The following is a 72,089-nucleotide window of genomic DNA, read 5'->3' as shown; positions in this document are numbered from 1 at the left end:
ACAAGTAAGCACAACCTGTGTACTAATCCAAAATAATGAGAGAGGACTCTGAGGTATGCCAATCGACTTCTGAAAGCCCTGCACTGACCAGAATAGCCATATCTTTAGAGATAAGTATCTTCGGCACGTCTGCCCTTCTATGAATGCAATAGTGCATTGCTACTTGTGTCTGATTCAGAAGGAAGAACACTCAAACCAGTTTGCATATGGTACATAACTTGCATTTTCTTTTTCATAAATTATCTTATTTACATAACACATGAACACTAGTTGTAATCTCTCCTGTTAAGAGACTGATTCCTCTTCCCATTATTGCTGTTTATTGAAATAAAATGTTTGAAAATGTTTTCTCCTTAATTTGTTCAGCCCTGGAAGTGGAATGACACTGGATTTATGAGACAGCAGCTTGGTTGCAGACCTAGGTTACATGCAAGATACTCAGACTACACCAAATACTATGATAGAGTAGGACTAGAGGCAGAACGCCAGCTCTGTATATCATGCTAGGACACCTTCAGCAATTTCCCCATATTTCCATAGCAGATAAGATGAAAAAAAAATAAAAGGGATGATATTTCATTCAGGGAAAGAGCAGTGGCCACAAAACAGGGTTTTGTTTGCTGTTTTCCTGGCTTTTATTGATCCAAAGTCAAGAGGAGCTTTACATCTGAGGGAAGCATGTTATTTCTTGAGGAAAGATGTTATTTCAGAGCAGGAGGTGACTGCATAATGAAATATCCATTTCCTCTTCAGCTCCAGAGGTGATAAGCCAGTCCTGTAGTCCAAGATTTGTTACAACTCCTTTTTGCTTTCATCTTTCTTTCTTATGTGGGGTGGGATCAGTAGATGTCTCTATTTTGTTGTTTAGTATTGCTCATGGAGACAAATGATTAGTCTGGATCAACACTAGCTGGTTAATGGTCCACTAGTAGGCACTGTCTTCCACAAGTGCTACTGCTTACCTCTAGAAAGCCATAGAAGAAACATGCCGTTGTGGCACCATAGGGATGTTATTGCCTGTGGCATTTGTGCAAGTAGGCACAGGCTAGCTGGAGCTTTCCTCACCCTGGGAGAAAGCCAAGTGGGTGAAGCTGCTCTTTCAGCTCCCCCACAAATGCTCTCTGAATGAATCATCTGGCCCCAGAGCTGCATCTGCAGTCTTCTGCATCTATGTATATTAGATGTCCATCATAAACAACGGAAATACCAAAATAAACCTTTTTTTGTTTTTCTAAAAAAATATAAGTAGATATCATGTAATTAAGGATTGATAATGAGCAGCTACATAGTCAATTTATAACTTTGGAATTGGTGTAGACTAGAACACTGTATCCTTTTATGCAAAATATGAAGATTAGTTGATGATAGTGCATTCTTCTCAATATACATGTCTTTCTAAATATTCTTCAGTGTCTTTATTTTATTGGAGCTCTGTTATCTGTTGGCTGTTATTTCATGAAGCAGAAAAGAGTGTCTGGAACACACTGTCTTTACTAGAACAGTACTGAAGAAACATTTCCTATTGGGAACTGTGAAATGTTGTTGTCTGTGGACTGTAGGTCCGATCGCCTCCCCCCAGACAAGTAGTCGAGTTCACAAACAGTATGATTTATTCAAATGCAACATTTACAAAGCAGGTTTCGGATGTCAGTACAGGAAATTCTCTACTAGAGCGTGGGGATTTTAGCTAGCTCTGATGTACAAATGTGCAATCATCACTCACCCCCAGAAGATGGGAGAGGGCTCTCAGTCTCGAGTCTCCTCAGGCGGTGTCCCAACCCGATGGGAGGAAAAGGGGATCAGCGCATCGACTGACCCAAGAGTTATGATGGATTCTTCCCTCCTCACTTCTTAGTCTCCTCAGGCATCGTCCCGACCGGAGGGGAGGAAAGGGGGATCAGCCCATCGACTGACCCAAGAGTTAGGATGGTTTCTTCCCCCCTCACTTCTTATCCTTAGTTCACCTTTTATACTTTTCTTTACGTTCAGGTGGAGCTCAAGTGACTAGAGTCATACTTAATATTGTTATTGATTGGTGAAAAAGTTTCTCGCTTTCATTTAAAGGTGCAGTCAATCGAAAATCTAGAGCGCATGCTCAGTGAGGGGCGGTCGCACCTCGGAGGCGGGTAACTTTTGGGATGGAGGTGTGTTTTGACATTATAATGATCTTATAATGAGCAAAGTTCAAGCAAAGTTCATGCGAAAGGAGTGATTTGCCACCTTTGCTGGCTCAGCACCAGACGTTATCGTATATCTCCCATTGGACAGCTACTGTGCGGCTTATCAGCAGCCCAGCACAGGGAGTGCAACAGAGTTTGGCCGCGGTGTCTTCACTCCGCTCCAGCCTCCGTTACTCCCCTTTGCAGCTGCGAGGAGGGCAGATTGTGTTGCCCAGGGAACCGTGAAGGAGCTGAGTCCCTGTGCACCAGCCATCCTGGAAGTGGCAACTGTGTATCACCCCAAGCAAGCTTTTGTAATGCCAAAACTTCAATTAGGCCCTAGTTTTTCTCTCAGTTCCCGCTTTCAAACAATTCTTCCACAGGAACAAAATAATTCAGCAGCAACACAACTATAAATACTTTTAACAATTTCTTTAAAAATTATCTATTTTCTTTTTAACAATAGTCAAGATCAGAAAAGATGATAGTAAAATAGTAACTCATTTTTCATGACAAGCGATGTGACATTGCTGAGGAGGATATTATTTTAAAAATTAGTGATTTTATTAATTCTTTGTACCTGAATGAGACCTAATTCAAGTAGTGAAAGGCAAGTAACCTAGAATTTTGGAGGACATGTTCAAAGTCACAAAAAGTGATGTGTGTGTCAATTTTTTATTTATTTTGAGCAGTGTTACGTATGGTTTCCTCTACTTATGCTCACCCCCATCCTTTATAATTGCAATACTTTCTTGTCGATTACTTTGAGTGCATCCACTCTAAATGTTTATGGAGGGTTTTCCACCCCAGCCTCTTGCAGATGTGCACCTTCCATAGCATCAGTCACAGATGGGCTGCACAGCTTTGCCTCTCTTCCAGGAAATAGGCTTAACTCTGTAAAATAAATGGATTTAAGTCCCTGCAAACAGAGAAGAAAAATATGAAACAGTGCAGCCCCCATTCTAGGGATGGGAATCCCATATCCACTGAATAGAAGAGTGGAGGAGTGATAGCTTCTCTTTACATGGTTGTCATAACCACCTGTGACCTGAAAACTGTATGCTGCAATGCTAATACTATGGTAAAAATACATTAAAAGACCACAGGAAGACTCATACGAAGGAAGTCAGAAAAGGAGGAGTAGCAAGGTAAATAGGTGTTGACTCATACATGGAAGTACGAAAATATGGATAACTACTAAATTGTTCCTCAGCAAAATAGGAAATATCCTAAACACAGGGAGGAGTAATATTTTCTAGAATTCACTCAATGGTGGTTATTTAGAAAATAGGGCTTCTATAAAATGTAAAGAATGTGTGGTTTTCTTACCCAGTTGTGTAACTAATGATTCTGTAATCACAGATAGAGAATTGTTTCACGTTTCTGAGGGAGCAAGGCAGCAGCTTGCCACGCTCCTCAAATAATCCCTTTAGCCAAATGCCATTCCTTCTATCTGCAGCTAAGTTGCCATTGCAAAAGGTGCTGTAGCATAAGATTGCGAGTAATTATTTATTTTCTGTAGTTTACATGTGTGAATATTAAGAAATAGGTCTCTGATCAAAAAGTGGAGAGGAATATGTGCATAAAGAGAGGGGGACATGCTTTTTATTGGCCTGCATGCTGTATAACAAAGTAAAGAGCATGCACAGTGCTTCCTCTCTAGATCAGGAAAGGTTGTGTATTCACTTGTGTATTCATCTCACACGGTTGAAATTTGCATTCAACAAACACCTCCAAAAAGGTATTTGATTTTGAAACGGAACTTTTTTGTGGGAAACTGTGCGAAACTGTGCGAAACTGTGGGATACTGTGAAAGTTAGGAGTGAGAAACTGTGAAAGTCAGGAATGTGCTGAATAACAGATTATCAGATAGAGAAACCTAAAACACAGGCTGGCTGCACCGGTCTCTGGTTGGTTACCTGTTGTCCGTTAGCAGGATTGGACCCAGATAGCAATAGAGTCAAGGAATTGGCTGGAGGCAGGGGGAGGGAGCGCATGGACAGTGCGTGGACAGTGTATGCTGACATACATGGATAATATATGTTTGGTCTGATGCTCAATAAAATGGCTTCTGGTCCTAAACCTTAAGCCCCTGCTCCTTCAATGCTCCCACACCTTTTTGCTTAGGTTATCACCAGGTAAATCGCTCAATTAATATGACTGAACAAGGAAGGAAAATGGAGGGAAAGACAAGTTGTAGATTGGTTCTGCTTCTAAAAGCTATGCAGCCTGCATGTTTTCCCATGGCCACTTTCCTGTCCTATGTGTATATTTACGTTCCAAGTTTTATAATATTTTAATCAGTTGTTAACATGACAGTTCAAATGCCCTAAGATTATGTGAAAATGGCTACAAAAATTAAAAGGAGGATATCTACCCTGCTATATTTTTGACTTTTCTCTATTACATTTGGTTAATATGAATTAAGTTGATTTTTCTATGTTTAGAACCTGTATGGTCTATTTTAACTGATAAATTTGTAATGTTTATTTTCTATTGTGCTTTCAGGGAATACCCCAGGCTCAACAATAAACAATAGTGCAATCACATAGTGAACTCTATGTGGTGTTCCACAGAACAGATTACATGAGCTATTGGCCTTTCAAAGGAAAATTTAAAAAACAAGCAAGTACAAATCAGCACAATCCAGATGGTTTCCAATTGTAAAGTCTCCAAATATTTTATGTGTTGACAATGACTGCCTGAGTTAGTTAGAACTATAATTTGCTCTGACAAGAATAGTTATGTACATCCCACACATCCCATCACTGGCAGAGATAACAACTCAATTAAATGTTTTAGCTTAATCAACCTGCACACCCACATCTGCCTGTTGATAGAAGAGAACCTACCAGCTGGCTTCGGGGAAGATTGAACACACAGGATTTCCTCACTTCTCCCTAGCAGAACACCTGCGCTGGCATGTTAAATACACTCGTAGGCTGCATGGCAAACTTAGCAGGGTTAGGGCACAAGCATGGTGATGATGTTATTCTTGCTGTTAATGTGCTCCCTGTAATGGCATTGGCTGGTGCCAGCTAACATTTTCCCTGATAATGTTGGCATATTGTTTGTGGAAGAGCCCAGGGCCAGGCCATTCCCAGTTGACAGAATGGAAAAAAGCCACCAGGTTTGGGTCAGGAAGAGAGTATAGCCATACAGGCATTAGTTATGTAGTATAATTTCCACCTCAATAGGTAAAAAAACCTGTGTCTTCCCAGTTAGTTTATGGTATAAGTATGCTCTAAGTGTATGATGATGTGAACTTTGTGCAAGGGGCCCTGCTAAATAAAGGCTGCCCTGACCCTAGGGCAAAGTGGTGCAGCCTGGCTTGTGTGCCCACTGCTTAGGGCTAACTGATTATTAGCAGGATCCATGTAACATCACCTTGAGTCCTCGCTGGGACCTTTTTGATACCTTTACAACACAAGGCATTAGTGAACAGGTGCTTTTCCAATTCCAGTGCTGCGTGGGTGTATAGGAGGTAGGAATTTTTTGATGATTATTTATGACCTCTACAGATCACGGGGTGGCATGTGTAGGAGGTGGAAATTTGTATGATCTGTAAGGTCATAAAAATCTCCTGTGTGAAATAGAATCCAGACCTTGAGACAGAAGATGTCTGCCTGCCTGGGCTGAGCAATAAGGAACACGGAGGTGGCTGCTCAGCCAGGTTCACAGCCGACCTCCTCCAAAACCAGGTGAAGGAGGCTGCTCGACCAGGCTTGTAGCCAGCTTAACCACAGATGTCCTCCAAACTAGTTTTGAAGGTCAAACACCCGGGAAGGAAGAAGAAGATGAGGAAAGCAGGACCCTCAGCCTGAGGGCTGGGACACCCCACTGGTATGCGTGCTTGCGCACCCAGGCGGGAAGGTTATGTGACTGAAGGTGGAGTTTGTCCACCTCCCGGCCTGCCTGCGTGCACGTACTGGCCCCACGTGCCAGGATGCACTGGGCATAAAGAGGACAGTGCGGAGAGAGCAGGGGGAAGGAGAAACTCCTAACACTGAGGCCTATGCTGTCTCCGTGGGAGCCGGTCAGCAACTCCCTCTCTCTAATCTGCCAGCTCGAGAGGATGTTCGGTCTCAGTATCCTGCCGGCAGGTATTACCTTGTGAGTAGTTATCCATACTTTGCTGCTTTTATGTGCTTTCACCTGAATAAATGCTTGATGTAGTCACCTCGTTCTGGCGTGATTATTGCCGAATCCCGAGCCCATCCGGAACATAATTGGTGACGAGGATAGGATTCGGCAATTAAACAGTGGAACTCACTACTGGAGTGCATAGCTACGTGAGGTCGTGCCGCTGTATAGAAATTGCTTGTGGTATTGAAACAGTGGAACTCACTAGTGGAGTGCACAGCTGGATAGAAATTATGTTCGTGCTGTTTGTGTCTGTGGTCTTTATTGGCTATCGAAATAGTGGAACTCACCAGTAGGGTGCATAGCTAGGTGAGGTCGTGCCACTTGATAGAAATCATGTTTGTGCTATTTGTGTTTGTGGTCTTTATTGTGTGTGTGACATGCAGTGGTTCTTTTTCGGGAGAGCTGTAGGCAGCACTGGTGACTGCAGGGAGGCTGCGCCTCTGAGGGAGCGCCCTGAATGGGGCCCAGGAATACTCTGTGGAACTGATGGGAGACCTGCACCCAGGTATCTCCAGAACCATGGACCCAGAAGGACCCCATGGCCTGTGTTACAGTATTGGGGTCGATTTGGGGAGACTGACCGTACTAAGGACTCGGTCCGACTGGAACATGTCGATCGGATGGGAGGTGCTCTGCTGTGTGCATATAAGGTTTTAGCGGGGCAGCTAAAGGAGGAGCAGGAGAGGAATCAGCTCCTCCAAGAGCAGTTACAGGCAGTCCGAGCCGCCCAGGTGGTGCAGAGGCAGGCTCTGCTGGAGATGAATGATCAGAGGGAGCTCCTGGAGGAGAAATGTGCTAATTCGGCAACACAGTACGCGGTATGAGTGGTAAAGAACAGGCGAGGGAGAAAACTGGGGCAGAAGGGGAGCCGGGTGCAGACTATTATCACCAACCCTGACGGGGACCCAGAAACCTGGGATGGGGATATTTGGGAATCCGACCAGGAAGTCCCCATACCGGAGGAGAAGGGCCCATTTTGGGATGAGCCAAAAAGGCGAGCTGCCCCGGTAATACGAAGGAAGACTCTGCTGCCAGGTCCAGAACAAGTGGTGCAATAGGATGAACTAACCGATTTTACCCCCGAAGATATTAAGAATCTGTTGAGCAAATATAAACAACAACCTGGGGAGAAGCCACCATCCTAGTTAGTCTGGCTAATGGAGGAGGGAGCAGACTCGGTGATGCTTGATAATGTGGATGCCACAAAATTTAAGATGAAAATTTAAGAATCTGCTAGCAAAATATAAACAACAACCCGGGGAGAAACCACAGTCCTGGATGGTAAGATTAATGGAAGAAGGGGCCGATTCGGTGATAATTGATAATGTCGATGCCTCAAGGTTTTCGGGGCTAACTAATGACATGTATGTACAGTCCGCCCTGCGGAGAGTAGACGCAAACAGTACGAGTCTCACTGCTGCAATAGCGGAGGGGCTTTCCAATCGGTACACCAATGATGGTGATTGGCCCCCGTGTAACTCTGTTGCAGCTTGGAGCGGGTCAGGAATGCCAGACAGCAACTTCATAGAAGCTGGAACTGACTTTGTTTATTTCGCGTTACGTATCACAATATATAGCAATTAGCATAGCAACATCTCGGCAGAGCATCAGTAATTGGTTACAAGCATTAATGTGCTAACATATCATAGGTTGCTAAGCCGTATCCAAGCGTCTAACCGCAAGATTTAAAAACAGCATCTCAGTCCTAGGAACTTCCTCAAGTACAGGAGACACTTCCTTAAAAGTTGTTTACCGAAATTCAGTGATTCTGCATGTCAGCCTTTTCAGTCCAGGTTAAGGACGGTCAGAGGCACCCCCCTGTACAATGTCCCCCTACATTTCCCCCTTTTTCTTTAGATCAAATGTCCCCGAGAAGCAAGCCAACCTTGAGGTGTCAGATTCGGATTATGTGACAAGGCAGTTAACAAACGTGATATTAAAGCGCTTAAACAGGTCCAAGCGATCATTAAACCAACTACAAGCAACAGTCCCCATAGTAACAACATTAGTAGTGATTTCACCAACGATTTCATCCCTCCCCCGATTCCAAATAAGTCAGTTAACCCATCGAGTCCGAAAAGCCCAACATCTTTTGTTACTTTCTCTGTATGTTTGATCAAGTCGTGGAGTTGTCGATGTATAGCTGCTGAGTGATCTTGCAGGTCCATGCAGCACATTCCGTCGAAGTCCTGACACCCATGTCCGTGAGCAAGAAGCAGGAAATCAATAGTGGCACAGTTTTGCAGTACAGCGTGTTGTACCTGGGTTAAATCATCTGACAATTCACTAAGCACCATACTGGCTGCGTGTGCCTGCTTAACTGCCCAGCATGCAAGACGTTCAATATTCCTGTGAGCTCAGGCGGCCGATGCTCCCGGCACAAAAAGGAGGCAAAAATTATTTCCCAATCATTCCGTAAACTAACATCATCATTGCAATCACTACCTACAGTAACCTTTGTACTCCTTCGTCGCCTAACTGCTATTTTCCGGCTCCCAGGAGGCCCATGTGGCCATATCATACTAAGGCGACCGATTGTGCAAGGTCCTCCCATAGGCTGCAAAGCATGTTAACAAATGCTTTTTTTACGTGTATGGCCTTCTCTCCAGGCTGTGCCGTTGCCCATATGACCTTAGAAAAGGTATCCACACAAACATGGACATATTTCAATCTTCCAAAGCTCGACACATGAGTGACGTCCATTTGCCACAGCTCTAAGGCCCTCAGTCCTCTCGGATTGACCCCGATACCCAATCCTGGACCATGGTGGCTACACTGTGGGCACGCCTGCACAATTCCCCGTGCATCTTCCAATGATACCCCAAACTGCCTTGCCAAACCCTTAGCGTTAGTATGCAACATTCCATGACCCACTCTTGCCGCTTCAAACCGATTGAATGGTCCCATCCGAGGGGCTACACTCACCAACCTATCTGCTCGGGCATTCCTTTCCCCTAGGCCTAGTTCCCATGTGTGACTACGGATATGTATCACGCAGTAAGACTCAGTCCTCATCATAATCGCCTTCCTTAATTGAAGGAACAACTTTCCCAATCGCTGATCCTCCATGGCCTTAATCAAGGCACCTTCTATTCGGTCTACCACTCCTGCTACGTATAAGGAGTCAGTGACCACATTCAAGGGTACCGACACCCACTTGGTGAAGGCCCAAACTACTGCTTTCAATTCCAAGGTTTGAAGGGAATCCTTCTCCTCCGCGGATAAAGTCTGAGACTCCCATCGATCTCCATCCTGCCAGGTAATTGCAGCCAAGTGCGATTTTTTACCTGCATCTGTGAAAGCCGTTACCGCATCTGGCAATGGTCGCTTGGATCGCTTAGGGCGTTCGACCCAATCATAACTGTTTAACAAGTGACCGATTTTCCCCGACACTGGGCGCGATATTATGTCCCCTGAAAAATCCAACAACGCCAACTGCAGAGCTGTCGAGTGCCTAATTGCCCACTCTAAATCTCCCTTTTGTATCAGTAGACCTATCATGTTCGGTTCTTCCCCTGCAATCGCTACGACCCGATCCCTACCTTTCCGAATTAGAGATCCCAGAATCTCAAAGGGTGTCGCAATAGCTGTTTTTGGACGCACTGCAGGGAATACCCATTCTAGCACCGATACCTGCGTCTCTCCCCCTTTTTCTTTAATGAGCTGACTAATTACAGCAGCGTAACTAGTCGGCCCCTTTAACAGTAGTAAGGTTATACCGAGGTCCAACCTCCGGCGGTAGGCTAACCGCTGAGACAAGACCTGGGAGAGATTCCGAAGGCACTGTTGTTGCTGCTCTGTCAGGCTGATTGGCGTCGCTGGGTCAGTACCTTTTAGTAAAGGCACTAATGGTGCAATCTCATCATTGCTAATACCTAGGACAGACCGTACCCATTGCAAATCCCCCATAAAGGTTTGCACATCAGACAACGTGCACAGGCTCACTTTCAATTCTACTTTCTGTGGCCTAATGGTAGCTTCTGATATAAGCCAACCCAAGTACTTCCAAGGCTGAGTACGTTGTACCTTTTCAGGTGCAATTTGCAACCCTCGCTCCCGAAGGGCCTTTGAAATTACTTCCTCCTCTTTTACCGTAATAGGTTCTGCTCGTGCAAAAAGGATATCATCCATATAATGATAGATCAATGTATGTGGCCACTGTGTACGCAATGGCTGCAGGGCCGCGGCCACAAACAATTGACACATTGTCGGACTGTTCTTCATTCCTTGGGGTAACACTACCCACTGATAACGCCTAGCAGGTGCTGCCCTATTTATGGATGGTAGCGTAAATGCAAAGCGGACGGAGTCCTGGGCCTGCAGTGGAATGGTATAGAAACAATCTTTTAAGTCAATTATCAACAAGTACCAACTTTCCGGGATCATAGAAGGAGAAGGCAGGCCGGGCTGTAAAGCCCCCATCGCCTGCATCTGTTGATTAACTGCACGAAGATCATGAAGTAACCTCCACTTCCCTGACTTCTTAGGAATAACAAAGATCGGTGTATTCCATGGGCTAGTGGAGGGCACCAAATGACCTGCCTTTAACTGTTCCTCTACTAACTCTTCCGCTATTTGCAGCCTCTCCTTCGTTAGCGACCACTGCTCCACCCAGACAGGGTCTTCTGTTATCCAGGTGATAGCAACGGGCTGCTCAACAGTAGCCGCTAAGGAAAACCCTGTCTTGACGCAGTTGAGAGAACCATTCCTAGCTGAGCCATGCACTCCCTGCCAATCAACATTTGAATAGGAGCAGGATAGACACGTGAGTGCTGACCACTTGATGGTCTATTGTAAGCTGTACAGGGTAAACACTTTCCTCTGTTTGTTGAACCCCGCCTACACCTCCAATGCACGCTGCGGCTATCCTTTTTGGCCAATGCCGTGGCCAACACTCGCTTGAGACAATGGTGCAATCTGCACCAGTGTCCATCAACCCTTGACAGCACACGCTTTGGCCCCGGAAACTCACTTGCACCTTCACTAATGGCCTATGTTTCATGTTTAAAGAGGGCTTGTCCTCCTGTGGACCCAAAACCTTTTTGCTTCCGTGGCGGCAATGAAGCTGCTTGGGGATTAATAGCCCCTAACAAATTCTGCAAAGGAACTAATTGAGCCAATTTACTACCTTTAGCAATAGTTACCGGTGGGGTCAATGTGTATACCACCATTTCGATTACCCCTTCCGAATCCGAATCAATAATCCCAGGTATTACAAAAATACCAGACATTCCCGCCGAAGATCGACCCAATATCAACCCCCCAATTCTTTTCCCTGACCAAGGTAAGCCTTTAAACTGGGAAGGAATTCGCACGGGGGAGGCATCTTGTAGACAGATGCTTACTGCGGCTGCCAGGTCAATGCCCAGGCTTCCCCTTGTGGCAGGCAGCCAGAGCTCCCCCCCTGCACCATTGTTCTCCTCACGCGGGCAGGGTTCGCGCTCACATTCCCGTTTCCCGAAAAGACAGTACCAGGGGCTGATCTGCACGCCTTTTGGGAATGAGTGTCTGTCTGACATCGGGGGCACCAAACACGCCCTTCATCACAATTCTTCCGAATATGTCCTCGACGACCACACCGGAAGCACTTAGGGCCATCATCACTCGGCCGTTTCCTCTGTCCCTTTCCCATAAGGGGTTGCAGTGCCGCCGCTAACACTCGGGTCGCTTGCGCCTGCTGAGCGGCTGAATCAAGCAATGCCTGCTCTACCCGAGTCCCTAAAAATGCTCCTGGGTTTCCCACACCCCGACGAACGATCTCTTCAAGCATCTCCTCAAGGGACACTCCCTGAGGCAATGTCACCAGCACATCCCTAGTTCGTTTATTAGCATTCTCGACTGCTAAGGACTGCGCCATAAGCCTCCTAGTTCTTTCATCTAGCGCATCCATCTCCTCTAAAGCTTTAAGCAAACGATCCACAAACTCACCAAAGGGCTCGTTCACACCCTGTTTAACATTTACAAAAGACGGCCCCTTCTTTTCCTCTGGTAAAGACATAAACGCTGATAAGGCGGTCTGTGTCTCGAGCCTCAAAAGAATAGGAGGATACTGCATCTGCACCCCCACATCCGCGAAGTTTCCCTGTCCTATGACCGTTTCGGGCCGTAAATTAAACAATGGGTCATCCTGCCCCCGCGGCACAGCGCATTCACGTGCCGCGTGAGCTGCCCACTGTCTTTCCCATAACAGTAACTGACCCGGTGTCAAAATTAATTTTGCGATTTGTTGACAATCACTAGGAAGAAGCATATCGCTGTTAAAAATGTAGGATAGCATTTGTCTGGAGGGCTCGCCTTTGATCCCCCAACGCACGACCGTATCCCTTAATTGGCTCAAAATTTTCCAATCAAATGGATCCCATTTACCCGCTGCCCCCCCTTGACCATCCGGCTCAAAGGTTACCGGGCACGCTACCCTCATAGCCGGCTCCCATTGACCCTCCAGAATCGCATCCCTGATAACCCCAGACCAACGCGAAGAGGAAACCCGCGGACCCGAACGCCCCTCGGAAGCCCCAGACCACCCCCCATCTGTTGCTCGCCCATCTGCCTGAGCTTGAACCAGTTCTCTAGAGGCTTCTCGGAACAGTTTATCAGAGGGTCAGTCCCGGCTTCGCTCCGGCGGTTGCTCCTGTGGTCTTTTCCCAGCTGCCCCTGCTGGGGGTGGTGGCGCCGACGGCTGGTCTGGCGATTCGGGAGTCGCGGTCGATTCGGCTGGCACAGGTTCCGGTGGTAAAGGTGGTGGCTCCGAGGGACGCTGAGATTGCGACGACCCGCCTCCGAGAACGCTGTCAATCAACTCCTTGGCGGTGCTCTTTGGGACTGCAGTAGCGCCTCATCCAAGGGGGCCCTTCTGCACTGCCAATCCCTCGGGAGACGATTCCTCCCCTTGCAGCATCTGCGTCGCAGCTGCTACCATTTTCTTTTCAGCCTGCATACACTTGAGCTGATTCGCCACCTCATGCCAAGTTTGACCCAGTTCTTTGGCAGTTTTGTTGCCCTCCAGAGTGGCTTCCCATAATGAGTCCCCTATCTCACGCCACTCTGTTATACTAAAAACAAGTTGTGGCTCCTTTAAATGTCCTTTCCCCCTTGCCCACTTAATCAACTCATACAGCTTCTTCGTGCTCACTGCTGCCTCCCTTTTTGCTAATAACTCCAGCAGCAGTTGTTCAGCAGCTTCTCGCTCCATGTACACGTGCACTGGGAATTCTGCTTCTAGCCGTTACCCCACGCCGTCTTCCCGTGTGCGCATTCACGGCCGGCTTACCCGCTCCGGTCCACCTTCTTGGTCGGATCACTCGGCTGCACCCATACGTCGTCCTCCGGAATCCCGCACCGTTGTGCCAAGTTCCTGTACTGGACCCTGTTCTGGTCCCTGTTCGGGCGCCACTTGTTGCAGCTTGGAGCGGGTCAGGAATGCCAGACAGCAACTTCATAGAAGCTGGAACTGACTTCGTTTATTCCGCGTTACGTATCACAATATATAGCAATTCGCATAGCAACATCTCGGCAGAGCATCAGTAATTGGTTACAAGCATTAATGTGCTAACATATCATAGGTTGCTAAGCCGTATCCAAGCGTCTAACCGCAAGATTTAAAAACAGCATCTCAGTCCTAGGAACTTCCTCAAGTACAGGAGACACTTCCTTAAAAGTTGTTTACCGAAATTCAGTGATTCTGCACGTCAGCCTTTTCAGTCCAGGTTAAGGACGGTCAGAGGCACCCCCCTGTACAATGTCCCCCTACATAACTCTTCCTGGGCAACATTACGGCAGGCTTGCCAAATGTCAAAGGCGGAAGCGATGAAGGTTGCCGTGGAATACAACAGTCCAGAATTATATTTGTGACAACCTTTGTTACCTAGAATGCGAAATAAGTTGTTGGAGGGATGCCCAGGAGCGTGGCACCCCTATCTAATTCCAGTTCTGATTATGACAGAACAAGGAAACCCTATTGAGAATGTAGTTGAAAAATTACAGCAAATGGGGAACCTTCCAGGATTGGCGTTAGAGGTGGATGGAAAAGGCGGCAGTGAGAAAAGATGGCCGAGTGGGAACACGGGGTCGGAATCCGGGGAGCGAGCTCGGCTCTTCCGTCTGCTTTTACAGAAGGGCATTGATAGACAGGAAATTGATGGGAAAACAACAGAAGTATTATGCCAGCTAGCATGCTGATATAATGTCCGTGTGGTCCAGGCAGCCAAGCAACACTCAGGAGTAATGTCTGAGGCTGATGGATCACAGGTGTTGTATCCATGGGAGGATGTAGAGCGGAAGGTGTTACAGTTCAGACCAAAGGAAGAAGTGGAACCAGCTTTTCCCCCTCAGGAGGGGCTCGGACGCCCAAAACAAGAATAGGGGGGTGGCCAAGCTCCAGTGTCTGAAGGGTTCCAATGTAACATCGCTCACCGAGACGATCGACCGTTCGTTACACGTACCATTCATTGGTCAGAACAAAATAGACAAACGGTCTGTGCTCTGATGGACACGGGAGTGGAGGTTGCAATAGTGCACGGGAACCCAGAAAAGCACAGCGGTGAAGTAACCCCTGTTTGGGGTTTGGTTGACCAGCCTGTCAAGCGAAAACTTGTGACCGACTGCCATCAAGCCATACACCGGACTCTTGAAGCTGCTGGGATGCTGCAACCAGGGAAGGTCCAGATGATCCAATCAATCAGAGTGCTCAACAATAGAGGGTTGACCAAAGAGTGGACGCCCCTTACCCTGATGAGAGGAATACCCTGTTTGAATTGTGCGGTAGCCACCTTGACTGTAGCATATGAATCCGGAGCGAACTCTAGTATCTTCCCTGCTAGGGAAGGGTTGGTATTAAACCACAGAGGAATACTTGAATGGGAGCCGGGGTGGAGGGGGTCCCAGAATCGAAATGACCCCCCCACCGCACCCCTGCCGTGAAATCATGTTTGTGCTATTTGTGTTTGTGGTCTTTATTGTGTGTGTGACATGCAGTGGTTCTTTTTCGGGAGATCTGTAGGTAGCACTGGTGACTGCAGGGAGGCTGCGGCTACGAGGGAGTCAAGGTGGGGGGAGGAGGAGGGGGAGGAGGGGGAGGGGGAGGGGGGGGAGGAGGAGGAGGAGGGGGAGGAGGAGGAGCGGTTTGTAGCCGAGAGGCGCCCCCTGGCGGGGGTAGGTCGAGGATGAGGCGCTGGTTTCAGCCCAGTCCCGGCGGGTGTTTGGGGGCTGCGGAGGCCGGCGCGCGGATTAAGTGGCAGGAAGTCATCTGCGGCTGCTTGGTTTCCCCCCCAACCCCCGGCGGGGGGGTTCTGTAAATACCGGCGGGCCGGATTGAGGACCCTGGGGGGCTGTATCCGGCCCGCGGGCCGTAGTTTGAGGACCCCTGCATTAGAGCTTTGTGACTTAAGTAAAATCTAAACATTATTTGAGATAATCTATTTTGAATTGGAAACTGGCATCATTCCTATCCCGTCTTTGTAGCCTGGAGGTTACAAAGTTATGCTAAAGGTACATTTACCCACCCCAGGTGTGCTAGATTAGGTAGGGCACAGAATGTTGTAACTTTGCTGTTGTATAGCAGGCTCTCAAATGCATCTCCGTTTAAATATTTGCCATATAACACAATCTAATTCCTGCGCCCAGAGACAATGAATATGCAGCTCAAATCATTAACAGCCAAATCAATCCTGCAGCTGAAAGGCAATTAGGCATTTCAAGATCATCCCACCCTTCAATTTTTGCCAAAATAAACACTTCACTGTGGGAAAATCCATATGTTGTTTACACTGTATAGAACACACCTCTCTGGCTGAACTGTGCCAAGGTTTGATTGTCAAGATAGAGCTATTTAAAGTTTATAGAGCAGTCTGACATATCATTTTTTTCAGTATTTTGTGTCTATAATATCAAGTACCTGGCCTGTGCAATCCTGGGCAAAACAGTATGACTTTATTAAATATATGAAGAAAATTCTCACTTCTATGGCTATGATTTTATGTACACAGAGATATTCAGCTAAGACCTTTACTGGGAACGCTTGCTCCTTGCAAGTATACTCTTTTTAAATAAGTCCACTTGCATTTTTCTTTTGGCTAACAAGCATTTTCATATTTAATAAGGGAATAGTATTCACATGGGCATATCATCATCATAAAAATAAACATAGTCACACATCTGTATTGTTCATTGATTTTTTTTTTCAGTTAGCCCTTAAGGGTTTTTCTCCCTTAAACCTAATTAATATGACAGGGCATCAATACAGAGAGCATGAAAAACACATACATTAAAATTGGGAAAGTCAAGTTAAATAAGTGCAAAGTTCTACAATGGGGCAGAAATACTGCGGGCAATGACTGAGTATTAGCCCAGCTGAAAATGACATGGGGCCTGGAAAAAGCCCTAAGCAATCTGTGATTTTCCTATATAAAAGGAAATAAAATATTTTGGCTATGTCACCTCATTAATGACCATATACTTTTTGAACAGAAGGCAAAAAGTGCAGTAAGTATTTACCCAAAGGTTGTTCTACAATTGCACCAACAGTTTCTATATGTTTGTAGGCTCCTCCTTCTTAGGATTAATGAGGTTTTAATACTGATTCAATGACAGAAAGACTGAACTGAGTATTTTACTTTCATTTATTGGGAAAAATGGACATGGCTATGGCAGAGATTGTCAGGTTTGCCAGTGAATAATAAGCAGTTCAGGCTTTCTTCATTCAGATGTATCAGTAATTCTACTTTTTTCTCTGATTCATCCTTATCTTTGACACACATGTCAATGTTCTAATCTCAAATCATTAAGAGATGACGAAGCTTAGCAAACATTTCATTTTAGACAAATACTTATGAGTCAATGAAAATCTTTCACTTAGTCAAATGTCTAGTTTAATTGGAATGATATCTCCACATTTAACGTGTTTTTGCAATTAGTTGGAAGTACATCTCTTATGACAGAGAATAATGTAAAATTCCAGGACTGTAAACCAAATCCTCCAGTCTCTCCTTAATTGTTATCTCTTTAAAAATCCTGAGGAATTTAAAAGTTATATTTATGCAAATAATAGAGATGATAGAGTGTAAGTTACTGGAAACGACCTGTACTGTATTTGGCTGTGAAATGATGCATGCTCATAACAATGTGGCAAATTTCAGATTCATGGGACTGTACTGTGTTTTTTTTTTTAAATTGTTACTTAATAACAAAGATGGGGCACAGAACCCACATTTTACTGCTTTGTAACTATATAACTACGTGTAATTTAGTTCCTACTGCTTCTGTTTACTGCCTGTACACATTTTACTTCTTTTTATTGTCCCAGTTCAGTGGCTAATACATTACTCGGTTCAAAGTGGGAGGGATATGCTGAGAAAGGAATTTCAGTAATCTTACTTTAAACAAAAGGGGGTATGGGGATAGAAATATAGCTAATCTTTGTTATGCATTTGAGATGGTGACTGTCAAAATAGAGTTTAAGATTTCCAGTGTTTAAAGGGAAATTGATGATATCTTTCCATTTCTTCTTTTTTATCTGAGATGAACATGAGCAAGCATTGCTGTACATACAACCGGTGTTCAGTAAACAACAAAAAATGTTTAGACCTACAAATCCAGAAACAATACAGCAAAACTTTATCAACACTTTACATGCACATACAGATCTTCCTTTGATCTCCAAAACACTTGGGCAACATTGCCTGTCTTCATAGAATCATAGAATCATAGAATGCTTAGGGTTGGAAGGGACCTCTAGAGATCATCTAGTCCAACCCCCCTGCATACGCAGGGACACCTAGAGCACGTGGCACAGGACTGCATCCAAGCAGGTCTTGTGCTCAAACACCTGATCATTACATCAGTTCCAGGCTATAGTCCAAAATTTACATTAGGACACATGGTGAATGATGGGTCAGGCTTGCTGTGTTTAGCAACTGCCTTGACTTTCTTTCCCCATAAAACATTTTGAAACTTATTCCACTTCATGCATGTGGATTTGGCCATTGCTTTTAAACATATCAACTAAAGGACAATCAACACAAAGGACTAGGCCCCAACGATATGAGTTTCAGGCACACATCTTTACAGCCTTTTAAGGTTGGAAAGTGTTGACATGTCATATTTTCCTTCTTTTGGTATACAGTGGAATACATCACTCTTACAGCATTTTAGCAGAGATGAAGTCTACATGATGTGATTTCTTAGGGAACCCTTTCTACTACATATCTCCAGCTGCTGGTTCAAATACAGTCAATACAGCAGTCAAAGCTGCTTAGTAGCATAGGCAATGGCTTGGAAGGTTTGCAGAGTCCAAGCTGTGGAACTGGCCAATTTCCCCATAGCTTCGGCACCAACACTGAAGATTTCCACTTTGATGTCAGTCTCAAGCATGTAGACAAGCCCAAAGGAAAAAAAAAATGTTGAAAATGACACATTATCCAGGCTTAGCTGAGTATCATATGGAACCAGGTGGGTGAATTCTGCTCTCTGCTAACATTGATAAAATCCTCTCTTCTGCAAAAAAAATCCTCTTTGATTAGTTAGTTTGGATTTTATAGTGAGCATAAAGTTTAAAGGTTTATGTCTTTTCCCAAAATTACATTTAGCTGGGATCAGCTGCATGAAGTTTGTTTACATGCCTCTCCTACAACTCTGCAACTGCTGGGAATGCTGAGAGGGGGAAGGGTATCCAGAGGCCTCTACCACAGACGAGCTGAACTTGGAACAAGCGCAGACAAAACGGGGGGAAATTCACTGTAACTCATGAGATTTTGAGTGCCATGAAGCAAGGTCGGGAGCAATGGCATCCCAAGACAACCACCTAGGAAAACAACTCCCTAACTTCCAAACTGAGCGGGAGTTTCAAGCTTCTGTTTTCAAAGGGCAAAGTACCACAGATACTATGATGAGTGGCATCTTGATTCCTTGCCATGCTGTCTCTCCAAGCTAACTTTAAATCACTTCACTGCTTCACTGCTAAAACATGAAAGACAAATATAATCTACCTAAAAGTGTTGCAGTTCAAACGGCGCGGCGACCTGGTTCAGGGATGGCACGGCGACCACCCCCAAGCCGCTCGGACCATCAGCTTGCTGACACCAATGTGGTGGATGGCAAATGGCGTTTATTGATGGGTAACAAGGTGTTATATAGCTTGGTTTACAACGTCACATCCGTCTGTTTACATCATAAACTAAACACTATTGGCTATTAGGGGCCCTATCTTTCCGTACAGCACGATATCTTCCGGCCGCCGTTCCCTAACTATCTGCAACAACTTCCCCCCTCCCTATGCATAACAAAACTAGCTAAAATACAACTATCTTATTCTTACTTATTCTTATTACTATCTTATTATATTCTTATAGTGTATACCAATCTTAAAATTATATATCATAAACTTGACATAAAACCTAAAGCACAAAGAAGAAGGTGCGTAGAAGGTAGGGGATGACAGGTAATACCGGAGTGTAGGAATAGGGTGTACCTTGGGATAACTTCTGGGTAATACTGAGTGGATATATTCTTAAAGCAGTTGTCCGTGTTCTACTAACATGATGTTAACCTTCTCTAGCCGACTCTTGACAAACAGCATGAGCTTATTCAATATACAGGGTCCAAAGATTAGCGTCATCATGATCATTGTGATCGGCCCTATCAAGGTGGATATCAGGGTGGTTAACCACGGCGAACCGGTGAACAAATTTTCGTACCAGCTGCATTTGGAACAGGGTTCAATGGGTGCTAGTTGGCAAGGCATGGCACTGAAAACTGGTGGCCCTGTAGTTATTTTTGTACTAATTGCTCGAGATTGTTCGATCTGTTCAAGTACCCCATTTAAAGGGCTGGTGTGACTCTACCTGTCCTATAGTGACAAGCTGCAAAATTAAGATAACGCAAAGGCATCGCGGCCCCCTCTTGCGGAGGCTGTTTTGTTGTTTTCTGGATTCAGTCGGCGTGGAACTCACAGGCTCGGGCGGGACGCCTGTCACCGGGGCGTCCGATGATCCGGTCCTGTGAACAGAAACTCACAATTTTCATTAGTTTTATTTTGAAGGTAACAGCCACCTGAATTGGGGTCAGATGCTCTTCCTTTGCAACATGCTTAATCATGTCTGCCCCCGCCGGTTTTTCTTTAATTTGGATGTTTACCTTCTTTTTCTCCTTCCTTAAGTTTGAATCAGTTGTGAGCCACTCGTCCTGACTAGTGTCTGATCCGGAGTTGGAACTCGACTGACTGGTCACTTCCGGGCTCCGGTATTTTTTCATTGGGCTCCGGCCCCGCCTACTTCCGTCCCGCCTACTTCCGTTGCGGGCAGGCTGTTCTCCCCCTCTTGGGTCGCCCCGCCTTCTACCCGCAGAGGCGCGTTTTTTGAAATGACCGCTCTGATCGGTTCTTGGCCCCTCACTCGGGCTTCCTCTCGGCCCCTCACTCGGGCTTTCTCTCCGCCCCTCACTCGGGCTTCCTCTCGGCCCCTCACTCGGGCCTCCCTCAGCTGTCTGGTCAGGCTCATTGGTTCTCAGCGCCTCACTCGTGCGTCCCTCACCTGTCCGGTCACTCCCATTGGTTCTCGGCGCCTCACTCACGCCGGGGGCACCCTCGCCCCGCCCTTCCCCTTGCGGCTCAGCGCCATTTTGAGGGGCATAGGGTGGTGGCCTGGCCCAGACGTTACCATGCTCTGACTTCTTTTCAATGTTCCTAGCTTCCTCGGCTAGCTCGCTCCAAACAGATTTCGGCTGTTTCTGCTCCTCTGTAAGCGGGACGGGGTTCGGGGATGGAGGGGATGTATCACCCTCTTGCTGACCTTTAGGCTCAGCAGAATTGCCATCATCTGGGGGGTGCAAAGTCTGTGTGGCTGCCCCGACTCCCATTTTCGGGGTGGCCAACAAACAGCCCCTTACTGCTACCCAGGTCTCCTGCTCTTTTCTAGCTTTCTGCAAGGCTTGTACAACTTTTCCCCAAGCCTTAAGGTTTTTCCCACAACCCGAAGACATCATCTCCTCGGCTAACGCCTTAGTACATTTGTCCCACACTTCAGGGACACGCTTCAGGGACTTCAGAATATCCACCAGCTGGTCTATAACCTTAATTTTTAAAAGCCTCGCAACAGCGAGAGTAAAATCTTTTGGCTTACAATCAATCCCCCAATGCTTATGTAATTGCGATACGACCTTCACGAGGGCTTCCATCCTCCTTGTTGCTCTGGTAGTGTCCTCTCCGCCGGGCTGGTCCACTCGCTCCGGCCACTGTTCACCCGTCCAGGCGATGACTTCCCGGGTTTCGGCACCACTTGTTGCAGTTCAAACAGTGCGGTGACCTGGTTCAGGGATGGCACGGCGACCACCCCCAGGCCGCTCGGACCATCAGCTAGTTGACACCAATGTGGTGGACGGCAAATGGCGTTTATTGATGGGTAACAAGGTGTTATATAGCTTGGTTTACAACGTCACATCCGTCTGCTTACATCATAAACTAAACACTATTGGCTATTAGGGGCCCTATCTTTCCGTACAGCACGATATCTTCCGGCCGCCAGACCCTAACTATCTGCAACATAAAAGGTTTGCTAGCATTGACCTTATGGACACTGCCATGGTTCTGCAGTACACTGACATATTTCAAAGCTATAATCTTCATAACACTTTTAGAATCCTAAATTAAACATTTTGGTGGTGTTTAAACTTACTACTTTAAGGAAAGAGGTTAACATAGTGTTTTGTTTTGTTTTAATTAGTTCATTTAAACATAATTTGTGGCAGGGACTTTCAGAAATAGTTTTTTTGAGAGTCAGATATACGTGCTTGGATTTCAGGTGCCTAAGATGACTCATTTTTTTGTAACCTTCTAAAAACAAACAAAAACTCCCTGAAAACCTCGCTGCCTTGTTTTTTGACTAAATCAGCAACAGCCTAGGAAAACCACAGACTCATCATGCTCATATTTAAAAACAAAAATCATTAGCCTCAAGCAAGTTTAATTAAAAATATTGAAGAGTTTATAATGCAGAAGAAATAGGTCAGGAAGGAATAATATAAAAGAAAATTACTTCTTGAAAATAGTCCAGTAGAAGTCAGGCAAGTCTGAACCTAGTTATTAATGATATCAGGGAAGAGATGGGATTGCAATGTGTAGCAAAGTCTTAGGAAAACAAGAACATCTATTATCCAAACATAGCTGCAGAGCATTCCTGTTGGTTACTTTGTGAGGAACATTGCTTTTCAACATGAGGTTTGTGGTACTCTAAAAGAAGAGGTTAGAATTTTGCTTTGGCCTCTTTGCCTGAACTCTTATTTATCCAATAGCACTCTAAATAATAAAAATTATCCATTCATGCTCTAAAAACTTTAGCTTTCTGGCATTTGCAACAGAAGTTCCAGCAGACGTTTGCAGTGTTGAATACCTTTCCTGTATAAAACTAAAGTACGCATGACATTAAACTTTCATGGGTTAATGTCTAGAATGTTTATGTATATTTTTATATACATATAGTTATTAGTTTTTTAATATATATATTTATATACATATATATATATATATATATACACATTGTTATTAGTTTGGATAGCCTGTAAGTAATGGATTGGTCTATCATCAAAAATCATAAAATCAAAGTGGGACACTTTCTCAGGTTCCTCCATGTCTTTTAATGGTATCTCAGCAAGTTCAGTTACATTAGAGCAAACTTTTGTCTTACTTGCTTCATTACCAAATAAAGGCATTATTATGTCTTCCTGTCTCATATATCAATACATCTTACTTATAATCAAACTTTTTTTTTTTTTTTAAGATGCTGGTTCTTGATTACACTAATCTTCAAATAAAAGAGGGAGACTTCAGGGTCAATAAAGGCACCTTTGAACTCCTTGAAGGGTGCTTGATAGAAAAGCACAAAGTGACTTCAGAAAAGCAATTTACTGATCTGGTTAACTTTGGGTGACAGTTGTTCAACCATGTAGGATAGATAGTTAAATCACAGCTTTTGTCAATTGTTTCAACTCACATGTCAGTTATTTCATTTTCTCTTCAGTTTTGAAATATGAAATGTTTTCCCCTTGGATAACATGGGAAATGTTTTCCTTCTATAGCTTAACTTCCCCATTAGGGGGTGTTGAAAAACTAATCTCTGCTCTTCAGTATGTATGTGAGTTCTGCGTTTGGCTATGTGATGTTTACACCCATGACGGGACTGTGAAATCTTTTCTACGGCTTTTAGCTCTTTCCCTATCAGGTTGACTGTGACTTAATGCTGTTATTATTAAGCCATTAATGACATATGTCTGTCAAACTGAATAGCCATCTTGAGTTTTACTTAGTATTTCAGCCTGTCCCATACTGTTCCTTTTGCCCTCCTGAATCATTTAATCACGATAGGGTGGTTATTTAGAGAACAGGCCAGGTTCCTATTTGCATGCACCAATTCAGAACTCTGCTGCACGCCTGGCTCGAGCCCCACATCTGAGTAGACCCTGGAGATAAGCCCTGTCCTTGTCACAGACCTACCAAGTGAAGGCACAGCTTTGCTGTGTCATCTGAACAGCATGAAGGAGAAAGTGCAGGAAAAGCTTCCCCCAGCTTTCCTGGAGAAGTCCTGAGATTACCCAGTGGGATTGAAACCCCAAGCCCCTAGGGACACCTTAGCAGAGAACAACAGAAAGGAAAACCACTAGGCTAGTGCCAGGCGGGCAATGGCTGTGAGTACAGCATACGTGGCACCCGCATGGAAGTACTGATGCAGGCAGCCTTCAGAGTCTCTGAATACAATAGCTGAGGACATGCAAACACCACAGTCTCAGAAAATGAGAGGCCAAGATAATCAAGATAAATATTTGTAAAATACTAGGACCTCTACAGTACCAGTAGCGGTTTTTACTTTCAGCTAGACAAACCACCTCCCCAGGGACCAGTCTCCACTCTTTCAAGACCTGCCACAGACGCATGTCCAGTGTGATGGTGGTAGGGTTTGGTGACACAAAGGCAATTGCAACTACTGGTTTGATATGAGCAGAGGAGAGGAGAGGAACTTTAATGGTAGAGAGACAGCAATGCGATACTGATGCTTCTATTCCTCCTTTAAGTTACTGTGCTCAGTGCAATTACTCTTCTCCATGCATTCTGCTCAGCTTGGGAATCAGCAAGTTTTCTAACTTCTCTGAAGCTGGTGAGTGTTCACTTACTTTTCTATCAGGTTTGAGTGGCCTGATTTTTTTTTTCTTTTACTATTCCTGGAACACACACTGTTTCCAGGAGCGCTCCAAAATTGATCATAGAAGACATAAAGTGTTGCTGACAGTTACAGTAAGACACCACCAGACTAAAATCTAAAATCTAAGGCTTATAGCAGAGTGAACACTGGCAGTGTTTGGAAGATTCTTCTCACTTCCCATCAAGTATCTATTTCTGATTCTGAGTAGAAAGCACTAAAATAATAAATAGAACATTTAGGAATAGAATAGAATAGAATAGAATAGAAGCAACTAAAATATTTTCTAGAGTTTCCTTTGGAAGAATTAGGTTCCTAAGGTATCCTGTCTTTCAGTTATTTACATAAAAATTTTGCTAGCTGGCTGTCAAGGAAATTAAATATATAGGAAATGGGCTATTTTACTTCTTCCTTTGGACCCTATTTCTCTAGGTTACATCATAGCAATCAACATATCTAAATAAATCTACATACTTGAATGTGCTTTCCCTTGAGTTTAAGAACTCACTGCTGTTACATATATAGGAAATGGTATTTGAATGGGATGAATTCTTAGAAAGACAAATCTACCAGAGTATAATTTTACAGTTGCATATACATCTGAAACTGAAAGGCAATGTGAGCCCAATTCGGTGTGCTGAATATCAAAGTAATTATTATAGATTATTCTTGCATGATGGATGACATTCATAGGAAACAGAGACTAGAAGAGATGACTATGAGCTCTTACATGGCACAAATCTTAATTTGAATCCTATTTTATAGGGTATTTTTTTATTTACATATTTCACATGGGCATTTAATCTTGATTGCCAAAGATCTACCACCACCAAGTTCTTCCAGGCATTATTTATCCTATGCAATAAATATTTACATTTTTTTTTTCCTCTGTAAAGATAAAGCTTCAATTTCCAGCTCTCAAATTTTATTTCTAGCAGATTGAAGGGCCTTTTCTTATCAGACTTCTGTTCCACAAGCAACTACTTATTAATATATATCAATTAAGTTCTTTATTTTTCAACCCCTTTAAAAGTTAAAGGGCAGATGTTCCTGAAACTTTCATTAGGAGAAATGTTTTCTAATTCTGACATATTTAGGATTTTTTTCTCCATATATTGATAACTATCCTAGTTTGTGATACTAATACTGGGCACAACACCCAAACTGGGTGTTGCCAGTGTCTGATACAGAGGGAATACATAAAGACAAAATGAAAATTCTTGTTCATACACTTCAGGATCATGTTATTCCATCTGGTCACAGCTTTTTATCGGAAGCTCACATTCAACTGACTAGCCCTTGCAACCCTCAAACTCTTTTCATGCATCACATATTTCCAGAATAAGCCTATGACCTACCTCCTTTGTACATAATTTTGTAGTTTGAATTGAAGACATATGGGGAGGGGTAAAATGACACAAAGAAAACTAGGTTACAGGTAACAGATACAAAGCAGTTACAAATACTTACCAATCCCCCAGTTTTCATCAGTATTAATTTCATGTATAATTCTTGCTCAGTATGCCAGATCATAAAAATGAGCATAATTATGCTATAGATAAATGTAATCCACTTTCTCTCACTAGACTGCGATGTGGAACTTTTCCTCATGGAGGATGTGAACAGAGTCAAGTGCCAGCTGAATGTCACCATCCACAAGCACCTGACCACTCTGTCCTTCTGCTTGCACGAGTAGGTCTCAGTGCTGGATCCTTCCACCCATGCATCATCCTACTGATGATGGTACTGAAAATGTAAGCTCCTTGAAGCAGAAATCATGGGAATATTTGTGCTTCTATAGCACACAACACAAAGATGTCTCAATCCTGATCAGATGTCAAAGAACTACCATATGTTAATTAAATAATGAATAACATTGTAATGGCATAGCTATTATGTATTTTTCAAAATCTCCTTTCTAGCTTTTTTCTTTTCATTTTTCTCTTTATTCAGTTCTGCCCATGTCTCAATATCTGATCATAGCTATCTAACGTATAAATGAAATGTTTTCTGCTGGTGGTTACAATGCTTCTAGCAGTTTGGAATAACAATGTTAATTATAAATGATGAACCAGAGATCAGATGTTAGTCAGCAAATTCTCCTGCTATTTGCAGGATGACATTGGTCTGAAGTCTAACTTGCTCATTTCCTGCCTGATGGTAATGAAGCATCTGAACCTTGGATGAACCTTAGGCTCAGCTCCAAAGAACCTTCTGTAGAAGAACCATCTTCCTCCATACATTAGAAATTCTCAAGCTGGGTTATTTTAGAAATCCTCCTTATGGAACCAAGTATTCTCAAATCATATTGAAAACAAATGTTTTTTTTTTTTTTCTCCAAAAGTATTTTAGTGACAGCCACAATACATACAATTTAAATACCAATTAAAAGTGCATCTGTTCCAGAAAAACAGATTGGTTGTTTAGTTCAGGGGACTGACAGAAATCACACTTCTAAACCATAGCTTCAGGAGTCAATACTATCCTTCTTTTTCTTAGTCAAAGCACATAAGGCTCACAAAAACTGTTTGACTGCAGTGGGTTACTACAAACATAGATTCTAGGAATACAGCGAACAAAAATTCCAAGTTCTATTCCAAGGAATGTAACATATTCCAAGGAATATAATATTTAATATTCCAAGAAATACTAAAGTATTTTACACTTCTACTGCAAACTCTTAATCACACTGTGCCAGGATGGTCCATAAAATACAAGAACAGCATAACTGATGCAACACTACATGCAATTTCTGTTTCATGATACTATTTCAGTACTTAGCATGCCTCATGAGAAAGGGCACCTACTACAAATGTGGTCAGCAAGAGATTCATAGTAGAATTCTTTTGATGAAGGAAATATTATTTCACAGGTGTCTGAGATTTAGATATTTAACTATTTTTTTATTTGAAAGTAAAATTTTAAATTTAAAAATACTCAAAAAATACTTGTAATAGCATGATGAATTTGGCTTCATTTCAGGAAATATTTTCATTTTAGATGAAATTCATGGTCACATGCTATACAACTCTGAAAATTCCCCTGGCCCACTGTAGGTTTTATCTTTAGTTTTGGATTATTTGTTTCCAGCATATTGGAGCACTTTTCTGTCAAGGTTTCATTCTTCAGTTTCTCCTTCATTCTATAGACCTAAGCACAGAGGCATAGTCATCCTCAGCTAGAATATGTAAGGTTCAGAGAAACAGTAGTTTCTCAGTTTCTCAGACATCTACAGAAACATAGCACAGACTGACAGATAATGCTACACTTCAAAGACACACTTTAACCAAATACAGATACCTCATTTGTTCAATATTCTGAGGAGCAGGGATAGAGAAACCAGTGTGTCAAGAGCAAAGGCAGTGAGGCTCTATTTTTCAAATGGAAGATGAAAATAATTTAGCTTTTGGATCACTGTCAAATCAAACTGTCACAAATCAAAACAGTAAAACAGTATTTCAGGTGGGAAGAAGGTATGAATATGGAAAAAAAATGTTGAACTGGAAGAGAAGTCTTAGCACAGATAGCAGCAGAGCTGAGCTACTCTGGCACATAAAGGGAAAGAGGAAGATTAGGTAAATCTCTCTTTTTTTTTTAATATATATTACTGTCATCCTCAAAGGTGTTTGTTAGGGAATTTACTTACCTAAAGAGATTTGGAGATATGAACATGATACAAAAATAGTAATTAATAATACCAAATTAGTAACAAGACAGTCTTAGTGTGGGCAAAACACAAAGCTAGGGTTGCTGTTTCACATGGGAATTGAGGCAAGAAGCTCATAGCTATGGTATGGCTGCACTACACATTTCTTTTGCCAGTTCAGGCCCGATGCCTCATTATAACAAAAGATGAAGAGGAAATTCAGCCATAATAGCTGTAGCTGCAATAATTTGTAATTTAGCAGTTACAAAAAGCTTAATAAAGCCTCTCTTTGTATATTAGATGAAACACGTCTTCCAGTAAATAGTTCTATACTTTATCCTTGGAAGCCATGCTGGGCAGCATTACTACTCCAGATTTCATTTGTCAGTATGACATGACAACAAACTATTTCCTCTCCTAAAGAAACAAAAGGACAAACCTGTGCATTTGTCACGTTTATGTCCCTTGCATGAGGAGAAAGGACAGTGATCACAGATTCACTTTGCTCAGTCTATTCTCTGGATGCTTTAAAATATTATTTTTAAGTTGCATTTATGCTTTATTCTCCTCTAGAAATAAAAAATACTTCAACCACTTTAAATAAAGCATTAAAAAATCAACATAGATTTCATTCAGATTTGTATGTGCATAAATCCAGGACTATTTACTCCAAGCTACAGGAAGAGGTCAATTAAACAAGTACTGGAGAAAGAATATCACAACTCCAGACAATTGTATAAAACAGTCTATGAAAGAAGCTCAAACCCAGCTATGAAATGGGTCTGCAGTTTTTTGTAGCTTCACTTTCTGAGACCTAATTTCCAGCACACTGAAAATCCTATTCCCAAACCTTTAGATTATTATAGTTTTCTGTCCTTGTAGTTCAGCAGCTCCAATTATATTGTTGTTTGCAAATCAAATTTCAGTCAAGCAATATTGCTGGGAAAGGAATGCTACAACTAGGTTTTGTTTCCAGACACCAGTAAGGAGAGGTATTGTTAGAAGAAATCTGAATAAGAACTCTGGATTGTCAAAGATATCCTAAGAATATTCTTTTCTTCTTTCTCATATAATTAGAATTGCCACTTTGCATAAAAGAAAACTGAAGTTATTTACATTGGGATATTGCACTGAACACAATTTAAAGATCAGAATTGAAATCCTGATAATGCTGAACAGCACTTCAAGTCCACAGTCCTTTCTGATAACCCACTGTGCTGACATATCTCACAGGAAATGACAGCTTCCATCCAAGTACATAGGCTGAGCAGAGCAAGAGGAGAGCGCAAGCACAAGAGGATGTTGACTAAAGGATCTGCAAAACATCAAGAGAGAAAAGCAAAAAAATAAAACAAAAGCTCTATCAATTCAGTCCAACCGTCATGGCCATCTGAGCTCTGCAAGTAACAGTAAGCTTTTGCAGATACATCCAATATTTAGGATGTATGCTGTACATCCTCATCATAGGATGCAGGAACAAGTGACACTGAGAGTGTTCCAATATATTGCCACATTAACCTGGTCACAGAACAAAACAAGTGCACATTTTTGTCTTCAGCTCTATGTCAGGGATTGCAGCTGGTCTGTGAAATCCCTGGCTCCCTTAGCAGAGAATGTTAACCTTGAAAAGATTAGAGTGTATCTATGAGATAGGGAGTTCACACGAAGACAGCAGAAAGTTATTAACAAGTTTAAGGAGGTTTGGCCACGGAGCAGAAACTGGCCAAGCTAAGAATCATCCAATCATAAATCTGTTACTAGCTACTGTCCTTTGTAGTCCTCACCAATAAGCAGCAGCCACGACGAGGAGAGCTCGGTATAAATAATGTACCTAAAAAACAATAAAGCGTAGTTTGCGTTGCATCTACCCCAGTTGTTTGTGTTTTTGGCCGCCACAACTGCGACAGCTCTACGCTTCCTTTATTTTTTGTTTTCTTTTTTAAACACAGGATCCTCACTACAGAAAGTGAATCAGCTGAGCAATTCCTTCGATTTTCTTGATAGATAGAAGACAGGGCAAGGTCTGTCCTTGAGGTTGCAATTATATACATGCATGCAATTATATACATGTGATTTTTCAAATAAAATGTTAAGATGATGAAACTGGTTATAAGATCATTCACAATATAGGGTGCTTACATTTAAAAATAACAAGATGCAATACATTACAATAATGTAATGTAGTACTTCAAAGATGTCATATAAACAGAAGTGTTCCTGCCTAGTTTATTGGTCTGTTTCTTTTCCATCTGCTACAAAACAATGCGATTAAAGTTATTTTTTATTTATTTTTCTTGAACTATTGATTTTTTTCTTAAAAGTGAAAAGGTTTGATCTGAATCACAACTAGACTAGGAAAAAAATTCATTACTGCCACAGAAAGATCTATCTAGCTTTAAAATTTGCAGTTGTTTCACACACTTCCCTAGGAGTGTTTCAAATCTTCCTTTTCCCCCTATTTTTAATGAGAGAAATCAAACTGAAATAGAGTGAACTGTTTGCTAGAGTTCTAGAAATGTATAGGGACAGGTTCATACCTCCTGCAAATCCAGAGTTTATGGCTGCACTATATTCAGGATGGGCTTGGCTCCTCAGATTTGATGAAATGTTGATTATTAACAGAAAAAAGGAAAAATCCTATTCTTTACATTAGCTTAAAAAGCTTTAATCTTATGCAACATAAATGCAACTGTGCTTATCACAGCCTTGATCTCTGCTTGAGAATTTCTGTTTTTTTAAACTCAACATATAAATCAGCCTTACTCTAGATTAGTTGCTCTGCTTCAATACTAACAGCATGTTTATTTACCCACAGCTTTTTAACCTTGACATGACAGATATACTTTAAAAAAAGAACATAAAACTCTCACTGTTCACTTGAGAACTTAGACAAAATAATAATAAGTAGAAAGATGACCTGAGGTAATGACATTTGGTTCCAAATGTAGGTCTGGGTACAGATAAAGTCAAAATTTGAGCCATTTATCAGGGTTCTGATTTGCATTGACAGGTCAAAATGCAGGAATTTCCCATAGGAATTCCTTGTTTTTTTTTCTCTGCCTTCTCTCCCAGGCCCATTCTTTCTTTGCCCATGCCTCACGCTAGCAAACTAGTCTTCAAAACCACCACAAAGCAGCTCTTCACAATAGTATCACATTCTGCTTAAAGGATGACCATTTCCCTACACTGTTTCCATAAACTGTTTTTCTTAATCTTATGCAGGTTTTGGAGCACAAATGTAGCATACAGAAGACTACGTAGCTCCTCACTGGAGCAGTTCCACCATTAAAAGCAGAGACAACTGAATGGTTTTCTTCTAGAATCTTGTGTGCCTTTTAGGGCTAGATACCTACGAAGACAACATATTAACAGGCAGCTCCAGGTTGCTAAGCAAAACTTCCTACTATATCAAGATTCACAAAAAGAGACAAAAGAAAAAATGTACAAACACCTGTTATGAGGTTTTCATGGAGTCACAGGCCATGGTTTTAGACCACTGATCAGTGCTCTCCATAACAGAAGGAATCCATACCAGACACAGATATAGCCTATGTATACAGCATCAATCCAGGCAAGAGACATCTTCACTCATGGACATTTTGGCAAATGCTTAGTCAAGCAGCTGGCATGTGAAAAGGTGGAACTGCTGATAGTGACGGAGTACTGAAGGTGCCACCTGCTACTGCATCTAGGTCAGCCATGGGGTTGTGCAGTTCTCCACAGCTGAGGTAAATTACAGAGTACCTTCTTTAGGAAATGCAGTGGGACTGGACATGAGCTAGGTGTTGTCAAGACTTAAACAGTTCTGGGCCTGTCCAGAAGCAGACCTCTAGGCTGTGAGATAAATTTTAACAGGAGGAAAATAGGACTTCAGGACTCTAGATGCCTCCTGGGTCAAATGTAAGCTGGGAATGGTTTTGAAGATCTGGATTTAGGATGTCAGTTCCCCCAGGAATCACATGTTAAGTACCAAAGCTTTTAATCATATTAAAGTTTTTCAGTGTTATGTCCTTCTTGCTATCTCGTCTCTCTGATGAACGCAAGCTGACCTTGAAGCAGAGATATTTACTGTTTTTTTTTTCATGACTGAAAACTTGGAATGCAGCTTCTCACAGTAACTACATTTGCAGCAAGTTTAGACAGTTTAAAGCTTCTACTGCTGAACTCCTGATTTCCCAAAAATAACAATGAGAGTAAAAACAGTACTAAGGAATGTACTAGCCTTATTTTGATAAATCTGTCTGTTTTAAGAGGCAACCTGCTGGCTATTTACATTTACCTGAGGAGTCTTTCTTAGGAGTCTTTAAGGAGAATGAAGCTTTAGAGCAGATTGTGTGGGAGCTTATAGAATCTGCCTTTAGAAGTCTTTAAGGACATTTCTTGGTAATAGTTTGGGTACAGTTGATCCTGTCTTGTGACAGAGGAAAAATTAGATGAAATGTTGAGATCCCCTATTCAACCCTATTTCAATCCTATTTTATTTGACTAGCAGTTTTCCCCTACTACTTCCCATTTTAAGAAAAGGTATTTGTGTGACACTATCTGGTGAATACATTTTACAGCAAGTCTCTTCCATACAGATTTTTCAACAGAGTCTTTATCAACAATTAAGTTTATGATACCCAAGCCACAGAAGTTAATTTTATCCTTATACAAACTTTTGGTCTTTCTTACAAGCAAATATGAGAATTCTGAAGGCCATAGCAAGGAGACTGCTTGGTCTTCAAAATAATAAATAAATAAATTTATAAGTCCCCTGTAGGAGTCCTCGAAAGGAGCAGGGGCTTAAGGTTTAGGACCAGAAGCCATTTTATTGAGCATCAGACCAAACTTATATATTATCCATGTATGTCAGCATACACTGTCCACGCACTGTCCACGCGCTCCTTCCCCCTGCCTCCAGCCAATTCCTTGACTCTCTTGCTATCTGGGTCCAATCCTGCTACCGGACAACAGGTAACCAACCAGAGATCGGTGTGTCCAGCCTGTGTTTTAGGTTTCTCTATCTGCTAATCTGTTATTCCTAACTTTCACAGTTTCTCACTCCTAACTTTCACCGTTCCCACAGCTTCCCACAGTTTCTCACGGTTTCTCAGTTTCCCAAAGTCCCCCAAAATGAATAAATAAATAAGCCTCCCAAAAGCTGTTTTGTCAAGCTTTTTCATTTCTTCTCAACTCTTCACATAAGTTTAAATTTACTTTTCCAAGGAAGGTCTCTTACTGGTTTGGTTTTGAGTTGCAATAAAACTGTTTTTAATACTACAGGATTTTCAGAGTTTCTTCTTCAGGTGTTATAATTTAATCAACAATTTATCATAATTTATGATAAATTTATTATAGTATTATTTTTGATCTGCTTTAATAACCTCTTCTTTGAGGAAAACCGTTATTTCTGATTTTCTTCTTTTTTTCATCAAAGATAACTTTTTTTGCCATTACTTCAAATCACCAAAGCACAAGGGTGGTAGAAATTGTTCCATGTCAACATTATGACAGTATTTTCATCACTCAAGTAAATGTGAAGAATTGCAATCAAAATCAAGCTCTGTTAACTAATTCCCGAGCACTCCTGTGCAGGTAATGCAAATTTAGCAAACTAATGTTTGCTAAATAAAGGCTATTTTTTTCCCCACTTTCTGCCAATAAACTAACAGTTTCCAAAAGTTAAGCACATGAAAATTCTAACACCCTTGCACAGTGAGGAAAAGAGAAGCAAGAATATAATTCATTGTGAAATACAATTTGCCTAAAACAAACTTATATCCCTGGACTTTAAACTGAGGGTACAAATAAGCTATCACATAGAATCCTTTTGAATTCTGTTCACAAGTATCCATCTACTTTTTAATTCAGCAACTTTGAGGATGTTGTTAATGCTTTGTGACAATTTCTGAGAGTGGAAAACCTGGCAAAACTATCCTGGGAACCAACCACGAGTAATCTGTTCTCCAGGGATCAAGGTTCTTGTTTTGACCCCAGTTTTTGAGCAACTGGCAGTTGTATCTTCTGCCAAGAAATGAATAATAGTCATGCATTTATTGAAGTTTCTTTATTTCATCTCAACTGGTATTTTCCCTCAGAATGAATATAAATCTTAGGATATACTTCAAATGGTGTGCAGTTCCCATCCACATTTATGATGCTTTAGTCAGAAGCCTGTTACCACTGCTTAACAACAAACCTATTTTCCCATTATTAAAAAGAGGAAAGAACTCATTCCCTGTAAAAATGAACTACAGATTAACAAATAAAAATATTTTAAAAAAATTGATCATACTTTCAACCTTACTGCTCTGGCATCAGACCCACATCCTGCTGAAGCAAAGGGGCAACAAGATTAAAAATGAGCTGCTTTGCTGTGAACAGGTATTTATGAAAAACCTAAGAAGTTAATATATTGGGTCAGTAACTCACTCAACACTTTGCATGTCTTCCAGTGAAGACGGCAATGAAAAGCCTGGAATTGTCATTTGACCCTAGAATGGATACAGGCAAATAGACAATTGGCAGGATGAGTCCTCTAAAATAGGTTTGCTAAAGGAAACCTTGCCAATCAACTAAAAGAAAGTAATGGTTGTGCAAGATTGACATGCACGTGCGTGTGTGCACGCAACACACACATGTAAATGCAGGCAAACTTTGAGGCTAATTTTTGCAGTATTTCACTATCTTGCTGAATACCAGAAGCTTTGTTTATTAATGGTCCTTATTTTAAGGGATAGGGACACTTCACAATCAAGACAATATTTCTGATTGCTTTTAAAGGTTGAGACGATTTTATGTAGTCCTTGCACACTCTCTGCCACCTGAGTTCAATAGTAGCTATGTTGCTAAATAATATGGGAATTCCAGCCTTGTTCATGCTAAAAAAACTAGAAGACATAGCAGAAGCTCATAGATATATGCACAAAATCATGGAAATATTGTTTGGAAGCCATCCAGGCCAAGCTGCTCCAAGTCAGTCTATGAACAGCACCAGACTGGAGATGTTCACTACTTGGCTAGATAAAGTCATGGCAAATAGGACAATCTTTATGGGAACAACCTTTTCTAACATCCAACTACTGCCTCCCAAGCAGCAATTTGTGGCCACTCTCCCTTGTTACCCTGTCTACTACTTCTGGGAAGAGTTTGGCTCCATTTTCTTTATAACACCTCTTCAAGTACTTGCTGGCTGCTTGCTGACTGCCACTTAGCCCACTCCTTGCCAAATTAAAAATAATTCCAGTTCCCTCAAACTCTTCTTGTAGGTCAGGTGCTCTAGACCACCAACTGAAAGCCTTTCAACTTGAAAGAGTTTCTCATCCCCATTGGAATCCATATAAAAGAGCCATTCCTGCAATCAATAACTTCAAGATTCCATTTTTTTATTTGAATTTTCAGACAGTTCATACATGCACATTAAACTCATACATCTGAATATTCACCATCAGCATTCAGATGGTATTTACCTCAATTGATGTCTTGAAAGATCTGACAGAGAAAAAAGTAAATGTGTTTTCCAGATTTCCCTGTAGCTTGATAATAAAAGGGATGTGAATAAAGAGGAGATATTAAAATATGGACCAATTTTTGACACCCACAACTGACTGGGCCTATCCATGTTAGCAAGAGGTAAGGATAGAGGGACATCAAATGCCTGCCACGGGTCTGATTAAGCACTTCAGTAATCCTGTTAGTTGCACTATATAACACCACTATAGAGTAGCCATAATGATGAGACATTGCTATATTTGACATCATCACATACAAGAAACAGCAGAGGTGAAATCTGGCTGTGTGAGCATATATTTTTCTAGGTATGCAGAGCAGGGTGCAAGTTCACTTGGTTTGTGAAATACTGCATGCCCGGGCCAGCCAGAGACCATAATTTAACCTGTTCTTCTTGTAATTGGCCAACTAAAATCAATTTCTGCATGTGCAGATTCAGACTTTCCAAAACTTGCCCAAAATTTTTATAGGTTCAAGAAGGAACACTTTCTAAGCACCTTCCTGTGGGAAAGTCCGCAGTACTCCAACCAAGTTTCAACTCTTTGCTCCTAAGTGTGGACAGTAAACTGTCAGTCAAAGAAAATGCTGCCAGCATAGTTTTAACATTGCAAAACACTGCACTTTCTCCAGTATTTTCTTGGAAATGTCTAAAATGTTTTGGCTGAAATGGTCTGGGGGAAAAAAAAAGAAAAAAGAAAAAAAAGATCCCTCTATCATCTAATAGTAAATTTTAGCCTAAAAGCATAATATTTGGCCAAGCTGGAATTAAGCTAAGATGGAGGTATTGTTATGCGGAGGCTTGGTGAATCTCAGTATAGGCTAATAGGAAATGTTGCCAACACCTGCGAGAGGCAGTCCATATATAGGCCATGGAATTAATAATCAGTGACAACACTGGGTAGCTCCACACCAAAACACCAAATTGGGCAGTAATAGAAAGTGACAGCAGGCCTTAAATTTGAAAAAAAAAAAAAAAAAAAAAAAAAAAAGCTCTGAGAAACGGTCAGTTCTCAGTATCTTGGCCGTCCTTGGACTGTGTGGTATTATGCTCAGTGTACCTGCCCTGCTATTGATACAAATAGATACACAAATAAAGTTCTCAGTTGATGTTTTTTTCCAACAAATGAAGGTATTTCAGTACTGATGCATCAATCACTAAACCAAACTCAATTAAGAAAAAGTCCAGATTCAGCAATCATGAGACATAACTTAACATAGCAGAAATGTTCATAGAATCATAGAATGCTTAAGGTTGGAAGGGACCTCTAGAGGTCATCTAGTCCAACCCCCCTGCACACGCAGGGTCACCTAGAGCACGTGGCACAGGACTGCGTCCAAGCGGGTTTTCAATATCTCCAGAGAAGGAGACTCCACAACCTCTCTGGGCAGCCTGTTCCAGCGCTCTGGCACCCTCACTGTTAAAAAATTTTTCCTTAAGTTCCTGTGGAACTTTTGGTGCTTCACTTTGTGGCCATTGCCTCTAGTTCTGTCAGTGGCCACCACTGAAAAGAGGCCAGCACCATTCTCCTCACTGCCTCCCTTGAGGTTCTTATAGACACTGATCAGATCCCCTCTCAGCCTTCTCTTCTCCAGGCTGAACAGGCCCAGCTCCCTTAGTCTCTCTTCATAGGGCAGATGTTCCAGGCCCCTGATCATCCTCGTAGCCCTGCGATGGACTCTCTCCAGCAGCTCCACATCCCTCTTGTACTGTGGGGCCCAGAACTGGACACAATACTCCAGACGTGGCCTCACCAGGGCTGAGTAGAGGGGCAGGATCACTTCCCTCGACCTGCTGGAGATGCTCTTCTTAATGCACCCCAGGATCCCATTGGCCTTCTTGGCCACGAGGGCACACTGCTGCCTCATGGTCAACTTGTCGTCCACCATGACACCCAGGTCCCTCTCTGCAGAGCTACTCTCCAGAAGGTCGGTCCCCAGCCTGTACTGGTGTCTGGGGTTATTCCTCCCCAGGTGCAGGACCTTGCACTTGGCCTTGTTGAATTTCATGAGGTTTTTCACCGCCCAGTTGTCCAGTCTGTCCAGGTCCCTCTGGATGGCAGCGCAGCCCTCTGGGGTATCAGCTACTCCTCCCAGTTTGGTATCATCAGCAAACTTGCTGAGGGAGCACTCTGTGCCTTCATCCAGGTCATTGATGAATAAATTGAACAGGACTGGACCAAGGACTGACCCCTGGGGGACACCGCTAGCTACAGGCCTCCAACTAGACTCGGCACCGCTGATCACCCCCATGTTCCTGGTGTTTTTCTTTATAATTATAGAGGATTATTCAACAGCAATAAAAAAAGTCAGAAGTCATATGGCTCTAGGCCAATATGTAAGATACTTCATACCCTTATGTTCCTAAAGGTTCATATTTGGAAAGAAACAAATAAACACAAAAGGCACCATACAAATACAAGCTTTAGAGCTTCAGGTTGTTAACATTGCAAAGCTGGAGTGAAACTGCAGGAAACAAAAACATGTTTTATTTTAAAAAGAAAACCACAAAATAGCTTTTTGGGAATATTAGACTTTGAAAACCTGAACTAGAAAATTTTATGGGTTACTGTGGTACGGGCTTCTTAGGCAATCATACTTCATCTAAGTTCCTCAACTCATGATGAATAAGATAATAATATGAATTTAATTAGAGTCAATGTATTATCATCAATCGAGAATTAATCATTAGTCCCTGGTAATTTGTAACTTAAGGTCTGAGAGAATTACTGGATGGAATTATATGCAAGAGGCCAGATTACTAGACTTAAAGGTTCTTTCTGGCCATAGGATCCTTTCTGTCCACAGCATCTATTCCTAGAGAGTAGTAAGATAGAGGCCTATATCCCTCCAACCCAGATGGGCAGTTCAGAGAGCCGCCTGCAGCTGGCACGCAGAAAATAAATGCCAGGCATACTGTGCCTATACCTTGTGCATACAAGCAATGCAATGAATTGCTGCTCAAGCACTTTCCTAGGTTTAACTACAAGGCTTTTAGTCTGCATCTGACTTGCTGGACTACGGTGAAGACTATCAGTCTTGACAGAGCATTTGCTGTGAGCAGTGTTCCTATCCAACACACCCAGTGCCTTTGGGCAACAAACCATGCAGTGCATAACATGCCCTTCCACTGGGCACAGCCTGTGCGCAGCAACACAGACCCCATATCAGACTGCAGGCTGAGCATGGACTCTTCTGTGTTGGAGCAGTATGTCCAATCTGCTGGAGCTCTGCATGGCTGCGTGCTGTTGCAAAGACCTTGCCAGCACTTAACAATCATGCACAACTGGCATTAATTTATAAGCATTAAACAGTAGAAAAACCTGTTCTGGGAAGGCTAGATGTACAGGGGAACTTTGGTGGCCAAATACCCATTTAAATGTCTAAGACTAGAATTTATAAAGTAATGGCATTCTCAAAATTCCATAGACACAAATTTCCTTAGTTAAATCATAGCATAATTTAAGACAGAAGGGTCCTCCTGAGGTTATCCAGTTCAACAAGGCTCACCTTCAAAGTTAGATCAGTTTGCTGTAAATATTGTTGCTTTATAAAAATCTCCAAGGTTGGACATGCCACAGCTGCTGTGTGTACCTGTGAGCTGCTTAGCCATCCTCAAAGGGAAGAATTTTTCATATATCCACTTGGGATGTCCTTGCTTTAGTTCGCAACTGTTGCATCTTGTCCTTTAACTGTGTGCCTCTGACCAGACTTGGGATCCATTTTCTCTATAGCTTCCGTCAGGTAGCTGAGAAGGGAAATCAGACCCATCCACACCTGCCTTTCCCTGCCCCTAGCCTTTTCCAGGCTAAACAAAGCCTGTTCCTGAGCTCTGCCTGGTTACACTCTCCTGCTCCTAAAACTAGTGACCCCATGCTGGACCTTCTCCAGTTTGTCAATAGCTTTCGTGTACTGGGAAGTCAAAACAGCACAGTGCTCCAGGTGTGGCCTCAGGACAGCTGAGCAGAGGGGAGCAATCACTTTACCCATCCTGCTGGCTTTGCCTTGCTATAGGCACACAGCAAAGTCGCATTCCCCACTGTTGCTGCTGCCTGGTGCACACACATACCCGCTTGCTGAAGTCCAAGCAGTCCTCAGCAAATAGGCATCCAGCTCAAACCCAGACTTTGACAGAATTAGAGAAAATAAGCAGTCATCTGCTTATCTTGCTCTGGTAGAGTTGATCTAGCAGATTTATTTGATGCAACACAAAACAGCTGGATAAAAAAGAATTCCCCACCTTGTGGATATAAAAACCTAGTGGTTAGCTGACTCACACATACACATTGTGGAAACTCTGCTTCATCTCTCTGGCATGCAGGAGGGTGTTTTGACCTTGTGTATCTTCAAGGGAAGTGTTTCACCTTTTGACTACTCCAGGCCAGAAATTTGTTGGAAAGACAGGCCTTAAATGATTCTTAAATTAATTTTTGATGAAACAGAAAGTGCAACAAAGGACTCACACTAGGTAATCTCTAATCACTGGTCTTTATAGTCACTCCCACTTCCTCTATGCAAAAAAAAAAGGTGTATTTTTTTTTCCAAGTGGCACAATTGCAACAAGAAACAGTGAAAAGTCTCCACCAGTACTTCCTAGGAGGTGAGAGGTTAAAATCCCCCACCTCTTCACTCTCAGGCTGGAAAAATTAGAACATAAGACAACCATGCTCAAGTGATTATGTTTGCTGCTGACTGGATGACTTAAGAACACCATATTGAGCAGAATGCTCAAGTTTCTGTATTCATCAATAAGGGGGTTTCTCCACAGTTTGGCTGAAGAGCAGGACAAAGGGAGGGGAGACTGAGTGGAGCCATGAGTCGAGTGGGACAAAAAGAGCCAGCTGCAATGAGATGGGGGCCTTTACAAAGGAGGGAAATAGGGCAATTCCCCCACATTCTTCAGCAAGGGGGACAAAGGAGTTGGTGAGCTCAGGTGAGAACAGATGGCAGGAGGCCGGAGTTCGGTGTAGGCGGGCCGGGAAGGCTGTAACTTCTGAGTACCTCGGCCAATGGGGAAAAGGAGAGGGCATCCCTTGGTCGGGAAATTAGGATAAAAGGGGGGCTGTGTCCCCCAGCAATTTGAGAGACCCCACAGGGCTATGCCTGGTGGACTCTCCCTTTATTTGAATAAAGTTTTAGGATTCCTCTGTCTCCTTTTGGACATTCAGTTCTTGACAGCGAGATTTTCCGCACAATATCTGACCCAACTTTTGAGGTGGGAGGAAGAAAGAAGGGGAGGAAAAAAAAGAAAAACCCAATCCTTCTTATTTTTAATTCTGATCAGAGTTCCGACACTAATTCTGACTTATGTGATCAATACAGCAGGAGTTCTGTGAAAGGCCCTATTCACAGAAAAGGTCCCTATATTCTGCCATTGCTTTAGTTTGTCTCAGTGGAAAATTACTAAAGACAAAAGTTAAAATTAAGCAAACAAAGAAGTAAATGAAGTATTTTTTAGAATATAGGAAGCAACAGGCAAAGACAAAGAGAAGGAAGACATTTCAAATGTTTAGGTTTGTGTAGGGTACTCAGGAAACATTCTGGAAGTTCAGCTGCACACCACTTCCTCCTACAGAGTCTAATCCAAACAAGCAAAGATGACATATTTATCTTGGCATCGCATGCCCCTTGACATTACGTCTGGCTTCAGTCATTCTTTGACAGTGGTAGAGGAGCTTCCACACCTGCTGTCCACTTGCAACCTCAGCTGAAGTCAGCAGATGCTTGTAGAGGTTTTCTCAAGCTAACCCACCTATTTGTAAGCAGGGGAAGGGACTCCCCAAATACTGTTTGCATCTCCATTCTTCTCTCAGCCTACAAACCATAGGATCAACAAGGCTATAGTAATACTTGTATTTGGATATCATGTTAATGCGTTGTGAATGTGTGACGGATATGCTCCTTCCCCAGCTCATCCTGACTTCTCACACATAGCCCTGTTCAGGTGTTAACTACCACATTATCTGATCCTGGTAGTTGCCTCCCTGATTTCTTCCCCCACCCAGACATTAACCATCAATAACAGTCCTGATGGCCCTATCCTGATGGGGAGATAAGGCTAACTGTGAGTACACCAGCCAACAGTCATTTCTGAATTGAAAGAATGACTATCAGTCAATCATCTTATCCTATAAATATGGGGACAGCCCAAGAGCCCATTGAGCTCTCCTTGCATGGCAGCGGGCTGCACGCCAGGATCTCCCCTTGAGCAGGGACGCCTCTCAAGGATACTCCTCGAGGTTAAGAGATCCTTCCCACTACAGGTTTGTGGTAAGGGACTATAGCACGCCTTTCTCTTTCTGAACTTGTAAACTTTGCTTTGTAACTGTGCACAAATCCCTTAGACATAAACTGTTGACCAGGTCTGGGACTAGGACTGTATTCAGCCGCACCCAGACTCCTCTCAGAAGGAGTTTGGAAAGCAAGGGGGTCCAATCTGAACCTTGTGACCTAACGGGAGGGTGTCCTTGGTAATTCTGTGTGTGTCTTGAACCTCCACGCAGTAACTAATAAGTGACCTTGCCATAGAATCTTGTGAAATCATTGTCATTACCAATAAAACCTATTCCTATTTCTTTCCCACGAGTGAAGTGCATTGTGTCACTCACCCCCAACACCACTCGTTCCGTGACAAAATTGGCGTAGTCGGCAGGATGGCAAGTTGTATCACTAATTATTTATGGAGGCATGGAGTGAACCTGAGTCCCAACTTCTCAGAGGAGTGGGCTCGTGATAACTGGCATGATTGGGAAGCTGTGGAGGAACATCTAAAGTCAGCTAGAGGTTCCTTAAAGGAGGGTAAAGGGTATTATTTGTAAGATGTTGAGAACTTGTCTGGAAGCTGCAAAACAAGAACATAAAGAGAGGACTAAAACAGAACAGGATCTTAGAGTAGAAATAGAAGGAAAGAAAAACACTGAATTGCTGTTATCCTTAAAGATCCAGCAATTACAAAAGCAAATACAGGAAGAACAGGAAAAGAGGCAAAAATTGGAGGAAAAGGTAGAAATGATGCTTTTATGGGCTCCTCGCCCTCCTGATGTGGTACAAATAAAGAAACTGATCGTATCCCCTGAGGATTGGGATGGGGACATTTGGAGAAGTTCCCTCAGTTCTGAGGATAGTAGCTCAGACAATGACAGCGACCCCTCATATCCCTCTGAACCTCCTGTATATGAGGCTCGACCTATAGTGAAAACAGAAAGAACTGATGGGCCCTGAGGTGGTGCTCTGCAATACACTACCAGGACTATTCCCTGGGACCCTTTACAATTAACTAACCTACAAGAGAAGTATAGCAGGAAACCAGGTGAAACTGAATATCTGTGGCGAGTCTGCCTGAGTGGTGGAGATCGAATAATGCTGAGTGGAGATGAAGCAAACGGCTATTGGGGCCCTGGTATTTTCCTAAACCTAGGACCTGACCCACCAGCTACTCCCCACTCAATCACCAGCCGAGTGGCCTACTGGGCTGGAGGAATAGATGCAATGGACCGGGGAGAACCCTCCATAATTCCTATCAAATCATTAAGTGACTTATCTATTGCTGTCACAAAAGCTGCCTGTATCCAGGCCATGCATGAACAAGGGCCTGACAATGCCCCCATATCTGCTATAGTGAATCCTGCAATGCTAAAACCACTGGTAAGAGGTGCCCCAGCCATCCTTAAGCGCTATCTGGTGGCCAAACGGGATGAGATAAGGCAGGACACTGAACACAATGAGCAATTAGGTATTAATGACCCCCATCGACAGCTCCCCACCTGGGCTGCGCTAATGGCATAGCTAATTATGGCCGTGAGATGGGTTGGTGTGATCATAACAGCAATGCAAACTCTAAACCCCAAAGTGAATGTCACAGAGTGAGTCCAGTAAAGCAGGGAACTGAAATCAAGCTCAAAGGGCAGCAACTCTCACAGACTGAATTTAGGAAATGTAGGAATGAAGTATGGAGAAAAGCTCTGGCTCTAGGCATCCCAAGAGCTGCTATACAAGGTAAACCCACAGACATAATTCTCAGTCTCGTTGAAGCATTCCAGAAATGAGGTAATGGCGAAAGGAAGGAGCGTATGTCAACTCCTCCAGTGCCAGACCCTGGAAAAAGAAACAATCCCTTCTCTTGCCTTAGAGAAGAACTGCAAGAAATGAGTTCAAAAAACGAGTAATGCTGGGGAGACAATTGGGCCTGCCTGTCCTGCGAGTGGAGGCTTATCAGTGGATAAGTGATAGTGGCCCATATATCCTAATTCCTATTGGTCCTCAGAGACAATTAGTGAGGTTTTAATAGATATAGGAGCACAGATCTCAATACTAACAACACAGAATGCCAAAAAGCTGGGTGTGCAACTTGGACGGCAAAAAGCTACCATTACTGGTGTGAATGGAGCAAGTGGTGTGTGTCAAACTGCCAAGGTTAATCTATGGCTGCCGGGTGAGAAGCATGTGTTGGCTACTCGCTTTGCAGTTAAAGATCATTATGAAAATATTTTAGGCTTCAATGTTTTAAATGGATGAACCTGGCATTTGCCAGATGGAAGTGTATGTTCATTTGGATCAAACATCTACCCCAACCCGGGTAGAAATTGGGAGGCTACAGTGCGTGTACTTCGCACAGCCCCTGCACTCCCTGATTCAAAAATTACTAACGTACTGCAATACCCAATCTCTGCTGCGGCACAGAATGGCATCTCTGAAGTCATAGCTGACTTGGAGAAGCAACAGATTATCTCTAGAACCCACTCCCCATATAACTCACCTGTCTGGCTGGTTCAGAAACCAGATGGGAGGTGGTGACTGACAATTGATTATAGGCGCCTGAATGCTAATACTGCCCCTTTAACAGCTGCTGTTCCAAATATTGCAAACTTAACGGCTACCTTGCAAGCAGCTGCACACCTTTGGATGGTGTGCGGAAAATCTCGCTATCAAGAACTGAATGTCCAAAAGGAGACAGAGGAGTCCTAAAACTTTATTCGAATAAAGGGAGAGTCCACCAGGCATAGCCCTGTGGGGTCTCTCAAATTGCTGGGGGACGCAGCCCCCCTTTTATCCTAATTTCCCGACCGAGGGACGCCCTCTCCTTTTCCCCATTGGCCAAGGTACTCAGAAGTTACAGCCTTCCCGGCCCGCCTACACCGAACTCCGGCCTCCTGCCATCTGTTCTCACCTGAGCTCACCAACTCCTTTGTCCCCCTTGCTAAAGAATGTGGGGGAATTGCCCTATTTCCCTCCTTTGTAAAGGCCCCATCTCCTTGCAGATGGCTCTTTTTGTCCTTCTCGGCTCATGGCTCCACTCAGTCTCCCCTCCCTTTGTCCTGCTCTTCAGCCAAACTGTGGAGAAACCCCCTTATTGATGAATACACAAACTTGAGCATTCCGCTCAATCCCTCCTCTTTTTCTTTTTCTTTTCTTTTTTCTTTTATTTTTTTCCTCCTTTGGACAATATTTGTTTTTACAAACTAGGTTATTAACTAACAACCTACGTTCAGTATGTCTAGTACCCATGAGTAGTCTTCATATCCTCCTGGACTCCCACAGACCCAGCAACCCAGAGTTTATTTTCCAGACCTACTCCCCGCCAGCAGTACAGATCTACGGAGCGTTAGCCGGGGCTTTCCATCCTCTTCCTTCAACTGAGAAGTCCAGACTTCTGGAGTCTTGGAAATCTTAACTCTGGTATGATGAGTCCATCCATGCTCAGCTGTCTTGATTGATGTTTCTGTGGTTACCAAGACCCAATCCCCTGGTTGGATATCATGGACTGCAAAATCCAAGGGGAGGATCTGTGTGAGCTGGGCTTCCTGTCGGAGAGACTTCACAAGAGAATGTATTCTGGCCACATATTGCTTTAAATATAATACAGTCATGGATTTCCTTTGGTTCTTCTCCCTCAGGACCAGTTAGACAAGAAGCTGGGTTAAACCCTCCCTCGCTTCAGAAGCCCCTTCAGGTAGCAAGGCCCTGACAAGGTGTGGGACCTTGACATCATGGGATCCCTCTGTGGTCAGTTTTCGGACCTCAGTTACCATTAGGACCGTACCTGCACAATTTTGCAGACAATAAGGCCACCCCTTAGCGACTGTGTCTAACATTTTAGAAAAATAAGCTATTGGTATTCGCATGCTTCCATGCCTTTGCACTAAAATTCCCTTGCCATGGCTCTCTTCTCCTTCTCATGTCCATACCACAACATTGGGGCTGTTTTGGGTTGAACCTCCAGCCAAAATATGCCCCATATATATATATAATATACATATATATATTTCCCTGACATCCTAAACCCTTTTTGGGCCAAGAAATTGAGTAACTTCACAGCAGTTTCCTTCACCACCCTCTCTTGTTCACCTGATAGGGGCAAGTCATACTGCAATAACCTGGCTTCTGGGGGTAGGATAAATTCCTTCAGTATTTTCTGCAAGGCTTGTCCAAATAGGACCGGTGCCTTGGTGTATCCTTGTGGGACGACTGTAACTAACTGCCCACACTTCTGAGTTCACTTCAGCCTAGCTTTATCAGACACTTTGCACAAAGTTACAGTAGTGCTAACTTCTTTATCATCCCCCACAATATCAATTGACATTCCCAATCCAGCCATCAACTCCAACCCCTCAGCAGATTGCCCCTCTCTTTTGTTGCATAGATTCCTCTGATGTTGCCCTTAACTGTACTGACGCACATTCTTTCTCGATGAGACCCTTCTCAGTATCACTGCGATACTGGCACAAAACCGGACAAAGACTAGGATCGTCGTGCGACCCTACAGGGGGCCACCTAAATCCCCCTGGTAACTTATATTCTGGCCAAACAAAACAACAATATTTTATCATTAGTTCCTTAATTATTTCTGGGGGAATGCATAAGTTATCCCAAACCCTCAAAAGTCTTCCCAAGGGACTATATAAGTCGCGGTCATCATACCTTTTTCCCAACACCCTCTTTTGGCTTCCCTTTGCTGCCTTCCCTGGCTGTCCATATCGGGGTTGTCACCCCTTTTGTTCCCCAGTCCCATAGTACTCACCAGTGAGATTTCAATGGTCCTTTCCGTCAAACCTGGTCCTTTCCGTCGGACTTTAACACTACCCGGAGGTCCTTTCCGTCAGACCTAGTCCTTTCCATCGGACTTAGCGCTACCCGGAGGTCCTTTCCTTCAGACCTAGCCCTTTCCGTCGGGCTTAGCGCTACCCGGAGGTCCTTTCCGTCGGACCTAGTCCTTTCCTTCAGACTATAGCGCTACTGGGAGGTCCTTTCCTTCAGACCTAGCCCTTTCCGTCACACCCTTTGAGGACCCCCTCCCGGTCCTACCTGCGGATCCCCCTGATCCGCTTCTCGTCTGTCTCCGGACAGTCTCGGGAACCCAATCAGTCGTCCGGTGCAGGCTGCCGTCGAAGGGAGTCGATCACCAAAAGCTATGGTGAGGCGCGCCGTCGACTCCAATCGCCGTCTGCCGTTCCCGGAAGGTGGAAGGATCCCGGACGAGCCCCCAATTGTGCGGAAAATCTCGCTGTCAAGAACTGAATGTCCAAAAGGAGACAGAGGAGTCCTAAAACTTTATTCGAATAAAGGGAGAGTCCACCGGGCATAGCCCTGTGGGGTCTCTCAAATTGCTGGGGGACGCAGCCCCCCTTTTATCCTAATTTCCCAACCGAGGGACGCCCTCTCCTTTTCCCCATTGGCCAAGGTACTCAGAAGTTACAGCCTTCCCGGCCCGCCTACACCGAACTCCGGCCTCCCGCCATCTGTTCTCACCTGAGCTCACCAACTCTTTTGTCCCCCTTGCTGAAGAATGTGGGGCAATTGCCCTATTTCCCTCCTTTGTAAAGGCCCCATCTCCTTGCAGATGGCTCTTTTTGTCCTTCTCGGCTCATGGCTCCGCTCAGTCTCCCCTCCCTTTGTCCTGCTCTTCAGCCAAACTGTGGAGAAACCCCCTTATTGATGAATACACAAACTTGAGCATTCCGCTCAATGGCAACGCTAGATGTAAAGGACATGTTTTTCATGGTTCCCTTACAAGAGAAGGACAGGGAGAAATTTGCTTTTACATGGGATGGTATACAATACACATTCAATCGACTCCCACAAGGGTATAAACATTCACCTACTATTGCACATGCTGCACTGGCTGAACTTTTGCAGACAGTCTCACTTCCTCAGGATGTGAAATTGTATCAGTACATAGATGACATCCTAACTGGGGGTGATTCTCCTGAGAAGGTTGGGAAAGTAGCCATAGCTGTATGGCAAATCCTACTTGAAGCTGACATAGAGGTACCACCTGAAAAATGTCAGGGACCAAGCAAAGAAGTAAAATTCTTAGGTACTTGGTGGATCGCTGGCAGTGCAGTGATTCCTCCAGATACCTTAAGAAAAATTGAAGAGCTGCAAATGCCCGAATCACGGAAAGAATTACAACAATTGATGGGAACTTTAGGATATTGGAGAAGGCATGTACCTGGATTTTCTATTATTGCTTGTCCATTGTATTCACTCTTAAGGAAAGGCAAACCTTGGAAGTGGGAATTAGAACATAAAGAGGCAGTCAAAACTCTGACTGAGGAATTAAAAACATTTCAGTCACTGGGTCCAGTACACCCCCACGACCCTATTGTAGCTGAATGGAGTTTTGCTGAACATGCTACTTACTGTAACCTGTTCCAAACTGGCCCTGATGGACCAAAAAGGCCCTTATTGTTCAGTTCAACTGCATTTAAAGAAACAGAACTAAGATATTCTGAATGGGAAAAGGGACTTTTATCCTTAGTCTGAGCAGTTAAACAAGTTGAGAAGATACATCAAGGACAACCTGTGCAAACTAGAGGACCATTTAATTTACTAGAAGCAATCCTAAAGGGGACTGCTCCCCCAGAAGCAATTGCACAAAAACCCACTATCAGAAAATGGTATGCCTACCTAACAGGAGTTGCAGAAAATATGCAGCTAACTGAAGGGCATACTAAGGTTTCCAAATTGCAGATGTCTGTAAACACAGATCCATTAGCATTACAACAACCTTTTAAACCTTCACCAATTCTGAATGCACCACCCCTCATTGATGGTGCACCAACAGAAAACATTTGGTTTACAGATGCTTCAGCAAAAAGGGTAAATGGTAAATGGCTGTATAAGGCTGTTGCATTAAATATTACCACTGGTGAAGAAGTAGTGGAAGAAGATGAAGGCAGTGCACAAGTAGGAGAGTTAAGAGCAGTAGTTTTAGCTGCACGAAATGGAGCAAGGGTTATATATGTAGACTCTTATGCTGTGTGGGCTGGTGCCACACAATGGCTTTGTCAATGGGAAACTCTTAACTGGGAAGTAAATAGAACCCCAGTCTGGAGAAAACAGGATTGGCAGCTATTGCTGGGTATAGCGAGAAAAACACCATTTAAAATGGGATGGGTGAAAGCTCATGCTAAGGATAATCAACCAGCCACAAAGTGGAATCAGAAAGTAGATGAGTTGACTAAAATTAGGAAAATCACCTTAGATCCTGAGTGGTATCGGTTGGGAGAATGGTTACATCTAAACCTAGGTCACATGGGTAAGGAAGCACTTTGCTGCACAGAGTAGAGGCTGGCCCATAAACAGGAAAACTTGTGAAACTATTCTCACAGAATGTCCTCAAGTGCAGATTAAGGTTGCAAGCAGATCATCCTGCTAAAGTTCCACCTCTACATATCAATGAGGGGAAACCTTTGTGGTCTACATGGCAAATTGATTATATCAGACCATTCAAATCCTCTGCAGGATATCAATATAACCTCACAGGAGTGGAAGTGGTCTCCCGGTTGCTTCTGGCAACTAAGTGTAGAAAAGCCAATGGGCAGAGTACTGTGCAAGGACTATTGTCTTGGTTCTCACACCTACCTGCTCCTGATTTTATCCGAAGTGATAAAATCATTTCTCATGTAAAGAAGTGCAAGACTGGGCAAAGCAAGAAGGAATTCAGTGGGTATTTCACACCCCCTACTATCCCCAATCAAATGGGATGATAGAAAGAGCTAATGGCTTGTTGAAAAGGAGCCTCAACCCACACAAGGCCCAATGGGATATCCCGACTTCCCAAAGTGCTCCAACAATTAAATAATCGTTATGGGCCTACTGGAAGCCCTGTAAGCAGAGCATTCTTTGTGAAAACTGAGCTTAGTGCTCAATCTAGAGGTAAAAGAGAATGTCCAACAACATTACAGCCAGGACAGCCTGTGATGGTCAATTTACCATCCATTGGTACTGTGCCTATGACTCTTAACTAAACCTCATGGCCCACTTGCCTGGGAAGCTACTGATAACAGTGGTGCAAAACATAGAATTAGTGAACGATGGATTTTTTCCTTCTTTTTAAAATGGGGTAACCTGTTCGGCCTCACCCCACCGAAACAAGTTTCTATTTTCTCTTGCAGCAGCATGCAGGACGACAGATGGAAATGCTGTATTCATGTTCCTATTCCAAACGCTGGCAATAGTACTGACCTGTGATCAAAGAACCCCAGAGTGGCCATGGCCACATGCTCGTGTTAAGTATACTGGAAGTACAGAAATTAATTCTAATGTCTGCCCTCATTGGAATGAACCTTATGTTGGTGGAAAAAAAATGCTACACCACGATGGCCTGCATCAAGTACAGAAATGCAGCCAGGACAATGGACAAAGGACTCTAATCACTCTTCATCATGATACAGAAGAAATACACCATGTTCTGGAAAGAGTGAAAAGGAATGGAGAACAACACTGGTGGGAAACCCTTCTCGGATGGTCGCCAACAGCAATGGGAATTTTGAATCTCATGCTTCATCCAATTGTGATTTTACTAACTTTAGTGTTATTAAGTCTATTATTTATAATCATATTGTATGTAAAGGTCTGGTACATGACAAAACAAATAACCAAAATTCAACCAGCCAAAATGTATAAATTGGAACGTAATAGCAATACTTTATGCTAACTATGCTCACTTGCCATGGACCTGTAAATGCAAAAATTATCAATACACTATTTATGGCACAGAGGCAAGAGGTGACCGTACCACCACTCTGTGATGATAAGATGAATTGACTATAGTCACGGGGTGGAGTGTGACGGATATGCTCCTTCCTCAGCTCATCCTGACTTCTCACACATAGCCCTGTTCAGGTGTTAACTACCACATTATCTGATCCTGGTAGTTGCCTCCCTGATTTCTTCCCCCACTCCGACATTAACCATCAATAACAGTCCTGATGGCCCTATCCTGATGGGGAGATAAGGCTAACTGTGAGTGCACCAGCCAACAGTCATTTCTGAATTGAAAGAATGACTATCAGTCAATCATCTTATCCTATAAATATGGGGACAGCCCAAGAGCCCATTGAGCTCTCCTTGCATGGCAGCGGGCTGCACGCCAGGATCTCCCCTTGAGCAGGGACGCCTCTCAAGGATACTCCTCGAGGTTAAGAGATCCTTCCCACTACAGGTTCGTGGTAAGGGACTATAGCACGCCTTTCTCTTTCTGAATTTGTAAACCTTACTTTGTAACTGTGCACAAATCCCTTAGACATAAACTGTTGACCAGGTCTGGGACTAGGACTGGATCCAGCTGCACCCAGACTCCTCTCAGAAGGGGTTTGGAAAGCAAGGGGGTCCAGTCTGAACCTCGTGACCTAACGGGAGGGTGTCCTTGGTAATTCTGTGTGTATCTTGAACCTCCATGCATTAACTTAAGTGACCTTGCCATAGAATCTCGTGAAACTGTCGTCATTAACAATAAAACCTATTCCTATTTCTTTCCCACGAGTGAAGTGCATTGTGTCACTCACCTCCACCACCACTCGTTCCGTGACAGAATGCTATTAAAAAGGCTCTAAAAACCTACAGTTATCAAGTTGTTCTGTACAGCATATGCTAAATATCTAGTGCTGTTGCTAACAATAGTGACACAACTGATGTGACAAAGACTATTACTTGCTCATGCTAATCCTAACTAGGGAGGCACCAGAAGTCCCTAGAAACTACCAGTAAACTTTTCTCAGCACATAAAATGCATTTCTGGAACTCCCTATCTCATTCTCAGATTTTCAACTAAGCATAGGAAAGGTGGTTTGCTAGATTCACATTGGATAAAATCTGGCCTCATTAAGGAGATAGTACTGATGCCTTCCTGTCTCTCTCTCCCATTTTTTAAAAAATTTAAACCTGACAGTGCCATGATCAGAGAACTCATCCAGGTTTCAGAAGACATAAATTTAAATGGCTTCTCAGCCTCTGCACCCATTCTAGGTATATTCTGAATGTCTAAATACTACTCTGTAGGATATGGAGCAAGGCCTGAAAAATGATGTCTGTCTGCTCCCAGCAGTGCTCTCAACAGTTGGCTGTAGCTTTAAATTCCCTCATTCCCCTGGACTGATGACAGCTCTTCTTTGGAAAATGACAGAGCTTTCACAAGAAGATCTAAGGAAATGCCAAAACACCCAATATGCCGGTGCTCAGTGCTCCTTGGCGGGGTGCTCAGGCGAAAGCACAGCCATCCTCTCCACAGAGACATTACAGCTGCTTGGCTACTGAACAAAGCCAGGTGCTGGCTGAGAAAGGGTTAATGTGCTTCCCACACAAACATTTGCAAAAGGTGCAAATTACCTTGAAGCCAGAAATTAAGTATTGAGGTACTTCAGCATTTCATGTTGTCTCATTTAAGTAGCTCCCTATTCAACATGAAGATGAGTTAAGCCCTTTCCATGGGCTGTAAACAAACAAGAAAGTTAATCATGTAGGCTCCTAGGTAGCAGGAAATAAGAGATGAACTAAGTTTTTCTTTTATTGTCTTCTCCATGTTTCTACCCAGGACAGGAAGCTGCCAATAGCAACTACATTCATCACAAGTAATAAAACTGTCAAGGACAATAGCACATCTCATGAGAGTATGAAAGAGCATTTGGCCTGGTCAACAGAAAATCTCCCACCAAGAGGTGATTGACAGTGAATTTGGCAGCCATTTTGGCATGATGAAAGACATGGAAAAAGAAATATTTGCATTAATAGAACAGAGTGAGAGACAGGGAAAAAAGTGAAAAGTTGCCATACTCCACAGGAACAACACAGTCTCCACAATAAGAAGCATGAAATGAATATAATTGGCATCTTAACCTTTGAATGGGTCGGGAGGGTGCAGCTCTGATCTAACTGTGAGGGGTACTGCACGGCCACGAGCTCATTGCTTCAAGTGCCAGTGCACCCCACTGCGCATTGCAATGGCTGTTGCACAGGCAAGCAGTTAAAGCCCTGGATAAATCCACAGTTGTCTGTATCTGGGAACTCAAGTTGCCAGGATGATCTTGTAGACACTTGGCCTTAATACATCATGATTTATGGTTTGACTTGGAGGCAGATGAATTTCCATTTCTGGACTAAAGTCCAACACACTGAATGTGCTCATCTAGAAATGGTATTTTTAGGAAGAAATTGTTCCAGATTTTTGGAAGATAGCTTTTCTGCTAGGGTTTCCAATAGCTGGGTAGTGAGTTTCATGCTCTTCCAGTGGAACAGTCACACCAGTAGAGCAGGTCTCAGTTTGCCAGACAGGAGTCTGCTTCAAAAATTCATATTTACTAGAATCCCAGTTTTAACCTAGGCGATCACCAGTGCCATATCCTATTAGCTACAAGGCTTGTGAAGCAAACAATTTGAGCCCACAAATTTATTTGACTGTTGTGATCAAGTCTGGTTAAGGGAATCGGAGGGTTGTTCGAGTTGCTTTGGGGGAAGGTTGCTTTATTTTTACTAAACAATAAATGCACTGAGCTCGCATATGTTGTCTTCTTTTGGAATAGAGGCAGTGCAGGGATCATTCCCATTTATTTACCAGACCAGCATGTGCTATTGTACTAACTAACTTAACTGTTTTGGTGAGACCATTTTCTTAAAAAAGTGAACAGTTCGGATTCCTGACCTTTCTGATGAACCAACAAACTAATTGTCAGCTGTAATTCTGTGGGATAAAGAAGGGACAACAGAAAACATCTGTCAGAAAAGAAAGTAGACTGCATCCAATTCGAAAAATAAAATATTTAAGAAAATAAAAGGAGAGAAAAAAAGAAAAATAATTATAGAGACAAAGAGGCTAGATTCATTGTAAAAAAACAAAGCTCAGTGAATCTACAAAGGTACTCAAATCAGTTGAATTCAATTTTCAAGTTGTTATCAACATTTATCCAAGGCTTCATTGGTAACTTTATCCATTAGCGAGACTTTCAACTTTGCAATTAATCACCAGCATTCAGCAGAGACATTACAGTTCTTCTTTCCCCTTGGGAAAACTTCTTGAAGTGGAACAAAACTTTTTGCTATTGAGGGTCTTAGAGTTCCTTTTCTGTGCCTTTGAACAGAAACAGGAATGCAGGGAGATATGGAGGAAGTCTAAAGTAATTAGTACATTTGAGTTTTACTTATTTCTATTACTATATCTAGAAACAAATTAGCAATGTATATTTTTTTCTAGACAAAGAATGTCAGAAGACTCTTACATTCCTAACAAAATATGTGTTTTTGTGACTAGAGAAGAAAACTGCAACAGAATAACATCATTTTCAAATTTCCATAAAGAAAATAGTCTAAACTTAGGACTTCCCAAGTTGTGGCTCCCAATGGAAAGTCACAGAGTTTTACCTCCATGAACTTTTTGCCAAAAGACTTTTCACAAATAAATACTTCAACTTTTCTAAAAGTAACTCTTAAAAAGCTATTTTTGTTCCCACAGCTATGTCTCCATGAAAACCCAGTCTTGTATTATAAGCAATGTGATTCACAGAATCACAGAATGCTTAGGGTTGGAAGGGACCTCTAGAGATCATCTAGTCCAACCCCCCTGCTCCAGCAGGGACACTCAGAGCACGTGGCACAGGGTGGCATCCAGGTGGGTTTGGAAGATCTCCAGAGGAGGAGACTCCACAGCCTGTCTGGGCAGCCTGTTCCAGGGCTCTGTCACCTTCACAGGAAAGAAGTTCTTCCTCACATGGAGGTGGAACTTCCTATGTTTCAACTTGCACCCGTTACCCCTCGTCCTGTCACGGGCCACCATGGAGAAGAGCCTGGCCCCATTCTCCCTACAATCACCCATTAATCAAATCTCTTCTCAGCCTTCTTTTCTCCAGACTAAACAGGCCCAGCTCGCTTAGTCTTTCCTCATATGACAAATGCTCCAGTCCCTTAATCATCTTTGTGGCCCTAAGCTAGACCCCCTCTAGAAGCTCAATGTCCTTGTGCTGGGGAGCCCAGAACTGCACCCAATACTCCAGGTGCGGCCTCACCAGAGTTGAGTAGAGGGGGAGGATCCCCTCCCTCGACCTGCTGGCAACACTCCTTGGATGCGGGCAAGGATCCCATTGGCCTTCTTGGCCACGAGGGCACATTGCTGACTCATGGTTAACCCATTGTCAACCAGGACTCCCAAATCCCTCTCCATGGAGCTGCTTTCCAGCAGGTCAACCCCTAATCTGTACTGGTGCCTGGGGTTATTCCTCCCCAGGTGCAGGACCCTGCACTTGTCCTTGTTGAACCTCATGAGGTTCCTCTCTGCCCAACTCTCTATCCTGTCTAGGTCTCTCTGAAGAGCAGCACAGCCCTCGGGAGTGTCGGCCACTCCTCCCAGTTTGGTGTCATCTGCAAACTTGCTGAGGGTGCACTCTGTGCCCTCGTCCAAGTCATTGATGAACAAGTTGAAGAGCACCGGGCCCAGTACTGACTCCTGTGGGACACCACTGGCCACAGGCCTCCAAGTAGACTCGGTCCCATTTACCACCGCCCTCTGAGCTCTGCTGTCCAGCCAGTCCTCAATCCACAGTCCACTCATCCAGTCCATGCTTCCTAAGCTTTCCTATGAGGATTATATGGGAGACTGTGTCACAAGCCTTGCTGAAGTCAAGGTAGACAACATCCACGGCTCTCCCATCATCCATCCAGCCAGTCACATCATCGTGGAAGGCTATCAGATTCGTCAGACACAACTTTCCCTTGGTGAATCCATGCTGACTACTCCTGATCACCTTCTTTTCCTTGACCTACCTAGAGATGGTCTCTAGGATGAGCTGCTCCATCACCTTTCCAGGGATGGAGGTGAGGCTGACCGGCCTGTAGTTGCCTGGCTCCTCCCTCTTGCCCTTTTTGAAGACTGGAGTGATGTTGGTTTCTTCCAGTCCTCCGGCACCTCCCCTGCTCTCCATGACCTCTCAAAGATGATGGAGAGCGGCTCAGCAATGACCCCTGCCAGTTCCCTCAGCACTCTTGCGTGCATCCCATCCGGGCCCGTAGATTTACGGGTGTCCAGTTTGCCTAAATAATCCCTGACCCAGTTCTCGAGCAGCGGAAAGTCCTCCTCTCTCCTGGTTCTCTCTCCTGTCTCTGGGCTCTGTAGTTTATGGGGACTGGCCCTAGCAGTAAAGACTGAGACAAAGAAGGCATTTAGTAACTCTGCCTTCTCTGTATCCTCCGTCACCAAGGCACCCTCCTCAATCAGCAGCGGACTAACATTTTCCCTAGCCTTCCTCTTGCTGCTGATGTATTTGCAGAAGCCCTTCCTGTTGCCCCTGACATCTCTTGCTAACTCTAATTCCAAACAGGCCTTGGCCTTCCTCGTTGCATCCCTGCATTCTCTGACAGTGTTCTTATATTCTTCCCATGTGGCCTGGCCCTTCTTCCACATTACCTACGTGCTCTTTTTCTCTTTAAGTTTACCCAACAGCTCCTTGCCCATCCACACAGGTCTCCTGCCCACCTTGCTCAACTTCTTTCTTGTAGGAATACACCAATCCTGAGCTTGGAGAAAGTGGTGCTTGAATATCAGCCAACTCTCCTGGACCCCCTTTCCTTCTAGGACCCTTGCCCAGGGGATTCCTCCAAGGAGCTCCCTGAAGAGGTCAAAGGTAGCTCTCTGAAAGTCCAGGGTTGCAATCCTGCTTCTTGTCCAGCTTCTTCCTGGCAGGATCATGAATTCCATCATCTCGTGGTCACTGTAGCTGAGACTGCCCCCAACCCTCACATTTCCCACCAGACCATCTCTGTTGGTTAGTATCAGGTCTAGCAGCGCCCCTCCCCTTGTTGGCTCATCAACCACCTGCATCAAGAAGTTATCTGCAATGTTCTGCAGGAACCTCCTGGACTGTCTGCTCCTAGCTGTGTGATTATCCCAGCAGACATCAGGGTGGTTCAAGTCCCCCATAAGGACCAGGGTCTGGGATCGTGAGGCTTCTTGCAGCTGCCTGTAGAAGGCCTCATCCACCTACTCTCCCTGGTCAGGAGGCCTGTAGTAAACTCCCACGACAGTGTCGCCCCTGTTGTCCTGCCCTTTAATCCTCACCCACAGGCTCTCGACCCACGCTTCGTCCTCCCCTACGCTGAGCTCCATGCATTCCAGTTGCTCTCTCACGTAAAGAGCAACTCCGCCACCTCGCCTTCCTGGCCTGTCCTTCCTGAAAAGCCTAAAGCCATCCATGGCCACATTCCAGTCATGAGAGCTGCCCCATCATGTTTCAGTAATTGCAATGAGGTCATGGCCCTGCAATCGCACACACATTTCCAGTTCCCCTTGTTTATTTCCCATGCTGCGTGTGTTTACATAGAGGCATTTGAGCTGGGCACTCAACGTGCCTCTCTTTCTAGCTGGGGCAGCTGGAACTTGACCATGTGGGCCTTCAGGAGGTCTCTTGTTTTCCTATCTCGCTTCTTCAGGCTTAGGGCGCCCTACACAGGCTATGGAGTTAGGCGGCTGCGAGTGGCATGGCAGGCCATCACCTACCCCATAACCTGCTTCCCTGATGATACCTTCCTCCCCATCCTCAAATCTAGTTTAAAGCCCTCTCCATGAGCCCTGCTAGCTCATGTCCCAGGGCTCTCTTCCCCCTTTGAGAAAGATGGATCCCATCAGATTCCATCATGCCTGCCACTGTGTAAGGCTTCCTGTTACCGAAGAAACCAAAGTTGTGGTGATGACACCAGCCATGGAGCCACATGTTAATGGGGCATGTCCTCCTGTTTCTTTCTATATTGCTGCCATCACTGGGAAGAATGGAAGAGAATATGACCTGCGCGCCTGAGTTCCTAATTGTCTGCCCCAGTTCCCTAAAGTCCCTTTTGATTGCCCTCAGGCTGCGTGTTGCCGCTTCTTCTACTCCCACATGTAGGAACATCAATGGATAATAGTCAGTGGGTCTAACCAGGCTGGGAAGTTTCTGTGTGACATCCTTAACCCAAGCCCCAGGAAGGCAGCAGATCTCTGTTAGGGGAGGGTCGCACCTACATATCGGACCCTCCATGCCCTGAATTGAGGAATCGCCCACAACTATAACCTGCCTTTTCTCCCTCATACCTGTGGTGACAATACATGGGGTTCGTCTTTCTGATTGTGTTCGTCTTTCTGTGATTCATACAAGACATGTTAGAAATTAAGATTGTAAAGCAAAAATGAGCCAAGATTTCTAAAATAACTCCTACAGAATGAAAGTCTCAAGTATCTACATCATATTATCCTTCTATTCTACCTAACTATTGCAACATGCCCAATTCCTTCAGAGGAGATGATACCCTTTTCCCCTTGGGAAAACCACGTATAGCACAGTTGCTTTCTCATTTAACTTGCACTATTTGTAACAATATTTTAAGAGACCATCTTTCTGCTTTTGCAGTTAGAGACTACAAATAATTGCCATAAGTCTCTCTCAAATGATTAGTCAGTTTTAGCCACCAGCATGCCTACATCAGATGCAAGATCTATAGGCCAGGATTTGCAATGATTCGCTTTGCGACACTGGGCCTTTTCCAGGTTTCTTCCTGTTCAGCCTGTTGAATTCAAAACTACAGTTGTGTGTGAACATCATTCTTACCCCTGGAGGCAAGAGGAACATACCACCTTTGTACCCAGCTCTGAGAAGAGAGGGGAAGGGTTGTGTTTTTGTTATTGTTTCATGAAAGAAAATAATCTGTGAGAACAGTATGGTATGAATTTATCAGCCCAGATCTGTTTTACAGAAATCTAACATGGCTAAAGGTTCCTCACCCTCATAAACCATTTACATAAGAGCTGTTTATGACTGCTCAGTATTGCACATAGCCACTTCAAACCACAGTGCAGACATTAAAGTTCTCCTCAGCTCAGCAGGTTCTGGCTGAAATTGCGCTTTGCAATGGCTCTCTAGGGGGAATGGGACCTCTGTAAGAGATGGTGGTAATTTGGTGGCACTTCACTTAGAGTTAGTACTGGCTTCCTTCCACAGGACAGCACAAAAGGGTGCTGGGATAATGTGGATGCTCAGATGGGAAAAATAAACTATATCTGCCATGAAAAGAAGAAAATATATATATATACACACACACACACACACACACACACTATGACCCTCCTCCCCCTTCTACCCCAGTTCCAGCCTTCAAACACTATGGTACATCCATCAAGAGTACCAGAGGGACTGCTGCCACTAGCAAACAGCATTTTTTAACACTTTTTTCCCCCTTTTTTTTTTTTCTTTTTTTTTTTGAAGCATACACAGGTATGCGTAAGCCTGTATGTCTCACCATCTGGCGAACCTAATCTCCCAAGGAACAGCAGCAAACCACTAATCTGCCATAAACTTTGTCAAACCCAGACCAGAGAGACTGGTACCTGGAGATGGGAAACCCTACCACATATCCCATGCTCAGGAGCTTTGGCAACATTACTCATACAAGCATGATGTTGTTATCTCATGAAAGAGAGGAAGCAGAAAGCAAGAAAAGCAACAGCAGAGAAGGAAGGGCCAGATCTTTGGTCACAGCAGGCTGATCATGTTCCACGTGCTGAGTGTCAGACTGGGAATAGGCTTTCTGGGAGCTTTCTTCACACACCATGGAAACCAGGTCTGCATCCCTGTCACAAGCTCTCTGCTTTTCTCTCTGCTATAGAGTATCAGGAGGCTGCTGCGACCTGTCGACCCACAAGGCCTAGCACTATAGAGCACTATAGGGCTATAGAACTATAGGGCTATAGAGCAGTTCTATAGAACTATAGAACTATAGAACTATAGGGCTATAGAGCAGGCAAGGTATATTTCTTATTTCCCCACCTGGTACTTTATCTCAAACAGCAAGTCCCCATAGAGGTGGCCATCATGGTGCTGCAGGAGAAGGAACCCACCAGGTCTGGAGAGAACTCAGCACCAGTAAGAAGGTGGCTATTCCAGGCAAGTATAGTGACTTGTCAGTGTGTCTTTCATCTAGGCTCCTTCAGGAGGGACTGACACTCTGCACTTTTCCTTTAGAACCTTTACCAGAAGATCTGACTAACCAGGTACTCAAGTTTATGCTAGAGTCTGTACATATAGAGAGTCCAGTAGTTTAGATATATTTCCAGTAGGACTCTTAAGTTGGAAGTTGCTTGGACCTTGCTCTGGACCAAAACAGGTATCTGTCAGGGCTCGCCTGACTCCTTTCCATTATACTCAACTACATGAGAGTAAGGCTTGCCATTCTCTGAGTCGATCCTAGCAAATTAAACCATGCCAGGGTCTAAGGTTCAAGTCCTAACATGCGACTAACCCTACAGTCTTAATGCAGCTCTTGACATACTGGTTGGCACAGGCCAAAATTATTTGCCCCAACACTTCAGGGAATGGCAAGGCCCCTGAGTAGTATTTTGGTAGTATATGAGTAGACACACAATCCCAGGACAGAGTTCTCACCATTTTAATTTACTTATAAGAGTATAACTGATGAAATGAAGCCCTCGCTCTGTTGTCCTGCCCTCTCTTCTCCCAACTCCCTAAATTCCATCATTCTGTTCTTGCATCTAAAATTTTCTTCCACTTTCAGACTTTTCAATTAAATTCTCCTTAATAGGACCAAATCGAAAGTAATCCAATAGTTTCTTCCACTTTCTTTTCTTTTTTTTTTTTTTTTTTTTTTTTTTTAAAGAGGTTTCCAGCTGGGTTGTGTCCTGACTCTGCTTTCCAAGCAATCATTCACCTAGTACCAACTGATCCTTTCCTTGCTACTGTTGCTTACTAAAAACCTTCATCAATCTTTACTGCTAATCTGACAGGGGTAAATTCAGCTGCAAACTTCTAAGATATCATTTTTCTCTTTTCTGATACTTCGCTTGCTTCTTACTGGGTTTTAGAGCAAATACAAACATTCCTGAGATTAAAGGCTTTATATCTTCCCCCTACCAATCCTTCGCTCCTAAACCAGTCTTACAATTTTATATCAGATAGCATCAATTGGATAACAGTACCCTTGGATAATAGTTGAAGAGCTTTTCTGAGCAAATAGCACAAAATTTCCTGTCTGATGATGTAAAATGTTCTAAGTCATAGTCTTAAATTACCTGATTGCCTCTATCAACATCCTACCTGCAGCTTTGCTTCATTTAAGCAGAGAAATGTTTTTCAGGACAAGCAGAATTCTGTTTCAGATATGCAATGGAACAACAGTGACATCCATCAGCTAAAGTGAACCCAAATTGGAATTGTTCATTATACCTAAATTATTGTTAATATAGTGACAAAAGTTATTCTGCTACATTTTTTTATGTGATATATAGATACTAGTGTTTTTAGGAGTGTCATAGAAGTGAAGCTAAATCGTTTTTTTTTTCCTCTCCTCTCCCCCAAGTCTTACAAGAGAAGTGATCAGTAAACTTGTCTTGCCTAGGAGAGGAAACACACACTGACTTTAAGATACTGATAACTGGAGAGAGATCATTTCTTGGATATTATAATGCTATGAAAGATTAAAAGCTGAAGCAAATACCAAGGAGATCAAAATATTTGAGAGATACAGATATGGTTATCAGTTAGAAAACTAGCTGAAGAAATTCTACCTAGTAGGTACTGGTTAAAGGCTAGACCCTAACTCTGCTCTAAACTAAGAAAACAGACCCTTCTCCCTCATCCCTTTTTTGCATTTACAAGGTGTTTTTGGTAGCTTTTGTAGCTTTTCTAGGAAAGTGCCTTATGTTTCCAGCAGTTTAAGAGGCTGAAGACATCAGGACTAGTCACAGCAGCAAGTCCTAAATACAGAAGTAGTATAAAATTCCCCAAACCTGTTGGTATGCCAAAGATAGCATCAACCATTTGGGTTGCAGAGCTGTGCTGCAGACTCATGACTAACAGATTATCTACCATGCTTTGGTAGACTCGAGTCTTTGTTTCAGGCTGCCATTTTCCACAAGAGAAAATATCAATTTTTAAAACTATAGCCTCTATACTCAGAGATATAGTGCTTTGTTTTCAGAAATAGGATTTTAAACTTGGTTCTATTCAACTGGCATGTCCTTGCAATCAGTTATAAATCAGTCAAGACTATGCTTCATCATCCTTCCTCTTACATCTCATAAGGAAGTCCTTTGCCCCAGTCTTTGTGCCATCAGCCACTTTTATCAGTAAGTTTTATGTTTTTAATCCTGTACTATTTCAATATCCTACCAGGAAGAAAATACAAAATGTGAGTGTGATTCCCCAGTACATTATGGTCAACTGTTGAGGTCACTCTTTAATCCAGTTCTTCATCCACCCATTGCACTTTTCTAGTTTCTCAGTGTAAGTGTTGTGTGATACTATAGCAGATGTTTTTCAGAAGCTCATGTTACATCATAACATATCTCTCATTGCAGAAAACACCTTTGTTTTGCAGTATCTATTTTCCACAAACCTATGTTGACTGATAAGAGTTGCATTGCACTTCTTTTTTTTGTCTTGGAGCTTCATTAATGTACTTGTTACAGGCCAGATTCTATCATGCCTTAATGCTGCCAACTTGTTTATGCTTTTTAGCATTTGACACAAACCTAACTTATTTTTCTTTGGAAATGCCATGGTGTTCTAAGATTTAATAAAAGTCACTTAATGGCCCAAAGAGTTTATTGACTACAGCAGTGTTTTAAATAAAGATTTTAAATAATAAAAAAGTATATATATATATCCTCAGCTATGATAAGTGGGTATTTTTTCCTCTTTTCCTCTAAACAAAAAACAGAAATATTACTTAGATTCTGGTTCACCTTGCTGCTGCTGGATTGTTATCTTATGGAAATCAACAATAACTTGTATAATGGAGATGCTAAATCACCTGAAAATATTATTTTTAATATTATTAAGGCCAAAACATTGCATATGATGGCAAACTGATCTTTACTTGCAAATTCTCTATGTTTTATTTTTTTCAGGCTTCTCATTCACTTCCACTGGTTTATTCCTTCTGTCCCTTCCCACAGAACAACACAGGGACAGATTAGCTGAATTCTTAAAATAGCATTCATTCCTATTCTTTATTAAGACATCACTACTTTTTACTGCTTTAGCTCTTATTTTTATAAGCACTTTTACTGCTTTTTGCATGGTGGTGTGTCAGAGAATGTCAGTGTCAGAGGCATGCTTGGTATCAGAGAAATGTCTTCTTTGGGTTGTATCCATTCCTTTCTTCTCCTTCAATACACAAAATTATATACAACTTTACCCAATTTTACTGCTGGTTTGCTTTCAAACCTGCAATGATAGCTGATCATTTTAGAGGACTCTGTCACTCAGAGAGGGAGAAAAACAAATAAAAACAAAATAAGAAAAAGAACACATCCATTTGTGATAGGATGACCTATTAATTCAAAACTTACTTCTGAATAGGAGCTTGGTAAAACTTTGGATATGGTTTATACAAGTATCCAGAATACTCTTTTGTTTTTTAATGGATTTTATCTTGGTTTATTACAATATGCTACCTATTTCAAGCATCCAGTTCAAAGGAATTTAGTAAATCCTGTGGACTGGTCACATGAGGTCAGCAAGTTCGGCTCACTTCAAAAGGGCATGAAGCATGCTGTGTGAAATGCTCCAGTACGCCAAAGCACATCTTCTAGAGGAGAAATAAGTGCCATGACCATTCACTTAGAGCAGATGAGACAGAAAGTTAGAACATATAGCAGCGTTGATGAAAGTAGTAAGGTAGGAGAAACAAGGAAATAGAGGGTGTGCGGAAAATCTCGCTGTCAAGAACTGAATGTCCAAAAAGGAGACAGAGGAGTCCTAAAACTTTATTCGAATAAAGGAAGAGTCCACCGGGCATATCCCTGGGGGGGTCTCTCAAATTGCTGGAGGACACAGCCCCTCTTTTATCCTAATTTCCCGACCGAGGGACGCCCTCTCCTTTTCCCCATTGGCCGAGGTACTCAGAAGTTACAGCCTTCCCGGCCCGCCTATACCGAACTCCGGCCTCCCACCATCTGTTCTCACCTGAGCTCACCGACTCCTTTGTCCCCCTTGCTGAAGAATGTAGGGGAATTCCCTTATTTCCCTCCTTTGTGAAGGCCCCCATCTCCTTGCTGATGGCTCTTTTTGTCCCACTCGCTCACAGCTCCACTCAAGTCTCCCCTCCCTTTGTCCTGCTCTTCAGCCAGACTGTGGAGAAATCCCCTTATTGATGAATACATAAACTTGGGCATTACGCTCAATCCCTCCTCTTTTTTTTTTTTTTTTTTTTCCCTCCCTCCTTTGGACAATATTTGTTTTTACAAACTAGGTTATTAACTAACAACCTGCGTTCAGTAGGTCTAGTACCCATGGGTAGTCTTCATATCCTCCTGGACTCCCACAGACCCAGCAACCCAGCGTTTATTTTCCAGACCCACTCCCCGCCAGCGGTACAGATCTACGGAGAGTTAGCTGGGGCTTTCCATCCTCTTCCTTCAACTGAGAAGTCCAGACTTCTGGAGTCTTGGAAATCTTAACTCTGGTATGATGAGTCCATCCATGCTCAGCTGTCTTGATTGATGTTTCTGTGGTTAGTAATACCTGATAAGGTCCACGCCACTTTGCTAGCAGTGGTGCTTCTTTCCATTCTCTGACCAAGACCCAATCCCCTGGTTGGATATCATGGACTGCAAAATCCAAGGGGAGGGTCTGTGCGATCTGGGCTTCCTGTCAGAGAGACTTCACAAGAGAATGTATTCTGGCCACATATTGCTTTAAATATATATATCACTTATCTCCACCTCCTTGCCAGGTTGGGTGTTAGCAGGATAGGGAATCCCAAACATTATTTCAAAGGGGGACAGCTGAATGTCTCCCCTTGGTTTTGCTCTTATTATCATTATCTTATCTCTTATCATTAGCTAAAGCTAATGGTAGAAGTCGTGTCCACGGCATCTTAGTTTCTAACACCAATTTCAAAAGATGCTTTTTAATGTTCCCATTCATCCTTTCCACTCTCCCAGAACTCTGAGGATGCCAAGGGGTATACAAGTCTCATCGAATCCCTAGGGCAGTCATGCTCCCTACACGGGGCATCTCAGTCCTTTTTCTTTTGCTGAATTTCATTTATTTCTCTCAAGTCCTGTACCATTCTATAGGTTCCATCTGGCTTCTTGACTGGCAGGATGGGAGTATTGTATGGAGACATACATGGCTCCAAAAGCCCTGCTTCCAGCAGGGACTCAATAGTAGGTTGTAACCCTTTCCTTCCCTCTCGTGAAATAGGATACTGCTTTTTAGAGACTACCTGCCCTGGTTACTTTAAAGTAATTTGGAGAGGTTCCATGTCTAGTTTTCCATATTTTCCTGGAACTGCCCACACTTCTGGGTTCACTTCAGCATAAGCTTTGTCAGACATTTTGCACAAAGTTACAGTAGTGCTAGCTTCTTTATCATCTCTTACAATACTGATTTGCATTCCCAATTTAGCCATCAAATCCCTTCCCAGCAGATTGCAATCGCAAGAGAAAATCATGTATCTCAAATTTATTTCCCACATCCACTACCAGCGGCTGGATAATACGCACTCGTTCATCTTTCCCACTTACCCCTTGGATAACCAAGGAGCCTTTTGACAATCGCCCTCCTTTTGGCATAAAATTCAAGGTGGATCGAAAGGCTCCTGTGTCTATCAAGAAACACACTTCCTCTCGGTCCGGACCCACCCTCCGTGTTATCAAGGGCTCCCGTGTGGTGGATCCCTGGTATAATGGGAGCCCCTGACACCCCTAGCAATCCATTTCCATTAGTCGGTGAATTTCCTCTTCCTGAGGATCTTGTGCGGAAAATCTCGCTGTCAAGAACTGAATGTCCAAAAAGGAGACAGAGGAGTCCTAAAATTTTATTCGAATAAAGGGAGAGCCCACTGGGCATAGCTCTGTGGGGTCTCTCAAATTGCTGGGGGACGCAGCCCCCCTTTTATCCTAATTTCCCGACCGAGGGACGCCCTCTCCTTTTCCCCATTGGCCAAGGTACTCAGAAGTTACAGCCTTCCCGGCCCGCCTACACCGAACTCCGGCCTCCCGCCATCTGTTCTCACCTGAGCTCACCAACTCCTTTGTCCTCCTTGCTAAAGAATGTGGGGGAATTGCCCTATTTCCCTCCTTTGTAAAGGCCCCCATCTCCTTGCGGATGGCTCTTTTTGTCCCACTGGGCTCATGGCTCCACTCAGTCTCCCCTCCCTTTGTCCTGCTCTTCAGCCAAACTGTGGAGAAACCCCCTTATTGATGAATACATAAACTTGAGCATTCCGCTCACAGGGAAAAAAAAAAAAAGAAAAAAGAAAAATAAGACTTAGTATTCCATATCCATACCCTTTCATTTTGGAAACACTTTTTTTGTCCTGAAGATGTATATTACAGTAAACTCACTTGTTTTAAACTTGTTAATACCTTCTAAATCACTCGTGATATTTGCAGAGATTGGCCAAATCTTTTTGAAAACTGGGTTAGAAATACAAAATCCAGAGGAGTAATTTTGTTAATCTAGTGTTTTCATTTCATAAAAAAGTGATAGTTATTCAAAACAAAGTGTTATATTCTGTTCTATCCAAACCTAATTGTTTAGATCTACAAATATTTCAAATAGTATCAGTTAGAAGTGCAACAGAAACACACACTCTTTCTATTTTATCTTTTAGTTCAGCCACAAAGAAATCAATTACTCACTGAACACTATCTGTATGACTGTCTGTTGCATGGGAGGAAAATTCTGTAGGCTTGTATGGCTGTTTACAAGTTGCTTATTAAGAGAGAATTACTTAGAGAAGTGTTGCAGTCAGTCTGGGCCGGTGACGGGCAGTGTTTCCTCGGCAGACAGGGCAGGGGCTGAGAAGGAGAAGCGGGATCTGCAGCCACACGGCCAGCGCGTGAACAGGCAGCTCATTGGACGGCCTCGTGCGTGGTCGGCGCGGGATCATCTCGCTGATTGGCTGGTTGGGTTGCTGGGCTCCGCATGCTGCCAGGCAGGGCGGGGACTACTCCGGGCTTGGAAGCTCTGTAAGTGGCGTTTAACCCTAAATAAAGGTCTTTGGCTCACCCTCACAAAGACCCTACTCCTCAATACACCTGCAGAGAAGGGCAGATGAGGAGCAATGTCTTCCAGTTTACCACTTTCAAGTGATATGGATGACAGTTGAACCTGATTCAAGCCTGGATGTGAATAGGCATCTTTACAAAGTATAAATGTACATGAAGGGTAATCACTGTCACATCTACTCCACTCTGGAATTGATTTGGCACTAAAAATCAATATGCTGCTTGACAGAGGAAATAATATTTCTCAAAAACAGTCTTCACACAAACATTTGAGCTAGATCGTTCCAGCTTTGCATATTCACTCAAGAATTCAATTTAGTAATGCACTATCAGACAGGTTGTGGTAAGAGGGAGAGGTAAGTAGTGCAGGTACTAAACATTTTATGGGGCTGCTTGGACTGTGCTTCACTTTGATGTTCAACTAAAGTTGCAGAGATTCAGCAAGTTCAGAGTTCAGAGATATCTCCTCCAGCCCTGTGCACTACCTTGCATTTTAAGGGTGGGTGGAGGCCTCCAGAGACTTCAGCGACATCAGGTTCAAGAGCAGATACATGTGTTTTTATGTACTTGAGCAAAAATGTTTTTCTGAATCCGAGCCAGATAGAGCAGCTAAAAGTCTCAAAAGAGTATGAGGAAGCTTTCCTAGTTAAAGAATATTTTAAAAGCACATTCATATTATTTCCCTGATGCTCTCTTTGACTCATTTATTTTCTACTGAGGAGGGTATTGGGATGAAAGCTAGACTTTCTTTTATGAGTTCATCTGATCCCTCTCTGATGTCTCAGCCTACATTAGTAATCCCTGGTATGAGGCAAAACAATACTTTTTCCAGCAACTAGATGTGCTGTTAAAGACAAGGTCATGCAAGAGAGTGCGGAAAAAAATAGAAGTCCTCCAGTCTACATTCAAGTGTTTAAAAAGTGGGGACTTTGGATTAACATACAAGAACACCACTTTCATGATTTCCTCTTTATTTCATTGAAGTGATATGATAAAGATTTAGGACTTCTAGTAACTATATCTTTAAAAGCTTTATTTCTATTCGTGTTCTACTATTTTATTCTCTTTTTGGAAAAAGAGAATATGAAGACCAGGATGTGTATTTTTACAGTGCACTCATTTTCTCCATCTTCCAGGTGCTCTTTAGGAAAATAAGCAAACACCATTGATCAGACTAAGGATGTTTGCTTCCTTTCATCTAGCAATAGCTACACATGCTACAGAGTAGAATATATGGGCCAGAATCATAAAGCTGTTCAGACAAAACACTGTCACGGAATGAGTGGTGGTGGGGGTGAGTGACACAATGCACTTCACTCGTGGGAAAGAAATAGGAATAGGTTTTATTGGTAATGACAATGATTTCACAAGATTCTATGGCAAGGTCACTTATTAGTTACTGCGTGGAGGTTCAAGACACACACAGAATTACCAAGGACACCCTCCCGTTAGGTCACGAGGTTCAGATTGGACCCCCTTGCTTTCCAAACTCCTTCTGAGAGGAGTCTGGGTGTGGCTGGATCCAGTCCTAGTCCCAGACCTGGTCAACAGTTTATGTCTAAGGGATTTGTGCACAGTTACAAAGTAAGGTTTACTGTTAGGTCCGGTATCCGAACTGACAGGGAGAGAGACAACCACCATAGATATATTGTCTTTTATTAATAGAAGAAAGATAATAAGTATTACCAGCTAGCTGGGGTCCGGGCTTTCCCACGCAGGGGTCACACCACGGACCCCGACCACTTCGAGCGTCCCTCTTTTATACCGTTCTTACCCAAGAGTGTTCCCCCTCCCGTTTTCCTGTTTTGCATTCTTGTTAATGTTATCTATTTTGCTGAATTAAAACATCTGGATAAGCAGCCCCCCTATCATCCTGATTGAGGGCAGGGCACCCTAACCCCGCCACCTATCAAGGGTCCAGACCTTGCCATGAGCAGGGCATCCTGACCCTGCCATCTATCAAGGGTTCTGCCCCTGCCATGAGCAAGACATCCGAACTCTGCCAGTTATCATGGGTCCTTGTGCTCTAAGACTCAGCTTATTCTACATTAGCTATTTAACCCCTACCTTCCCTGCTAATGCACCCTACATTCCCCCCTTTTTCTTTTGCTAATATCAGAGAATCCTTTCTCGATCTTTCTGAGTTTGTCGCATGAACATTATGTGCATAGAATTAACTCGATTTGTAGCTTTTTCCATTACCCCCATTACACATTTCCACATTATACAGATACACAGTAACAGTAATAACAGAATTACAAATACGCGTAATCCTTCTTTTATCAGTCCTGATATCCACCCAGGTAACCCTCCAAACAATGACTCTAGCCATCCGTCCATCAGTCCTTCTTCCCGTGTTATCTTCTGAGTGTGTTCCTTGAGCCAGCACAATTGTTGGTGAATCGATTGGCTATGGTCCGACAGGTTAAAACAACAAAGTCCTTCAAACTCCTCACATCCCTGTCCATGGGCGAGGAGCAAGAAGTCTATAGCCGCCCTATCCTGTAGTAGTGCGTGTCGCAGGCTGTTCTGATCGAGCAGGAGTTGTTCCAATACCTCGGTTGTCGCATTTGCTTGCTTCTCACTCCAACAGGCTAACTTCGAAAGCTCCCTTAATGCATTTCCTGCTGCAGCTCCTGGCACAAAGATAGCTAAGGCGACCCGCGCGGTTACAGATATTAATTGTACATTATCATCACATTCCGGTGTTAAACCAAGGGAACGCTTTTGCCTTCTTTGTTCCTGCTTCATAGCTAACAACTTAGCTTTAGACGGGGCTATCATTGCCAGTTGCCCTAAATAACACGGTCCCCCATAGGCATTCTTAGGTATTCCCTGCCATGCTCTATCCCCACAAATTAGAAACACTCCATCTGGCAAGGCCTTAGCGGTATCATTATTCCATAGTAAATCTGTCCTATTATGTACCTGTCCTGATGGATCCCCCCCATATGCTCCTAAGGGTAATCCCTCAGGGTACCGTTCTTGTAACCCATCGACTGTCCCATTTATCCCACAGAATGTCCCGTTTGCATATATGGGACCGAAGGTTCCATCTCCTCCTATGGTCTTACGCCAGTCGAATATTGGGTCGGGAGATACATCAGTCCAACCCGAAGCATTCCACCATTGGGGCCTAGGGCCTCCTTTAATTATAATGTTCCATTGTGCCAGGAGTCTCACTCCTCCCTTTTCTCCAAAAAACTTGTCCCCAAACATAAAACACATTTGGGTCCAATTATTGGAACTATTTCCAATTGCTTGTGCCCCCATCAAATTGAGCTCTTGGGGGTCCCAAGGCAATGAGGTATTTAATCCCTTAATTAGCCTTGCGGCACATTCCGAGGCACTTACTACCCCTGAACAGTTTCCCGTAGATACCTTTTTAAAACTGTTGTCATCAAATCCCGGCTTTCCAAACAAGCAGGTTCTGAATGGATTACTAGCGGTGGTGAGGGACAGGCAGAATTCCTGATTCCCTGTGTTATTTGCCCAAGTCACCCACATATTACTTCTCTCTTCTATGTTGTATATCCCATTAGAACACCTCAGAATCATAATTAGCAGGACCATAATTACCCAAATTGTGTTACTGTACATTTTTCCTAATTAATTTCAATTTCAGAGGATTGTTACTATTCCTTCGGACCTCCCACTCCTCTGCTTTCTTCCGCTCTTCTTTGTTTAGCTTCCGGACGTGGGAATGGTGAATCCAATGTCCTATTCCATCGACCTTAACGGCAGTGGGTGTTACTAAAATTACTACGTAAGGTCCCTTCCATCTGCTTTCTAATGTTTTTGGGTTATGCCTTTTTACGCACACCCAATCTCCAGGTTCGATATCCATTTCTGACCCCTTCTGATTTCTTTTATACCAGTTTTGTAGTAATGGGAATAACTCATCTTGTATTTCTTTTAAGATCTGCATCTCTTTCCTCATTCCTGAGTTTTTAGTTATTCCCTTCCTTATCTCTAACGGATATACTGGGGGTAGGGTCCCAAACATTATTTCAAATGGTGTAAAGTCTAGTACATATGGAGTTATCCGAACCCGGTATAGGGCAAAAGGTAGCATTGTTACCCAGTTCTCTTCAGTCTCTTTTACTAGCTTAGCAAGGGTTTCCTTTAAGGTTCTGTTCATCCTTTCCACCTGACCCGAACTTTGAGGATTATAGGCACAATGCAATTTCCAGTTGGTTCCCAGTGCTCGGGCTAATTCCTGTGTAACCCTTGCCACAAAAGCTGGTCCATTATCAGACCCGATGCTCACCGGTATCCCATATCTGGGGATTATTTCTTCCAAAAGTTTTTTCGCTACCACCTGGGCTGTTTCTTGCTTAGTGGGAAAGGCCTCCACCCACCCTGAAAAGGTGTCTACTAATACCAACAGATATCTATATCCGTATTTACCTGGTTTTATTTCTGTAAAGTCTACTTCCCAATGCCTTCCAGGCTCACCACCCCTTTCCCTTATACCTTCATGTACCTTCCTGACCCTCGATGGTTTCATTTCCTGACATGCTTGACACCCCTCTATTATCCCTCTTAATATTTTCCTCTGATCTTGGAATCTCAACCCGAACTTTTCTATTAACAGTCCCATTTTTCTTTCCCCCAAGTGTGTGGTACTGTGTAACTGTTGCACCATCTTCTGTCCCAACCGCTTAGGAATTAACATTCTTCCTTCTGTATCGTAATGTCCTTCTCCTGCACTTTGCTTTTCTGCGACCTTTTGAATCCACTCCCTCTCCTCCGGGGTGTATTCATCCTCTCCAATTTCCTCTTCTTCTCTTAAAGTGTTGTGAGTCAGGGCTAGTACCCTTTGTATTTGTCCTTCTAACGCAGCTCGCCGGGCTGCACTATCTGCAGCTGCATTCCCTCTACTTATCGTATCGGTTTTCTTCTGATGTCCTAAGGTATGCACAATTGCCACTGCTTTTGGTTTCTGCAAAGCTGACAGCAAGTGCAAAACCTCTTCTTTGTTTCGGATTTCTTTTCCTGCGGAGGTAAGAAATCCCCTTTCTCTGTATATTGCTCCGTGTATATGCACTGTCCCATATGCATAGCGACTATCTGTATAAATCGTCACTCGCTCTCCTTCTGCCATTTCTAGTGCCTTAGCCAAGGCTATCAGTTCCGCTCTCTGAGCCGAAGTGCCGTCTGGTAAACGCTGGCTCCAAACTATTTCTCCCTTCTGATTTACCACT

At 43.4% G+C, this 72,089-nt stretch overlaps 1 protein-coding gene across 1 annotated transcript; it reads right to left on the bottom strand.

Annotated features, from left to right (window-relative positions):
* Nucleotides 1-12,906: 12,906 nt before the first annotated feature.
* LOC148595095 (uncharacterized) lies at nt 12,907-70,110 on the bottom strand. The gene is made up of 2 exons (XM_088522491.1): nt 69,117-70,110; nt 12,907-13,127 (listed from the first exon to the last, which is right to left on the bottom strand). The coding sequence occupies exons 1-2, from the start codon at nt 70,108-70,110 to the stop codon at nt 12,907-12,909; spliced, it is 1,215 nt and encodes a 404-aa protein (XP_088378617.1).
* Between the last annotated feature and the right edge of the window lie 1,979 nt (nt 70,111-72,089).

This window comes from Tinamus guttatus, unplaced genomic scaffold (genome assembly GCF_059628265.1).
Source record: "Tinamus guttatus ecotype Peru unplaced genomic scaffold, ASM5962826v1 Tinamus_guttatus_pri_ptg000154l, whole genome shotgun sequence".
NCBI classification, from domain to species: domain Eukaryota; kingdom Metazoa; phylum Chordata; class Aves; order Tinamiformes; family Tinamidae; genus Tinamus; species Tinamus guttatus.
This window is presented reverse-complemented; position numbering and strand designations above follow the sequence as displayed.

What these genes read in the sequence shown, in the direction of transcription:
- LOC148595095 (XM_088522491.1), bottom strand. Translation starts at nt 70,110, where the DNA reads ATGTGTTTTATGTTTGGGGACAAGTTTTTTGGAGAAAAGGGAGGAGTG. An exon ending in TCTGTTATTACTGTTACTGT is followed by an intron (nt 13,128 to 69,116) that starts GTATCTGTATAA and finishes GCGCTACTGCAG; the next exon opens with TCCCAAAGAGCACCGCCAAG.